Here is a 61,389-nt window from a genome sequence, read left to right on the forward strand (position 1 = left end):
CATACTGTATGGGATCCAAATACTGTAAAGGAGAAATAGTTCTTGACCATGTATGTGGTCTTTCATTAAAATCAACAACAACAAAAAACTTTGGCAGTATTTTCTGTACTAATTCCAAGTACTATAACTCTACAGAAACTTTTGTAAAGCTCAGGAAAACCTAGGCTGGTGATATAGGCACTCTCAACAGTGTGGCAGATAAGGAGAGGCCACCTTGACTCTTTTCTTATATTGCCTCTTACATTTGGAAGGCAAGAACCATCCTTGTGGAAAGAGACCTGATGCTTTGTAAAGTCTACACTATAAATATTGTGGTTCTCAACTCTTTTCCCCACTCCAATCTCAAACTTCTTAAGGATGTGACTCACTAGGATTGGTAGCAGTCACTCATGGTGGCAATAACTGCAGATGGGGGTGGCAGAAGGAAAGGATCAATCTGGTTGGTTGGGTAGAAATTCTGCCTTGGATTCCACCTTAATTATCATAAGCTCTTCAAATCTAATAGAAATTAACAACATTTTTGGCAACCTTCATTATTCACCTGGAAGAATTTGTCATCTTAGTGGAATTTCTCTTAAGTCCCTTAATGTCAGTGAATTGTTTTTTGGTACTGTCAAAATGATTCTGTGGTCTTGAAGACAGTTATCCCTTTCAACTTCATTTTTATATTTATTTGTTTTGTTCTGAAAGCCTTAGAAATGCAGGCCACGGTGCCTGAGACAGAGGTGGGGTCACTGACTACTGAATGGGACTTGGGAGGAAGAAGACTCATCTTTATGCTGACGAAGAGTAAAACCAGGAGTTATGGTTGATTTTAATGTGAATAGGACTGGAGAGGCCCAGGGCGGACCTAGTTTGGGGTGAGCATCCGGATCTGTGAGCTAGTGTTGGCTTCAGTATCTCACCATGCATATAAGTAGGGGGAGATTGGTATCCGCCTCTCTGTCTCATCAGCACTATCCTTCCCCTACATCTTTGCGTAACTATATTAATAGAAGTCAACACTTCACATACTGGCGCTGGGACCCCAAAGAAGCAGGCAGCGACTTGGCAGGTGGGCAAGTAGCAGGGAGATGGGTGGGGGAGTGGGCGGAGACATTGTCGAGTGGCGTCAGGAGTAGCCAATGGCAGTTCTGAGAAGGGGCGCCAGGGGCGGAGGCGCTGAGGCTGTTTAGCCAATGGAGAGCGAGCAACTACTGGAGCGACCTGGTGACGTGAGGAGCGTTCCATTCGGCCAGCGGTGGGCGGTTGCCACAGCTGGTTTAGGGCCCCGACTATTGGGGCCCCTTGTCAGGAGGAGGCAGCCTCCAGTCCGGGGAGAAAAACTCCCTGCCACCTTTGGCGGCCGACGCGGTCCCTTGGGACAGTGCACTTCCTGCCCTCAGTAGCTGGCCGAGTTCGGTCTCTCTCGTTCAGGTAACAAGGGGTGGGGGTGGGGGTCTCCTGGACTCGGCTTGCGTGGTGGGCTGCCTCCCCTTCAGATGCACCCGGGCGCGGGGACATTGGCACCGCCCTTCTCAACTCGACAGCCACCAAGCCCCTGGCCCGGGTGACTACACGTGGCGGGCGTGTGTGAGTGTGTACGAGTGTGTGGACGCGTGTGCGTGTGGATGTGGCGCGCGTCCCAACCTGCCTGGGGCGGTGGTCCGCTGCGTGGCAGAGGCAGGGCGGGCCTCCTGAGGCCGCGCCCGTGGCCCGGCCCAGGACTCGGGCCTCAGACGCTCGACTAGTGGGTTGGTCGCTGCTTCCCGACGGGTTTTGATCTTTGTTCTCACAGGCCGGGTTCCCCTTCCTGGTCTCTCTCCTCCTGCTGGGCCAGTTTATCAGGAGGAGATTGTTTTCCAGGTTAGTTTTACACAAAGGAAGTGTTCTGTGCACCTCTGGTGCCTCCTCCCCTTTCTCAAGCCTTCACCTTCTCATTTCCTGGCTCAGCTCCTGGTCCCTCTTGGACCTTTGCCCTCTCCTGTCCGGGAATGATCTCGAGTTGGTTGTTTCTTTCAGTCAGTCGGACTGCAGGCTTCCACCTCATTCTTGCGTGTTGTGTCAGTAAATAGAGGCCACAGCCCCACACCTGAGAGGGGGAGGATGGCAGTGGCTGAGAAAGGGTAGGCCTGGGAATTCAGGATGCTGAGCAGAGATTGTACTTAAGAAATGTCCCAGAAAGCGTCCTTATGACTTGTCTCAGTTGCCTGCCCCCACAACCACCCATCTCAGTTACCAACCATTCTAGAATCTCTTCTGCTTAAGTCAGGCTTTCACCTATAGGTCTGTAATGTGGTTTCATTAAGATTCCCACAAATGTTAGGCTAGACCAGCAAGATTATTTCATTTCCCGGACTCAGGAAGTTGTAGAGGGTTTGATGAGGGGAAATCCGTTTTGTGTAAATACAATATGTTGTATGTGTACAGAGTGTCCAGAACCTCCTACCCCTGCCAGAGGGCGAGTTATTCCCTGGTGTGATTCATATTTGAGTGGCTAACCGAAGAAGGTGAAGAAGTGGAGGAGGGAAGGGAACAGCTCCTTAAGGACAGTAACTCTACTATCATTTTTAGAGTCCTCTTAATGAATATTAAAGAACACTGTGGTATGGTAGAAAGTGTCCTGGACTGGAAGTCATCGCCTTTTTTCTTTTTTGAGCTTTGCTTCTGTGATCCTGGATAAGTTGTTCCCTCTTTATGGTCTTCAGTTTACTCATTTACAAATAATGAGGATTATCACCTGTAAAATCCTTTTTGTTCCAAAGTTCTGTGATTGTCAATTCATCAATATTAGTTTGGAAGCATACAGTTTAAGAAATGGTGGCCCACTTCTTTTTTGGAGTACTTTTAGTTGTTTCTCCTTTTAGATGACAGACTGGAAATTAACTTCCCCCATTTCCCCATTCCCATTCCTTTGGGCAGTGATCTTTTCTGCCTCTGGGAAAGGAAAGTTGATCTGCATTTTCTTATTATTACCTCATTTTTTTCCTTTTTGTGCTTTTCCTTAGGGCTAGAAATTGGACTTTTGATGATGTTTGACCCAGCAGCATCAATAGCAGGCAACGTGATTTTGAAGCTGGTCTCAGCCTCTGTTTCTTCTCTCGTGTAATCACAAAGCCCACTTTGGACCTGGAATTCCAATCATGTCTGTGATGGTGGTGAGAAAGAAGGTGACACGGAAATGGGAGAAACTCCCGGGCAGGAACACCTTTTGCTGTGATGGCCGTGTCATGATGGCCCGGCAAAAGGGGATCTTCTACTTGACTCTCTTCCTCATCCTGGGGACCTGCACACTCTTCTTTGCCTTCGAGTAAGTTTCCATTGAGTTGCCTAATTATGATTGCTCTGGATCCAGGGGGAAGAGCCTTCTTTCTGGGGAGTTTGCTGCTAGTCCTCGGATGACTTAAACAGTGTCTGTAGTTGACACTAACTGAATTCATTGCTTTGTGATTATAGTATGTGCTTCCTACAGAGACTAAGACCGTTGATACCAATTTTATAGCACTGATTTGGGGCTACCCCTGACAAATTTGGGAATAAGGGAGATACCTCCCCCTTTCAGTGGCAAGAGATTAGGGACAAATGGCCTCTTTCCATCCTTCCCAAGTCTAGGGGTACTCCTTGTTATTATAATACCACCCAACAATACTTAATCTGTTATTCTAGTCCCATTTCCTAGTCTCTAGCTCTCAGATAGCTGGTAAATTGAAAAGCCAATGGAATTGGGATCTCCAATTCACTGCATATTGGTTTCAGGCTCAGTAGTACCACAAACAAGCTGAGGGCATGGCACATAGGTGCTTCCTAAAAGTGAGTTACTCTTTCTTTCCCTCAAAATCACTCAATGTGCACTCTCTATTCTTTGTATGCCTGACACCAGCCTTGGAGTTATTTTTTTTTTTCTGTGTTGTAATAGCTAGTACTAGAGCTACTGTTTGAAGTCTGTGTAGGTCACTTCTCTAGGGAGGTGGCCAGTTGGATTCTAGGGCACTGTGGCATGACTAGTGGGTGTGCTGAGAATGCTCTACACTCTAGGGATGAGAGCAGTGTTAATTGTTTTGGGATTACTGTAAGGAAGGCCTTGAGGAACTGGAGGTGTATGTATAGGCTGAGAGCCATACCTGATGGAAGCCTGCTCTGGTTCATTGTACATGGGTGACCTGGAAATGGAGCTCCCATGTTGGGGTGTGGTCAGGGTATATAGGAAGGGGGCTCCTTGGCCAGGCTTTGTGAGTAATTAAAATGAGTTCTGGTCCCTTGGGGCTCATTTTGTCCCTCTCTATGGGCTATAGGCTTTCCCAGTGCATGCAGAGTATTTGGGGACTGTTTTGCCAGACTTTTTAATGATTACATCTGGCTTGAGTAATAGCAGGGGGGAGAGAGGCCCCAGTTTACACAGGGCTAGCAAAGTAAGGTCACAGGAACTCTTTGTTAAAGGTCCTTTTGGTGTTGCTGCTGCTGCTATTGCTGCCGACTTTGTAGAGTATTTGGTGAGATCAGGCAGGTTGCTGAGGGCTTTTAGCTGCTTTCCAGTCTGAGTTTCATGGCTGAGTGTGTGTGTGCCCGTGTGCATGCACCACGTGCTTGTGTATGGTGTAAGTGAGCATGTGCAGCTGGGCAGGCATATGCATGACACAAAACAATTTGTTTTCATTCTTCTCGTCATTCTCTCAAGTTTCTTTTGCTTATTCCTGCCTTGCTTCTTGTTGGAAGGGCAAAACTGAACTCTGTGGTCATTCTCTCTCTTTTTGTCCCCATTACCTCTGTAGCTAAATTCTTATGAGTGAAATCATTCATGAAATTGATGAGACCTGCTTCCAGGCTCTGAATGAATTGGTAGCCCTGGGTTTAGGAAACCTCTGGTTTGACTGGCCAGGGGAACTTGGAATTTGAAGCCATTGCTCTTTGGCCCGTTTTGTATCTGGGAACCAGTGAGAGACTCTGACTTGCATCTCTTCCACTTAGGCCCCTGCAGGCCTCTGAAGAAAACTGCTATGGGATGAAGCTTATAATTAGCCAAGTTACTGTTTGACAGAGGCTGGTTGAATTTTCTTCCCAAACAACTTTCATCTGCAAATTATTTCTTTCATTTTTTTGGGTACTGGTGATTGAACTCAAAAGTGCTTTACCACTGGGGCTGGGGCTGTTGCTCAGTGACAGAGTGCTTGCCTAGTATGTGAGAGTCACTGGGTTTGATCCTTAGCATCACAAAAAAATAAAAATAAACAAAAATAAAGGCATGCTGTCCACCTGCAACTATAATTTTTTTAAAAAAGTGCTTTACCACTGAATTAGATCCCCAGTCCTTTTTATTTTTTATTTTCAGTCAGGGTCTCACTAAGTTGCTGAGGATGGTTTTGAACTTATGATCCTCCTGTCAGCTACTTGAGTTGCTGGGATTATAGGCATGCGCCGCTGCGCCTGACTGCTTGCAAGTTATTTCTTGTGTTTTTCCTATACATGTGAAGGATGTGGTTTTTTGTAAGACTGTCCTGAGTTCCAGCTGTCTACATGAAAGAGTAAATATTTTGAAGGTAGGGCAGGGAGAGGGAGGAGAGAAGGAAGTTAATATGTTAGCTGAGAAGGGGAATGGGGAAGTATAAATCTGACCAAATTTGAGAGGATCCTGATGATAAATTCTTTTAACTGAGAATGTAGAATCTGTGTTTGAATGTGTGTGTGTGTGTGTGTGTGTGTGTGTGTGTGTCGTATCCTGACAAACAGATGTTTTAGATGGTGGCTGACTTTTGCTTAGCCAGTGACAGGCTGTACAGGCACACTAGCATGCTTCTGAGAAATGAAGTGTCTCTTTCTGGTTGACCTTTTCCTTTGAGTTTATAATTTACTATTAGCCACTTAGTAGAGGGTAGGGTTTTGGGGACAGAATATGGATTTCATTGTCAGTATTAGAACTCAGTGAGATCCCAGGAAATCAGCTGAATTAGTCTCCTGCTTTCAGGCAGGTGAGGGTATTTGAATAGATGAATGGCTGTCTGTTTTCATTCTTAAATTGTCCAGGAGCATAGACTCCATATCCTCTAGCTGCTGCATTCTTGGCTTGTGGGAAGATAGTCCAAGTCTTGAAACATATCTGAATGTGCATTTTAGTTACACGGTCCTGCTTATAAGCAGGTGCTTAGGAAAAAGTGTGAGTTGATTTATGGCTGCCTGAGGTACAACTCTGGATCAGCCAGGTGGCTTGAGAAGTCTGGTTATGCACCTGGGTGCCCTTCAATGAAAAAAGTACAGTATTGGTTAGTAGTTCCAGTAAATAGCCTCAAAGTTTTAGTTTAAAAAAATTTAGTTGTAAATGGACACATACTTTTATTTAATTTATTTATTTTTATGTGGTGCTGAGGATTGAACCCAGTGCCTCACATGTGGGAGCAAGTGCTCTACCATTGAACTACAACCCCAGTCCTATATTTTTAGGTTTTGCTTGTATGAATGTTGACTTTTCAAAGGAGAGAGCTGTAATTTTCAATGGAAAGACAGAAGGTTGAATACATAAAACAAAACAGAATAAAAGGCTGGTCACCTGGGAGCCAGTGAGCTCTGTATTGTTAGAAGTATTTCTGAAGAAACTAGATGGCCATTCCTCAGGGAAATTGGGCTGCATAATCACTAACCCTCTTGCAACTCCGAGAACCTGAAATTGTGTATAACTTGGAGACTAGAAGATTCAAATACACACAAAGTAGAGTGTAGATTACCAGTAGGTAGCTGTATTAAAATGTAGTTGTATTCCTGGTAAATGTATTTAAATTTAAAAGCAGAGTGAAAATTGTGCAATGCTTGAAGAAGATGGATTTGCTAATTAATTCTCAAGGGATGAGGTATTGAGGAATTGTGAGTGTGTGTGCCAGTTTCAGCTTTAAGCACAGGAACCATTTTTAGTCCTTTCTCTTCAAACTTTGTCTAGCTTGTGTGGTGAACACATAGCCATTAATTTGGCCTAGAGTATCAGGACACTGTAGTGGAATGATGATACCAACAACTTGTGAGCTGTTCAGCTACTGAAAAATTATTGTAGTATTTGGTCATACTTTACTTTCTGATAAAGTATGATCCTTGGGCCAGGCATGGTGGTGCATGCCTGTAATCCTAGACTCCAGAGGCTGAGGTAGGAGGATCACAAGTTCAAGGCCAGCCTCAGCAACTTAGTGAGGCCCTAAGCAACTTAGCAAGACTCTGTCTCAAAAAAATAAAATAAAAATAAACAAGGACTGGAGATATAGCTCAGAAGTTAAGTGCCCCTGGGTTCAATCCCTGGTATTTAAAAAAAAAGAAGAAGTGTAATCCTAGGGAAAGGACCAAGCATAGTCTTCCAGAATTAGCTGCCTGGCTTTCTCTTTGAACTTTGTAACCAGACATCTAATATAGCCAGGGTCCCCAGAATTTTTTTTGTGGCAAGAATGACTATATGATTCTTGACCCCAGAACTAGAAGCAGTTGGCTGCTATGATCAGTGTTGATGCTCTCATATATGGAGGAAATCATAATAAGGTGCCATCAGACCAGTTTCTGTTGGACTGGTCCCCATTAATGCTTATGATGTGTACTTATTGGCAGAGGAGTCAGTCACTGAGTTGGATGAACCGAAAAAAGCTTTGTAACACTGCTTAGTAATCATCCCACTTCTTCTAGCCCATTCAAATTCTACTCCTTTTTCAAGCTCTTTTAATTATAACAAATGATCACATGGCATTTCTTATATTTCTGAATTCTGTGGTGATTATACTTTTTCCTTGTCCCCCAAAGCTGGAGGGGATTTTTTTCAGGGTCAGGAACTATCTCCTATGTCTGTGTATCCCCCACAGTGTCCTCCACTAGGCTTTCCATAGAGTAGATGGTCAGTAAATGTTGCTGAATGTATACATTCTGGATGCACTTAGAATTTAACAAAATTAACAGAATTTAACAGAATTACAGGGTGGTAGAGTTGGAAAGGGCTTTGGAGAGACTCTGCATTCTTTTGTGAGGAAATCAGGCCCACAAAAGTGAGGTTGCTTCATTAGGATCAGTTGACCAACCATTGTCTCTGTAGAGTACCATCTTTCAACTCATGGCCCCCCTTTGGCTATGGGATGCTAAAGGTATTCACATTACTAAAGCTGTGCATGGTGCCAAATGTTAGATCAGCATATTCTGGGTTCTTGCTAGCTAGTGTGTGTGTTACCTAGGTTATTTGGGCCACCCAAGCTTATGCTCCTAGAAAATGGAAGCATCTTTGTGGAAAACTGACAGCATTCCAGCATGGCCTTCTGGTAGTCTTGCAGGAGCCAGTGGCCCATCTCTAAATGGGAACTTAGAATATAAGGAGCTTTGTGAGTTAATGAGGGATCATCACCTCTGTGGCTGTTTCTAGGTCCTGCTGCTCCCTGAGGAAGGGTTGGTTTAGATCTCCTGAGCAGTTTGCTTTCCTTTAAAATTCTTTATGGTTCCTTCATTCAAGAGTTCCTGTGTTAAAAAAAAAAAAAAAGAGTTCCTGTGTATATTTTCAGCCTCTTCTACCTTTGTGCTAATAAGTTTCATACTGTCAATCTCCATTGAATGCCTCTCTCATCTTTTGAGAATGAGTCTTAATTGAGTATAGTGAATCTCTATTTTGGGAAAAGGAAGCACAAAGAACAGGGATGTCCCTGAGCATGCTAACATCAGTTGAGTTGTTTATTGAAGGAAGGAAGAGACATCCTAAATCTTCCTCCTCAGATATGCCAGAGCCAGCATTCTATTTAAGAACAAATGAGGCACCTCATGTCTCTTGCAATAGCAAGAAGCTAGCTGATTCAGGGTAATTAGTGGGATGTTTTTGGAATGGAGCAATGAGAAGTAGAGGTCTTATGATAATGATTAGAGAAGGCCAGTTAATGGATGACCTTAGAATACTGGCCTGTGGAGTTTGGGGCTTAATATTGTTGGCAGCAAGGAAGAAATTGTTCGTAGTTCTTAAGCAGGGGTATAATATAATTAAAAATTGAAATTTGTTATTATAACTGAAATTTGGCAACTACTGAGTAGATTTGTTTGGATACAGATTTAAAACCTCCTCTGTGAAGAACATAGCTTGTCACCTCAAAAGTAAAAATGCCTGTTTGGTTAATTTTCTCCATTGCTACCAGAGCAAAAGAGGGTTATGCCTTTTCCTCTGGCCTTCACATAGCATTACATAATAAGGCTGATTTCAAGTTTTGTTTTTAGTGCTAAAGTAAACTTTTTTCTTCTCAGTAGACTCTGTCATAAGAAGAACTTTGAAACTGTCTTCTAGGGGTTCTACATGTTTATTATGCTCTCGAGGTAGAGTCTTAATCTGTGTCGGGCCATTGTCACAAACTACCATAGACTGAATGGTTTGTAAGCAACAGAAAATTATGTCTCATAGTTCTGGAGGTTGCAGAGTTCTAAATCAAAATGCTGGTAGATTTGGTGTCTGGTAAGGGTCCGATTCCTGGTTCATAGATGGCTGTCCTCTTATTGTGTCCTCACATTGCAGAAAGGGTAGAAGGGTCCTCCAGGGTCTCTTTATTTTTTATAAAGGACACTGATCCCAATTGTAAGGGTGGAGCCTTAGGTGACTGAATCATCTACCAAAGGCCCACCCCACCTCTAAATACCATTACATTGGGAGTTAAGGTTTCAACAGGAAATTTGTGGGGATATGAACATTCAGTCTAGAGCAGGTACATTGTAAGTAAGAAAACAGCCCTCTATTCATATCAGGGAGGACTTAGGCAAAGGCTTATCCCTATCATGTTGGACCAAAGGGCATCATGGGGCTCTGATCTTGGGTCTTTCCTGATGTTCCAAACATAGCTCTTTAAAGCTATCCTTAATAACAGCTATTGAAGCAGTTGTAGGCAGCCCTCAGCTCTCCAAGACAGCTCTTTTCTGACCACTTATAGTCCTTTGAGTTTGAATCACTATTCTATCATTTGATTATTGGTCTTATTTTTTAGCTGTTTCATGTGTTTATGATTTCCCCCCCCAAAATTAACTCCTATTTCACTTGTTCTTCATTTGTTGGACCAATAGATACTTGCTGGCTGATTGATTGCACTGATAAAAAAACAAACAAAACATAAAAATCATAGCAAGAAAGCTATTAGGGAGACTTAGAAGCAGAATATTTTATAGAACACCAATTTAGACTGCCAGTCTGTGAGGCATAGCCCTGCCATGGAATCTGGTCTCTTTACCAGCTCCACTCATGAATCTCTTTTGAGTTTTTTTCATGTGAATTGAAGTCTGTGTCATTATCATCATCACTTCAATGAATTAGCATGCTAGGAGTGGGGGATGGGACATGACGTACCAGCCCAGCCTGGCACTGCTGGTTACTGCTGATCATTACCACCATGTAGCCCATAGGGACATATGGGAATCCAGTTGTCTAGCCCAGCTATGGAAGCTTGAGGCTGGTCAAGAAGTTGGTAGACGATGACTTAAAATGATGTTTTCTCTTTAGATGGCAGAAATGAAGACTTAGTGGGGACGTGATTGCATTAATAAAATTCACAAGGGATAACTGGAACTTCTAATCCCCTGGAGGAAGAAAGGCCTCTTGGTACTTGGAAAACAAAGAAAATTTTGTTTCCAGAAGTGTATGGATATCATTATTCCAAGAAGTGATATAGAAAGAAAGTACTAGGGGGTTTCAAAACCAGTTAACTTAAATTCATTGGTGACAAATCTGGTCATTCTCTAAGACAAATTAGTGATGTTTGAAGATACACAAACATCACTTATTTTTGGGAATTACCACCAAATCTTCACATAGTTTATTCCTGCTGGAGGCTAACCTCCATTTTACTGCAATCATGGGATTAACCTAGGGGGGCATTGATTGACAAATACAAATTATATATGTTCTTGGTGGATAACACAATGTTTTGATGTGCATGACTAACTCAAGCTATTTAACATATGCATTATTTCACACACTTGTCTTTTTGTGATGAGAACATTTCAAATCTCTCTTAGCAATTTTAAAATATATAATAATTTTATTAACTGTAGTTACTATGATGTGCATTGGATCTCTTAAACTTATTCTCCCTTACTGAAATTCTGTGTTTTTTGACCAACATGTCCCCTCAATCCTTCCACCATAGGTTTTTTATTTTTTTTTGTACCAGGAATTGAACCCAAAGGAGCTTATCACTAAGCCACATCCCCAGCCCTTTTTATTTTTTATTTTGAGACAAGAGCTCTCCAAGTATAGGATCTCGCTAAGTTGTTGAGGTTGACTTTGAACTTGCGATTCTTCTGCCTCAGCCTCCTGAGTCATTGGGATTATAGGTATGCACCACTACCCCTGGCCAGGCTGGTCTTGAACCCGTGAGCTCAAGTGATCCTCCCACCTCAGCTTCCCAAATACCTGGGACTTCAGGTGCATGCTACCATGCCTGGCTTAGGGACTTAGGGAGGTTTTTTTTTATTTTTATTTTTTACCAGGGATTGAATTTGGGCACTCGACCACTGAGCCACATCCCTAGCCCTATTTTGAATTTTTTATTTAGAGTCATAGTTTTACTGAGTTGCTTAGTCCTTGCACTTGCTGAAGCTGGCTGTGAACTTGCAATCCTCCTGCCTCAGCCTCCTGAGCCACTGATTACAGTTGTGACCACTGCATCCGGCTAGGGAAGAGTTTTTAAAAAATAAATTTTTGAAAGCCAACACTATCAGTTGTAATTCACAATCACTGCCGATTTTCGAAGTTTCCTCTTACTTGGAGTAGAAAGGCCTACTGGTCCCACATCTGCCTTCCCAGTCACACCCACTCACTAGAGACAACTGTCTGCCAGTAGCCTCATCTCTGGAGGAGAACAGTACAATGAGCCTGTTGTATACTTGTTGACATACAGAGTGGATTGTTCTAGCAGGTGCAGAAGATAGTCTGTGTGGAGATTACAGAGACCTTTATCCTTGATAGCATAGCATAATTCAAAATCTAAGTTGTCCTTTGTCTGGTTTACAAGCAGGTGTTGGAACTGTACTTGGTTAAGCTTGGATCCTTCTGTGCAAGGGAGCAGCATTAATTTTGAAATTTTTTTGGTGGCTGTTCCACTTGTTCTATACCATTTTCCTTTAATAAAAAGAAATAAACTCCCTTTGGTAGCTGATCAGATAGCTCTGCTGTGTGTGTGTGTGTGTGTGTGTGTGTGTGTGTGTGTGAGTGAGAGATACTGGGGATTGAACCCAGGGGTGCTCTACCTCTGAGCTACATCCCTAGTACTTTTTATTTTTTATTTTGAGACAGGATCTCATTAAGTTGCTGAGTCTGGCCTCCATCGTAAAATCCTCCTGCCTTAGCCTCCTAAATTGCTGGAATTACAGCACCATGCCTGGCTTATAACAATACTTTTTGTTTTTTGTACTGGATGTTAAACCCAGGGGTGTTGTATCACTCAGCTAGATACCCAGCACTTTTTAGTTTTGATTTTGAGATAGGGTCTCACTAAGTTGTTGAGGCTGGTCTTGAACTTGCGATCCTCCTGCCTCAGTCTTTCAAGTTACTGGAATTACAGGTATGCACTAATGCTCCCAGCTTCTGCTTTTTTTTTTTTTTTTTTTAAGATTTTGATTGGAGACTATATACTCAGGGTAGTTTGAGTCCTGGAAATATTACTTCTTTGCTTTTTTGAAGTTTTCTTAGGGATGGGCAGTGACTAGGAAGATGGCTATTTTCTGTTAATGTAGTGATTTCACTTGTCTTGTTCATGAAACAAAGCCTTATGCTTCTCCTGTATCCTTTGGTCTTGAATAGGTGGCAGTGATCTTCATTTCTGAATTCACTTTTTGACTATGTGTTTCTGTGAAGGGGAGCAATGGAAAAGAGAGTAACCCACAAGCTAGTGATATGTATGAATTTAGTTACCCTGAATTCAGCTGCTAGATCCTTTAGTTCTCAATTTTCCCCCTACTCTTGGCTTTTAGGAGAAGGATGTAAATGATTAAAAAGCAAGCTAAGGCTGGGCATGGTGGCACATGCCTGTAATCCCGTGACTCAGGAGGCTGAGGCAGGAGGATCACAAGTTCAAGGCCAGCCTCAGCAACTAATCAAGGCCCTAAGCAACTTATCGAGACACTGTCTCAAAATAAAAAAGGTCTGAGGATGTAGCTCAATGGTAAAGTGCCCCTGGGTTCAATCCCTAGAACCAAGAAAAAAAAAAAAAAAGCAAGATAAGAGCAAGGATTGTGTTAAAAACAAACAAGCAAGCAAACAAACAAAAAAGCCACTAAAATAATCTTCCAGGTTCAATTTTCATTCACCTTCATCACAAACTGACTCGCCTAATATAATAGTTGGTTTGCTCCCCCCATGTAGTTGTATGTGACAGGGAGGCAGGAGAAGGATCTCACGGGAGTTGTTCAGCAACTGCAGCAAATGTACAACCTGGGGTTAAATGTTTGCCTTGAATGGACTGCAGCTTGCTTACTCCCCATGCTGATGAGCTAAGCTTTTTCCTTAGCTTACTTTCTCTGCTCTCCTTCTGCTCCTTGCTCATCCACTTATAGTCTGCCTCTAGTCAAGATCTCTTCTTTTCAAGGAGAAATGTGCCTCAGGAGGAGGATAAAAATAGGCCAGTGATAACTCTCATTGGATATTCCCATTCATTTGGTTTGAAATTCTGTTCAGATCAACAAGTATTTATTGATAGCTTCTTTTTCCCTTACATTTATTGGAGTGTGAGAAATATAGAATCATGATGATAATGTTAATGGCTGACATTTATTTAGCATTTACTATATGTCAAGTGCAGCTCTAAGCACTTTATGTGAGTACATTTTATCCACATGGTGACCCAGTAAAGTACTGTTATTATCCTCCTTTTATTGAAAAGGAGACTGAAGTTAATTAACTCACCCAAGTAGGAGCCGGTAGAGCCAGGATTCAAACCCAAGAGTTTCTGGTCCAGTAAGACCAGTTTCTTGCTCTTATGAAGTCTAGTTGGGAGATATGTAATCAACATGCTGAGAAACAGCTAGGAAATAATACAGTGCTCTGGCAGTGAGGGTACAGGGAGTAGAGAAAGGAGAGATGAGCTTAGCATAGGCCTTTTGGAGGAGGCAAGACTTCTCTAAGTTCCAAATTCTTCATCTATCACATAGGTTGTAAGGGAATCTACCTCATAGATTTAGGGTGAGAATTGGATGAGATATGTATTTAAAGAGCTTAATACAGTGCCTGGCATATGGTGAATACTCCATAAATTGTGATTGTGATGATGACAGGAATGTCTCTAGGACCTGAAAGGTTGAGATAGCCAGAGAGGAAGAGGTGTATTATGAGGAAAGAGAGGAGTGAATATGCCTTTGTGAAGTGTTTCTAAGGACATATAGTTTTCTTTTTCACTTGCTGATGGTCATTAACCACCTACTAGTTGAGCTAATTGAGGAATGAATATTTTCAGCTCATCAGCAGCCTTGAGTCTTTTTTTAAAAATGTGGTGCTGGGGATTGAACCCTTCACCCATGCTAGGCAAGCGCTCTACCACTGAGCCACAACCCCGGCTCCACCCTGAATCTTTTCACTGGTCTTGAAGCATGCTAAGATACCCTCTGACACTGTGAACTTACTTCCTGATTGATCCTTTTCTCTCCCTCCTCATCAGGCTTAACCCTAATGCCAGATGAGTGGGCATTAAAAGCCCTGGACATTCCCAGAGTGGGATCAACTTTGGTGCTTGCAAATCCAGGCTCAGTTGTTTGCCTGTCCTTAGTGGTTGTGATCCTTTGCTGAGGCAGAGGAATTGTGGCTCTCAGTAGGTTGATAGAAGGCAGAAGTTAGCTTGGGGATAAGGGAGGTCCTTTGAGACCATAGGTAGCATCAATCAATTGAGTATTTGTTGAACTCATACTATGTGTTAGGTGCTTAGAGTAATTCAAGAGAAGTAAATAGCATGGTCCCTGCCCATGAGGTACTGCTGATTTTGTTGTGGATACCAGATTGACATACTTGTTACAATTGGAAATAACCTTAAGATAGGTATAATTAAATGTTGAATTGCTTGCTTTCTTCAGGTGTCGCTACCTGGCTGTCCAGCTGTCTCCTGCCATCCCTGTGTTTGCTGCTATGCTCTTCCTTTTCTCCATGGCCACACTGTTGAGGACCAGTTTCAGTGACCCTGGAGTGATTCCTCGGGCCCTACCAGATGAAGCAGCTTTCATAGAAATGGAGATAGGTGAGTCTCCCAACCAGCTGGCAAACTGCTGTGCAGTGGATGGCCCTATTCAGTAAGGGGTGGAATCATAATAGTGGTTGCAGATTCAGTCTGCTATTCTAGCCTTTTCTTTCTGAGATCCTGACCACCCTGTGAATTTGGTAAGGCAGGTATAGCAAGATTCTAAAGTCACATGCTTTGTCTTCCCTATGTTGGATTGCATTGCAGGAAGGATTTATTAACAAAGTCTGGCTGCATTGTGCTGACGAGGATCATTTTTTACTTTTCTTTTTTTAATATTTATTTTTTAGTTGTACACAATACCTTTATTTTGTTTATTTATTTTTGTGGGATGCTGAGGATCAAACCCAGGGCCTCGCACGTGCTAGGTGAGCGCTCTACCACTGAGCCACAACCCCAGCCCTCATTTTTTACTTTTCTTGGGGAGGTCACCAGTATTATTATTTTGACAAATGCTGTAAACCTTCCTCCATTAACTATTCTTTTTTTATGTTACTGAGTATTGTACCCAGGGGTGCTTTACCACTGAGCCACATTCCCAGTCCTTTTTACTTTTTTATTTTGAGACAGGGTCTTGCTAAGTTGCTTAAGACCTCACTGAGTTGCTGAAGCTGGCTTTGAACTCTTGATTCTCCTGCCTCAGCCTCCTGAGTTGCTGGGATTACATGCATGTGCCACTGTGCCCGGCTAAACTATTTTTATATGCGTGCACATACATATAATTTTGGATGTAATTTCGGGGATTTGTAGATCTTCCAAAGCATCCCGGATCAAGAATTCCTGTTTTAGGAATTCTTACAGAGACTTTAGGAATTCTTGCAGAGGTGAAAAGGGGCAGCTGTACTGCCAGGAACCACTGAGAATTCCAGGAGGGGTAAGGGAAGCGATTGCAGGCTCAGTAGTGTGCAGTCTGCTGCTTAGATGAAGAATCTTTGGGAAAGAGATTAAAATGCTACACCATGAGGAGCCAGAATGGTTTTGTGAATTGAAGCAGAACATCCCAGGATTAGAGAGGGGATATCCTGGGAGCTCACAGTGGGAAAGGAGTCTGCAATACAAGTACTGGGAAGGTAATGGGAGTCCACGCAACCAGCAGCGATGACTATCTAAATGGTTCTCAAGTTTGGGACCTCAGTAGCTTGAGTCAGCATCTCAGCCAGATAGAGTAGAAGAAAGGAACCCATGATTTTAAGCCTAAGAAGCTATGCCATGCCAGTAGAGTGCCTACCTGTGGCTAGTCTTTAGTTCTTTGAGGCTGCTTTCCAGGCTTCCATTCTTTTGTGTAATACAAAAGAATTTTATTTGTTTTATCTGTGTTTCCCCCCCCAGCTTCTTAGTGGATTCCTTTTTGAAAAATCAAGCCTGCATTTGTTGAGCTAAGGAGATATTGATTTGTGTGCATGTGAGCTAGAACTACCTTGGGTTGGGATGAGGGTGGGAATAGTGGAAAGAAAGCAGAGATGAGGTGTGTTGGCATAGCTGCAGTTCTGGGGAGACCAGAGGGTAGAACTGGGATTAGTTAAGAGCAAGACAGTGAGGAGGAGTTGTTAGTGCTGTCCCCACCCCCGTCTTGTCATTCTTCTATATTTCCCCTTTCCATTTACATATGGAGAAACTGAGGGTCAAGGCAGTACCTTAACTTGTCTCTTAACATCTCACAGCAGGTCAGCAACAAAGATAGCTCTTTTCTGCCCCATCACTGGGCCTAGGGCCCAGATTCAAGCTGTCATGTTGTGACCTCTGCATTTAGCATGTTTCTCCAGATAGAAGAGTACATTCTTTAGTTAATGTGTATGTTTATATTAGCAAGTATTTGTCAGTTTACATTCATCCCTGTACTGGGTATGCTCTGTGTGTGTGTGTGTGTGTGTGTGTGTGTGTGTGTGTGTGTGGCGGGGGAGAATTCCTGTGACTCCTTTTCCTCATAGCGCCTCTTGGGGAGAGTGAACCATGAACTCTGTTTCCCAGGTGCCCTCATGTAAAGCATATGCAAGGGAATATTAAGGTGGCATGCTGGCACTTGTATCATCCCCTAATGAATAGCTGTCCCCATCCTTTTAAGACTTGTGACACACTGTTATTGTTTGATTTCACAGCACCTACCCCACTCTGCAGAAAAAGGAAAAATGTTCCATATGGTAGATATTTTTAAAATCAAAGTGAATTGAAAAATATTCTGTTTTTAGAATTATACTGCATGGCAAGGGCACAACGAGACAGGGACTCTCATATGCTGCGGAAGGGCAGCATGAAAATTCATAAATCTGTCTGGGAAGCAGTTTGGCAATAAGTAACACAGGCTTTAAGAGTTTATACCCTTTGACCTGGTAATTAAGGGTTTGCTAAAGGTTTAGCTAGAAGACATAATCAAATATTTTAAACAAATCACCTTAGAAGTACTTTTAGTGTATCGTTTTTCTTTTTAATATGAATATAGCTATTTTAATGCTAGAAACTTCATATGTTACTGCTCAGATATCTATATGCCTTTATGCTTTAGAAATTAATTTTAACACATGAATATATTCTTGGGGAAGGAAGAATGGGACTAGGATTGAGTGATCAAAGAAAATTGAAGCTTTTGTCTACAATGTTCTATGTTTTTGCCTGCAGTATCATTTAAATAGTAAAAACTCAGAGACAAATGCCTAACAATATGAAATTGTAAATAAATCATAGTATATGCATATCATGGAATATTGTTAATAATGCTGTTTTAGAAAAAATTAACAACCCTGGGTAAGTGCTCCCAGTTTAATGTTAAGTAAGTAATTCATAGTACAAGATTGCATTTGTATGATCTCAAATTGTTAAAAGTCATGAATATTTATTTATCTGTTAAGAGAAGAAGATATGCCAAAAGGTGTGACTATTTCTGAGTTGAGAGACTGTCAGTAATTTTTATTTTTCCTTATATATATTTTTTCAAAAACATATATTATTCTTATTTTACTAATTATTTTTTCTATTACCTTTTTATGCATGTATTTTATTTTTGTAAGACAGTGTCTTTTTTGTAAGATAGTGTCTTAATCCTATAGATTTTTAGAATTTTGCAATATACTATATTTTCTTGTGCTACCATTCATCTACATTGTTTTAAATGGCTGCATAACGTACCATTCTGTGCATTTATTTATTTAACCAACTTTCTATTGGGACACTGATGTTACTTAGTTTCTCACTATCAAAAAGGATTCAGAAAAATCTTTTTCTTTGGTATCAGGGATTGAACCCAGGGGCACTTTACCACTGAACCACATACCCAGTCCTTTTTATTTTAAATTTTGAGATAGGGTCTTGCTAAGCTGCTTAGAGCCTTGCTGAGTTGCTGAGGCAAGCCTCAAACTTGTGAGCCTCCTGTCTCAACCTCCTGAGTTGCCAGAATTACAGGTGTGTACCATCATGCCTGGAAAATCTTGTATGAACATCTTTTGCATTTGTCTTTGTAATTTTGACAAGCTCCTAGTAGTGGAATTGCTAGGTCAAAGATTATACATATTTAAAATTTGGTAGCTGCTTCTATGTTGCTCAATGGTAAGGTATGAAAATGACTTTTTCCCACTTTTGCCTATGTTAGGTATTTTTATTCTTTTTGATATGTTAATATTACAGGTGGAAATGTTGTCTTTGTGTTTTGATTTTATTTATCTGATTATTAGTGAAGTTGGATGTTTTTGTATATTTTGCATTTCCTTCCATGAATGTTTTTCTTTGTAATCAAACACACAAACAACAACAACAATAAAACTTGAGGAAACTCTTTTTTCACAAGTCCATAACAAAATTTCATGGTGCTTAGTGAAGTTTGGTGGAGGGGGACACTGTGTGATGTTGAAATTCTGTCTAGAAATGGTCACCTGGAGAAGGTAGTAGACCTAGGGAACTTTTGATGATCCTCACTGCTTTTAGAGAGATGGTGAGATTTTGGTGCTTACATAATGGCTAGTAGTGAGGTTAAACTGTCTTTACTGATTTACAGAAGCTACCAATGGTGCAGTGCCCCAGGGCCAGCGACCACCCCCTCGTATCAAGAATTTTCAGATAAACAACCAGATTGTAAAACTGAAATACTGTTATACATGTAAGATCTTCCGGCCTCCTCGGGCCTCCCATTGCAGCATTTGTGACAACTGTGTGGGTGAGTAAAACCAACAGGATATTGCCTGGGGGGAAAAATGAATTGAATCAGGGGGTCAGGGTGATCACCAGTTCTTGGGAAAAGACAGTGGAGGGCTGGGATAGTGGCTCAGTGTTAGAGCGCTTGCCTAGCATGTGTGAGGCCCTGAGATTGATTCTCAGAACCACATACCAATAAATAAATAAAATTAAAAAATTCATCAACAACTAATAAAAATATTTTTTTAAAAAAGTCAATGGAGGTGAGAAGATAGATTTAGCTGGGAAACAAGGTAGATTTAGATAGGAAAGAAGCTACTGCACAATGGTAAATCGATTATACCTGTGTAGACCAAATCATAATTTAAAATCCTCTAGTCTAAAATGGAAACAAACAAAGAAAACCCCAAAATCTTTGGTAAATAGGAAAATAAACTTTACCTGTTTCTGAAATCTAGATTTCCTCACTGGATCCAGGTCATGTGGGGCCCTCCTTACATAGAGGGAGGAGCATCCTTGTCCACTGGAGGGCAGTATTGAGGAAGGGAGGCCTATGTCACAGTAGTATTCCCAAGAAGAAAGGTGGTAGCATTTATTTAGTTCCTACTATGCACTAGGTACTGTACTTATAATACCCCCACCCCAAAGTTGGTATTATCCCCATTTAACAGATGAGGAAATAGTGAAGTACCTTTGTATAAGCTCATGTGATTAGCATGAGATGAAGCTGGAATAGATATAAAAAAAGCCCTCATTTTTCTCTCTGTTTCTGCTGTAGTGCGGCCAGTGTAGGTGTACATTCACCTATGCTTCCATCCATATGTATGTGGCTTCCTTGTAAACACTGCCTACTATGTGGTAAACCCTGGGAAGGATCAGAAACAAGCAATGTGCTAATTGATAGGCACATGTGTAACATTGCTTATATTATTATTATTGGGCATAATTCCAACATTTCTACATGCCATGCAGCATGTCCATGGTCCTTGCTTTCTTCTGACTAGCCAATTCATTAGCCAAAGTGTGGAGAAATGCATTTTGCTTTATATGGTGTAAATCTATATGTAGAATAGGATTCTATAAATCAAAACTCATTTTTTATTTTTTTAGTACCAGGTATTGAACTCAGAGACATTAAACCACTGAGCCACATACCCAGCCCATTTTATTTATTTATTTATTTTTAATTTTTGAGGCAGGGTCTCACGGAATTGCTTTAGGACCTCGCTAAGTTGCTGAGGCTGGCTTTGAGCTCATGATATTCTTGCTTTATTCTCCCGAGATGCTGGGATTACAGGCATGCACCACCATGTCTGGCTTTAATACATATTTTATTTTATTTATTTTTTAAAAATATTTATTTTTAAGTTTTAGGTGGATACAATATCTTTATTTTACATTTATGTGGTGCTGAGGATCGAACCCAGCGCCCCGCGCATGCTAGGTGAGCGTGTTACCGCTTGAGCCACCTCCCCAGCCCAGTAATGCAGTATTTATTACATAGTAAATCCTTTTAAAAATAATTTATTAATTTTAATTAGGTATATATGACAGAAGAATGCATTTTGATTCACTGTACACAATTGCAGCACAACTTTTCATTTCAGTATGATGTAGCATCCCATCATACGTGCAGTCATACATGTACCTAGGGTAATGATGTCCTTCTCATTACACAGTCTTTCCTGCCCCCATGCACCCTCCCCACCCTCCCTCCCCTTAGCCCAATCATAGTTTCTCCATTTTTCCCATGCCTCCCCCACATGGTAAATTCTTACAGGTTCTAGAATCTGTTTCTGGGCTTTCCCATTCTACTGAGCTATGCCACACTATTTAAGTATACTATAATTTTATATGTTTAAGATCAAGAAAAAACTACACTACTAATTTTTCAAAATTTCCTTTCCTATTTTCAACTATTTATTCTTCCTGAACTTAGGAGGCCCACCTGTTAAAGTTTTTTAATTGGAAAAGCAATGTCTCAGCTCTTAACTGGCAGAGTGAGAGAGATGACTTAACCACTTAGAGCCTTAGTTTCTTCATCTGTAAAATGGGGACAAGGGTGTTCTTTTAACTTCCCATGTGATTATGGGGATCAAATGAAATGACTGTGAAAATATTTTGAAAAAGTAAAGGCTGAAAATACATGTTTTTCACAATTGAAGGCAATGACTGGAGTCTTTGAATTAGGTGAACGGTGGGGTTGCTTTGTTCTGGAGGCTTTGGCATTGGACTCTGTCTTTCTCCCACAGAGCGATTTGACCATCACTGCCCCTGGGTGGGGAACTGTGTTGGAAAGAGGAACTACCGTTACTTCTACCTCTTCATCCTTTCTCTCTCCCTCCTCACAATTTATGTCTTCGCCTTCAACATCGTCTATGTGGCCCTCAGTGAGTATGCAGGGCAGTTACTGGAGTGGTGGTAGGGAGGGAGAAGAGGTGAAGACAGCTTTGGGGGGTGGTTGGGTTTCTGATGGGACTTTTGCCATTATGAAGCACCTCAGGTCTGATTAGAAATGAGCACTACTGTTTGCCCTGGAGCCAGGCTGCTGAATTCAGCGCACATCAATAATTATTTACCAAGTGTTTCAGCCTTCTCTCTGACCCTGTGTTGAAGACCAGGGCCATAATTACTGGTCTATATCCAGAGTACTGGGCATTTCGGGAGTGATCTCAAAGTTTGGGGATGTATTTTGGCTCACTGCATCCTTTTTTCCCCCTTGTGCTGGGCAGCAGAATGGATTCTACCCAAGAAATGTCTTTTAGTAACTTGGGTTTCACTTTGGAGATAGAAAATACACACCCACATCATATACACATACCAACAATCTAAGGGCAAGTGGGATGTGGAGTTAAGGGAGTAAACTTGATCAAAACAATTTTTTGGAAAGATAGGAGCTCTGAGATGGATTTTGCACAAGGGAGGGACCCTGATAGGTGAGGAGAGAGGATTTTTCTCTTTTTTTAAAATTTTTTTTTAGTTGCTAATAGACCTTTATTTTATTTATTGATACGTGGTGTTGAGGATCGAACCTGGTGCCTCACACATGCTGGGCAAGTGCTCTGTCACTGAGCCACCACCCCAGCCCGAGAGAGGATTTTTCTTGACTGTTTCTGGTTTCTTTCATCTGTTAATATCTCCATACATGTCCATATTTGGGGGCTGGGAAAAGAGATGGAAGCCTGATGGTTGGCTTCTGCTCAACTTTAGTCTTTGCCTGGCCCTGCATTGGAAATGTGAACTCCTCAGTCAAAAGAGTGCCAGCTTGTAAAGGAGACTCTTCACCCTTGCTTGAGTGTGAGCCACTCTTTTGCCAATGTGGAACATGGGATATGGAGGGAAGGAAATGAGTGGGCACTAGGATACTTTGTCAGACTACTAAAGTCTCTAATTTTTCTGTCTACTCCTCCTCCCAATTTCACAGAATCCCTGAAAATTGGCTTCTTGGAGACGTTGAAAGAAACTCCTGGAACATATCCTCCCCTGGCAGTATGTCCCTGCGAAACCTTCTTAAACTACTTTCCAGCATGTCATCTCCTGTCAATTCTCCCACCATCTAGTTTTCAGACATTAGAGAGTGCCAAAGCCTAATTTTTTTTTAAAATAGTGTAGTCTTAGTGGTAGCAACCAGAATGGAATATGGCCAGGGCTCAAAGGGAGGTCTTTCCCTCATCCCCTTGCCATCTGCCTCTTTCCCAACTCCTTTTCCCAGATGTGACCTCTTTCCTTTAGTGGGTTGTACTTGCCTCAATATCTTACTGGAAGTCCCATCTTCCTGTTATAATCAAAACTTCTTTTGTACAGTAACTATGTTTCTGAAAAGGAGATGTAGATTTCTATAAATCACATGTTGTTTCTTTCCCATTAATGTTTCACTTAAAAAGCTTATTTTTTGATGAGATTTATACTACCAGCGATGGCCAATATTGTTTAGCCTTGGCCCCCTCCAAAGAGTGAAAGACAAAAAAACAGGCAAACACTTAAATACACTAGTGATGGTAGAGATTTGTTCAGTAGGGAATGAAGGGAAATCTTTTACCTTAAGGAATTCATCTGGATATTTGGCTTTTTGTGACATTTGTTCTAAGAGGTAAAGATGGTGTGACTGGTATCATAAATATGATCTGAGGTTTCAGCTTCCCTGGTGTGACTTCTTCAACATTCCTTAACCTAACATCACTGTTCTAGAAGTCCTCATTTGCTTCTTCACACTCTGGTCCGTCGTGGGACTGACTGGATTTCACACTTTCCTCGTGGCTCTCAATCAGACAACCAATGAAGACGTGAGTCAACTTTCTTTTTCTCCTCATCAGATATTCTCATTCTCCCAAAAGCCTATTCTCATTTTACTTGCTAGAGAACCAGTCTCCAGGGCCTGGAAGATTGAGGTGAGCAGAAATCTGGTGTAGAAGATCCTTAAATCAGATGTGTGGAAGGCAGACTGCTTTGGCGCTAAATGCCTGTAGGGCATTAGGAAGAAGAGGTCAAAGAGTTGGGTGGGTGTAAGGTCTTTAACTATTCATAGGTCCTTAAAAGTTAGCCAGATGCCTCTGGATTTGGAGTGGAAAGGGGCAATACCACTGAATAAATTCTTGCTTTAAAAAAGGTGCCAGTTAATCCACATTCATTGTAGAAAAATCAGAAAATACAGATGAGCAGAAAGGAGAAAATGAATCCCTGTAATTTTACCTTCTGTCACTTTCTTAATGTCATGATATATAGTCTTCCAAACTTGTCTGGACTTATTCTCATGTTTGTTTATGCATACATTATGTATTTTTCAATAAAATAATTTATCTGCTTTTTTCCTCTTTTATGAACATTTTCATGTCTCTATACAGTGTATTTCTTTTTTATTGTGATAAAATATACTCAAGATATGCCATCTTCACCATTTAAAAAAATTTTTAGTTGTAGATGGACATAATACCTTTATTTATTTTTATGTGGCACTGAGGATCAAACCCAGTGCCTTCCAAATTTGAGGTGAGTGCTCAACCACTGAACTACAACCCCAGCCCCATCTTCACCATTTTTAAATGTACAGTTCAGGGGCATTGAGTATATTCACATCCTTGTACAACCGCTGCCGCCATCCACCTCCTGAACTTTCTCATCATACCATGCCACATGTATTTCTTCAGCATAGTTTTTAATGAAAGCCTTGGCTTTTATTTTGTAGATCAAAGGATCATGGACAGGGAAGAATCGTGTCCAGAATCCCTACAGCCATGGCAACATTGTGAAGAACTGCTGTGAAGTCCTGTGTGGCCCCTTGCCTCCCAGGTACTCAAGAGACTAAAATGTCCTGAGATCCTTGGGATGAGCAATGTAACCTTATTCTGTTACCTGGTCCAGTGCATTCTTCTGCATGTGAACTCTCAGTGTCAAATAGGTCTGGTGCCATATCTACATGGAACATAGACCATGGGCTGGCTATTTTGAAGAGATCATATTTTACTGTCATTTCATTTGTTTGTTCCTTATTTATTATGGCATTCACTGGTTTGTGGAAAAAAAAATGAATGGGAAATATCAGGTGTGTTCTTGGATCAGGCTAAATTGCCAAAGGACAGATTTATATTTCCTATATACACAACGGGGTTCAGTGGCCTGGGTGGGTGGAGGAGAGAATGCCAAGTCCTTGATTAACTCTCGTCTCCTTCAGTGTGCTGGATCGAAGGGGTATTTTGCCACTGGAGGAAAGTGGAAGTCGACCTCCTAGTACTCAAGAGACCAATAGCAGCCTCTTGCCACAGAGCCCAGTAAGTGTTCCTGATTTATGGTTGAGTCTGTGATAGAAAGCATGTAGATTAACTTTATAGCTTAGAGTTACAATTAGGCAATTTCATATCCTTATCTCTCTAGCAACCCTGTCTCTGCTTCTGCTTGACATTGCCTCTAGCTCTTTGTGCCCTTGAGGTAGATTAAGGTTTATTCATTTCTTTGACATATATTGAGCAACTAATGTGTGCCAGCTACTGTACTAGGTACTGGGGACACACCAGTAAACAAGGCAAATTATGTTCCTGCTTTCAAGGAGCTCATTGTCTGGTGGGGTCAAGGGATAACAAAAAAGGTCATTGCTCAAAGTTGTGAAACATACCTTAATGAAGGAAGCATAAAGTGTTACAGAAGCAAAGGTGGGGTCAGGGGGCCATGTTAGAGTTGGTGATGTGCTTACCTTGGTCGGAGGGCACTTCATTGCTGGAACATGTAGATGTGGAAAGTGTCCCAGCAGTCCTGCTCAGTATATATTTCATAAAATATCCAAAAAGTTATTATTTGAACTTTGTTTTTAATGTTTTATTAGTGTGTTATAGTTATACACAGTGGTGGGGCTCATTGTAACATATTCATATATGCACATAACATAATTTGCTCCAATACATTCCCAGGTACTTCACTTTTCCCTCCCCTCTTCCTTCCTCCTGTTCCCTTTTTTCCACTCTTCTGGTCTTCCTTCCATTTATTTATGTATTGTTTATATATATTTAAGAGCTTTATTGAGATATGATTGACCTACCATATAATCTCTATTTAAAATGTACAGTTCCCTGGTATTGTATATTCAGAGTTGTATGATCCTTGAAAAAATTAATTTAAAAGCATTTTATTAAACTACCTGTCAAAAAACTTTGTACTATTAGCTGCCACTCTCTCTTTCCTCCCGACTCCTTTAGCCCCCTCCCAAGACAGCCACTGAAATTTACTTTCTTTTGCTTTAGATTTACCTAATATGTACATTTTGCATAATTGGAATTCCACAATATATGGTACTTTGTGACTGGATTCTTTTACTTAATACAGTATTTTTAAGATTCATCCATATTGCAGCAGGAAGCAGTACTTCATTCCTTTATATAGCTTAATAATATTCCATTATTTAGCTGTATCATATTTTATTTGTCCATTCATTAGTTGATGTACTTTTGGGCTGTTTCTACCATTTGTTTATTGTAAGTAATGCTGTTATGAACATTTGTACAATTTTATACAATATTTTTGCATGAATACAAGCTTTCATTTCTTTTGATGGGGAGTGAAATTACTGGTGAATATAGTAATTCTGTGTTTAACCTTTTGAGAAATTGCTGCATTGTTTTCCAAAGTGGGTATGCCATTTTACATCCCCACTAGCAGTGTATAAGTATTTCAGTTTTTCTACATCCTTAGTAACCTTTATTATCTGACGTTTGGATTTAGTCATCTTAGTGGGTGTAGAGAGGTATCTCATTGTGGTTTTCATTTGTGTTTCCATAATGACTAATGATGTTGTGTGTCTTTCCATTGTAGGTATTGGCTATTTGTATATCTTTGGAGAAGAGTCTATTTATAAGCTTTGTCCATTTTTAAAATTGAATTATTTGTGTTTTTTATTATTGAGTTATAAGAGTTCTTTATATGATCTGTATACAAGTCCCTTCGAGATATATGATTTGCAAATATCTCCCATTCTGTGGGTTGTCTTTTCACTTGCTTGATGATGTGTAACCTTTAAAGCACAAAAGTTTTAACTTTTGATATAGTCCAGTTTATCTTTTCTGTTGTTGTTGCTTGTGTTTTTGGTGACATATCTAAGAAACCTTCGCCTAATCCAAGGTCATGAAGATTTATGCCTGATTTCCTGAAAGAGTTTTATAGTTTTTGGCTCTTAACATTTTAGCTCTTTGATCCATTTTGAGTTAATTTTTATATATGGTGTGAGGTAGGGGGTCTGCATTCTTTCTTTTGCCTATGGATATCCAGTTATCTTTGTATCAGTTGTTGGAAAGACTATTCTTTTTTCTATAGAATTATCGTTACCCTTGTTGAAAAGCATTTATCTGTAAATGTTAGAGTTTGTTTCTGAACTTTCAATTCTATTCTTCAATATGTCTTTTCTTATGCCTAAACCACACTGTCTTGGTTACTCTAGCATTGTAGTATGTTTTGAGATTAGGAAATATGAGTCCTTCAACTATATTCTTCTTTTTCATGATGGCTTTGACTATTCTAGGTCCTTTGAATTTCCATATGAGTCATAGGATCAGCTTATCCATTTCTGCAAAGAAGTCAGTTGACATTTTAATAGGGATTGCAGTGAATCTATAGGTCAATTTGGGGAATATTGCCATCTTAACAAGATTAAGTTTTCTGAGTTACTAACATGAGTTATCTTTTTGTTTGTTTAGGTCTTTGATTTCTTTCAATAATATTTCATAGTTTTCAGAGTTGAAAACTTATTCTTTTTTTATATATATTTTTAGTTGTCAATAGACCTTTATTTTATGTACTTATATGTGATGCTGAGAATCAAACCCAGGGCCTCACACGTGCTAGGCAAGCACTGTACCACTGAGTCACAACTGCAGCCCTGAACACTTATTTTTAAAGATTTTTATTTTATTCTATATTTTAACAATACTGGGGATTAAATACAGGGGAACTATACTACTGAGCTACATCCCCAGTCCTTTTAATTATTTCTTTAAAATTTTCAGATAGGGCCTCCCTAAGTTGTTGAGGCTAGCCTTGAAGTTATGATCCTCTTGCCTCAGCCTCCCTAGTTGCTGAGATTACAGACTTGTGCCACCATATTTGGCTAAATTTTACACTTCTTTTGCTACATTTGTTTATAAGTATTTTATTCCTTTTGATGTTACTATAAATTAAATTGTTTTCCTAATTTTCTTCTTGGAATTTTTCATTGGGAGTACACAAATTGATCTTTGTATATTATTATTGTATCCTGAAATCTTGCTGAAATTATTTATTCTAATAGATTTCTAGTCAATTTAGACTTTATTTTAAAATAGAGTCCTATTTTAATTTGAATAGTTTTTGTAAAGTAAGTCATTGTTCTCTACTTTGTCTTTCATTTTAATGTACAGCATACTGATATTTATGTATTAGTGTCATCATTTTGAATATCATTTTTCTGATGAGTGTGGTCCCAAACCATAGCAATTTAAGTTAGTGACTTTCAGTTGAATGTGGGTGAAATGTGGTATTTTAGAATAATTAGGGGACATTTTTAAACTATATATGATCATCTGAAACCCCACCTTCTTTGATTTGGAGTCAGTATTCTAGTGAGTTCTGTGTAAGGGCAGAAACAGGGTTGAGAACCATTGGGTCAGCACTTTTTGGTCAAGTACATTATAACATTCTGTTGTGAAAGGGGCCATCTAATTATTTGTGGTCCTTATCATTATTATTATCACAAATATTAATGGAAGCATCTGTCCACAACAGCCAGTTGAGGAGAGAACTCAAGTAAGCTTCAGTTGAATCTGCTGAGAATGTGTAGCCTGGTCTTGGGCTGAGTTTAGTGATAGTGGCTGCATATCTATAGCATCAGTGTGGTGGAGAGCTTTTGAGGAAGAGATCAGGGTCTGGATTATCTGCTTTTGGATTTTGAGAGAGAGCCTTGTGTTGAATCTGATATCTTTTCCCTTTCAGGCCCCAACAGAACACCTGAACTCCAATGAGATGCCGGAGGACAACAGCACTCCGGAAGAGATGCCACCTCCAGAGCCCCCAGAGCCACCACAGGATGCAGCTGAAGCTGAGAAGTAGCCTATCTATGGAAGAGACTTTTGTTTGTGTTTAATTAGGGCTATGAGAGATTTCAGGGGAGAAGATATACCCGAGACAGAGAGCAAGTAAGCTGTCCCTTTTACTGTTTTCCTTTGGTCTTTACATACCCAATTGCACACTGGCATTTTCTTGCTGCAAGCTTTTTTTTTTTTTAAATTTCTGGACTCAAGGCAGTGGCAGAAGATGTCAGTCACCTCTGGCAACTGGACAAATGGGTCTTTTGGACCCTGGCACTTATTTCCCATGGCCTTAGCCATGGGGTCTCCTTGGACTCCTCTCCCCACCAGATCCCAGCTCTCCTGCTTGGGGTCATTGGTCTCATTATGGGGCTAACGATTCTTGAGACTGGCTCAAGTCCTCAAGATGCTGCATGTCCTGAGTCCAGAAGCAGACACAGAAACCTCTGGCCAGGGAATCCTAACTGGGTTCTTCTCCTTCAGAATTGATAAGGATGGAGAGTGAGGTTGGAGGATTCTCCTGGCTACAAAGTGCCAGCATTGCCAGCCAATCCTTTTAGGAATGGGGCAGGTACCTTCCTCTTGTATTTATTCATGTAGCTTTTCTCCTTTGTCCCCCATCCACTCTCTAACACCCATGTCCCACTCTTTCCCCATTAGATATATGTAAGTAGTTTTAGTAGAGCTAAAAATTTACATTTCTCGTAGATTCTCCAGGAACTTTTAATACCTGTGCTATTCTCAATAAGAATTGACAAGATGCCAATGGCATAGCCCCTCACACTCTCTGCCTCATCTCTCCTCCTTTCTCATTAGCCCATTTAAATTTTTTTTTTCTTTTTACTCTTGCTCCCAATAGGAGCGGGAACAGCAGTAATAAAAGTCTACACTTTGGTGATTCCTTTTCCTCAGAGGAAACCCAAGTGCTCACTTAAACACTACCCCCTCAGATTCCCTGTGTGAGGCCTACAGAGGCCCTGAATGCACAAATGGGGAAATCAAGGCACAGAGAGGCTCTTCTCTCCTCTCCTCTCCCTCTATGTCCCCTCAAAAAAAAAAAAAAGGAAAAAGAAAAAAAAAAGAGAAAAAAAAAAGGCTAACCAGTACTTCCATTAAGCCTTGGCTGAGTGAGGGAAAGCCCAGCACTGCTGCCCTCCCGGGTAACCCACTCCAAGGCCTCAGCCCACCTTGGGCAATGGTAACCACACCAGGGGCTTCCTCCAAGTCCCACTCTTCCAGCACTTCCACCGGCAGAGTCCCAGAGCCACTTCACCCTGGGGGTGGGCTGTGGCCCCCAGTAAGCTCTGCTCAGGACCTGCACTATTTCAGGGAAGAAGATTTATGTATTATATGTGGCTATATTTCCTAAAGCACCTGTGTTTTTCTCTTTCTAAGCCAGGGTCCTGTCTGGATGATTTATGGGGATGGGGGGAGTGTAAACCAGAACTTTTAATCTATTTGAAGGCAATTAAACTGTGTCTAATGCAAACTGCCTGCCTCTTCCTTCCCCTTCCATTTCAAGAACCACCATGGGGATGTGAATGTGTTTGTGTGTTGGGTGGGGGGTGGGGGTTGGAAGGGTTGCTTGTTACTACCCATACTTCCATTTTCCAGGGTACCCTTGGGTTGGAGAGATAGCTCCCAAGCTCAAACTCTCCATTGATCTCTACTACCTTCTGGGCCGAAGTTTATCTCACTCTGGACTATGACAAAAGGACTTCTAAGCAATATACAGTGTGAACAAGATTAGGATGGTTGAGAAATTATCCTTAAGAGAACAAGTTCTTCATTAGGATATTGTTTGCAAGCAGATGGGCACTGTTTATTGCAAATGAGTCTTGGTTATTAAAGCAGGCTCACCAGGGCCTTCCCTTGGAAATATTTCATTTTAGTGGTCTTTTACAAGTGATGGTATATATTTTTTTTTTCAAATAATCTGTAATCAAGACTCCTTACTGATTCCTAGCTCACTCTTCCCAGTTAATCGGAATTAGTGAAATTTGGCTGCTCCCAGATTTTTCTCTGTGTCTCCCTATTTTCCTTGTAGCAAGATTTGAATTTAACATGAGAGAGAGAGATGGGAGAGAGATTGATTCATATCCCTCTCCTATTTGCTTCTATTTTCCCATTCCTTTTCTGGCTCTCTCAATTTTATTTTTTTCAGTTAGGTTTTAGTTATTTCAAAATAAGGCCAAGCCTGGAGAGTTTGGAAATTATTATTTTTTTCCAGTCAAACTGTCATTCGTGTGAACTCTTTCTAGTCAGTACTCAGCCCATCCTGTCTCAGCCTATCTCTTCTCTTGGGCCAGGATGGATCTCTCTCCTCCCTCAACTTACCTCAGCCACTTTCCTGCTGACCCTAGGTCACTCAGAGAAGTTTTTCTTTCTGATGTGAAGGGTCAAGTGGAAATATCTTATCTGTAGTGTGAAATGATTTTTAAAAATGTTTGTTTTTTCATATCCCCAGCCCACTTTCTTTTCCTTTATAAATCTGTATTTAAGACCTTGGCCTCAAGATCTTTCCCATTTATACCATGCACCAGCCAAGACTGTCCCTAGTCTGAGCTCTGATCAGAGGAGAGATTGAAGGATTGATCTTACCCTGGGGAAAGGGGCCTTATATTGTTTGATCTTTTCGATGGTTGACACTCTCTCCAACTCCCCCTTTCCTTCCCATTCCTCATGCTTCCTATGCACCCTATTTCCCCAGGCCAGGAGGGTTGGCACTGATCCAAAAACCTCTGGGGGTGGGGTGGAACTTATGTCCATTTGACTCTGGAGCCCTCCTGGCCCTGGCTGAGATCATCATCTCCCCGTCCACATTTTCCCCCAGGAGTGGGGTTGGGTTAGAGGTGGGTTCTAATTCTATAGCAGCTAGATTCCATTCTTCCCATCCTGACCATCCTGCCTTTACTCCTAATACCCCTTTTCCTACTGACCAAATCTCTTTACTTTGTTGGGGAAAAGAAGTATTTTGTTTTTAAATCTATTTTCTAACTTAAATGCAATGTAAATCTCTGCACTTTTGTGTGAGTCTACAAATGTGTATGTGTTGGGGGTTTTTCACTCTCTGGTATTTCTTAATAAAGAAATCTTTCTTTTGGGGGGAAGCCAATTAATGAAGGAGACTTGAATGGTCTTAGAAATACAGGGCTGTTTCTTTGTGCTTTTGCCTCATTTCTTTACTTGTGTCTAGTGTGAGTGATCGGGACCCCCTCCCCCACTTTTTGACCCCCTTCCTTTGAGAGGGCCCTCAACTTAGTGGGCCAGAGAGAAGGACCTGTCCTGTATCTGATACCCCTCTGGGACCACTTGGATTGATTCAAGTGGTAACCTAGCAACTGAGATCCCCCACTCCCCATGGTCTGGCCCTGTTAGTCCTTTTCTTCCAGCTCAGTTCATTTTATACTCCTGAGGCTGAGGCCAGCCTAGGGAAAATCACTCAGGGATCACAGTAAGTGGTTTTTTAAAAATGATAATTTGTTCTCATGACTTGGTACTACTAAAGGAAAGTCATGTTCTCAATAATTCAAAAGGCATTTGTGTCACTTTTGAGAATACATTCTAGGAACTTCTTGCTGTTGTTAGGTGACAGGTTTTGGAAATAGTCTCAAAGGCTCAAACTTTGAATATCATTAGTTTTAAAGGATGCAAGCCCAACTGAGAGAGAGAGAGAGAGAGAGAACGCAAGTGACTCTTTGTGGGTTTCTTGTTTTGGATAAATATGAAAGGGGAATAGGAGATATAAATCTGCATCTGTAAAACTTTCAAATGTCCTACAAAGCATGTAGGTGGAAAAAACTGGAATGACTACCTGAGCTTAATTATTTCACAAATAAACACAAAATTCATATATATATATATATATATGAATTTCCAGGAATGAAAACTTATAAATTGGGGGAAGATGGTATTTTATTTTGTTCAAAACTTTACTATGAGTTATTCATGACTTTCAAAAACCATGCCACTATAAGTAGTGCCATTCATGGGTATTTAAGTTGCCAGCACAGCCTATCTGAATGATCCTACATTTCTAGCACCTGCGTTCAACAGGGATTCTACAGATAGGTGGGAGAATTTCATACTTTATTATATGTTTTAGTGTAGTCTTGCCTAGGTATTTGTATATTAAAATACATATAATCTTACTATAAATTACTTTCTTAGTACAGTCAACCCTGTATATCTGTGGGTTCTACATTCATAGATTAAATTAACTAACCTTGGGTGGAAAATATTCAAACATTTTTTTTCATGTCATTAGTCCCTAAACAATATAACAATGATTTGTGTAGCATTTACATTGTATTAGGTAACAGAAGTAATCTAGCTATGATTTAAAGAATACAGGAGTATGTGGATAATTAATTCCTATACAAATACTATTCCATATGCCAGCATCTATAGATTTTGGTATTCTTGGGATGTGGAAGGGACAATGGGGCCAATTGTCCTAACTATACATTACATTGGTATTTTTGAAATTATAAGTATAATCAGGTTATATTAACAATGAAGTTCATTTTGGGCTGGGGTAAAAGGTGCTTTAAAATACTATTAACTAGCAAGGAAGCATTGGACTGCTAGGATTGAGAACCATTGAACCAGATTATCTTTTTTTTTTTTTTTTAAAGTGGTGCTGGGGATCAAACCCAGGGCATGGTGCATACTAGGCAAGCACTCTACCAGTGACTTATGCTGCCAGCCCTCAGAGATTCCTTTGTCACTCAAAATATTTATAAAGACTAGGCAGAAAATAAATGAACATGTCTCTCACCTCACACCTTTAATATGCTTTAAAAAATTTTTAAAGTAATGTATGCTCATTGTTGAACATTGGAAAAGTACAGGAAAAGTAAGAATATATTTTTTAAAAATCATCTATAAACTCATCTCCAGGATATAGTAATCACTGCTTTGGTTGTTTCTTTCTAGTCTTTTTGGCATGTAAACATTTAAACATAACTGGAATTCAACTACAAAATATAGTTTTATAAATCTGCTTTTTTGCTTAGTATTTTCCATATCATTAGAAATTATTTGAAAATATTTCTTAATGACTCCACAAAACAGTCATAACCTTCCCCCTGGAATCTGATATTAAGGAGTTTCTAGTTTTTCATTATTATAAGTAATGTTGTGAGAACTTCCTTAGATGTGGACATATCTGTGATTATTTCCTTAGGATAGATTACTAGAAGTGGAATTATTGTGTCAAAGAGAATGCTATTTTAAATAAATAAAAAATGCTATTTTAATGCTCTTGGTAAATATGGTCAAATTGCTTTACAGAAAGGCTGTCACAGTTTGTTCTGCCTGCAGTGTATCAGAGAACCTGCTTCAGTCCATCTCATGCAAACATTTGGTACAGTAATTTGATAGCTGTAAACATATCTTAGTGCCATGTAGTTTATATATCTTTGATTAATCATGAAATTACACATTTTCTGCCCCTCTTCTCTGCCCTGTATTGCAATTTTTATTTCTTCTATAAATTGTCTGTCCAAGATCTTTGAATATTTTTCTTCTGATATTAGGTGGTTTTTAATCCATTAGTAAATTAGAACTTAGAGCTCACATTCCACCATGGGCCAGGGAATGAGGGGACCCTTAATTTAGAAGTGGTTTTACAACTCTATAACATGGAGTGGAATCATCTTCTTCACATTCCATGCCCCTTTGCTTTCTTTAAACCCTCATTTTCCACTGTCTTTTTATCCAGTTACTGCCTATCTCTTTGGTTATATATCAACAGCTATTTGGCTGTTGTAACTTGGCTGAAAGAATTAGAGTTTGTGTCCAAATAAGAGACATGATGGTTATTTGTCATAAAATATAGGTTATGTTGAACAACAAAGCTGAAAGGAATGTATCAATCATATAATCCATATAGCTCATTTGTGCTCACATGTGTGTGCTCTTTCCAAATTAAGTACAATGACTTATCCAAGGTCACATAAAGAATTACTGGCACAGCCAAGACCAAAATGAAGATGTACTTACTTCCAGTTTAGAGAGCTCTCCAGTATTACCCATTGCCCCTCTGCCAAGCAGGTATAGACAAAGGAAGGAGTTTGAATAACTGCAAATGTCATTTTTCATCTTAATGGAAGGATCTTTTTCTTTATTTAATATTCAATAAATACTTGTTGAATGTTGACCATGTGCTAGTATTAACTTTAGGAGAAATTGCATTGCTGACCATGTTATCTTGTAAGTAAGTTGAGGAACGACAATGATTTTAGGATTGTTTGCCATTTTAGATTAATATATCTGTTGATGTCCATTTTAGGCATGCAGAAGGCTGACTATATATAGTAGGGCTGACATAGGGGTGGTTGTTGGGGTTTTGTTTTAAATGTAAATCTCTTTCCAGAACCCTGCACTTGTATTGAACTGATGGTGGGATTTCTTTAGCACAGAAAGTCAGGAAGTTGCTTTGCTAGGTTCCCACAGTCAAGTTGGCTGTCCCTTTGTGAGGGCCATTGCCCTGGGCTCTTTTTGACTTTCTGACGCTATCCCAGGCAGGTCCCAGAGGCAATGGTATACAAATGCTATATTGGTCACTGTGAAGTTATAGGAAAAGGTGAAGCCTACATATCAAGTACTATAGAATTCCATTTATTTAGGTCCTTCCTGGAGGAGGAGTCTTGGCTGGGACTAGAGGGGAGGCAGTTCCTTCCCACTTGATTGTGTTGTTGGCTGAATAATATGTAACGTGGCCACTGTTGTGTGAGAAGCAAAGGGAGCTTCTATTGTGAAGGAAAGAGGGCTGGGAGAGCCCTTCTTTTCCCAGCTGGGAAACCTCATACTTCATCCTGAATTTCCTGACTTGGAAGGGGGAAGGTGTTGGGCCCTTTTGGGACTATGGTGGTCAGTGTGGTTTTTTTCCCCCCTGACAAACAACAGTCGTTAGCTTTTGTTTTAATGCCTTTGGTCACCGATAGCCCAACTGTAGCCTCCACTTCTGTGAGAAGCCTGAGTAGGAAGCTCCATGAGTGAGAAGTTGGATGGCCACAGGCAGGGGCTGGAGCCTCAGTGCCATGTATCAGATCACATAGCCATGGCAGTGGGGGTATAAGGAGAGGGAAGGGGTGGAAGGAGAGGGAATGCGTGGAGGGAACCTGCCTGGGATGGTCTATGGTAGTGTTATGGGAGGGGAGCGAGTTTGGCTGGGGTATGCCATTACCCCAAGCTGCTTTCCCTGATGGGAAGGAGGGGGTGAAAGTGGCTCTCATTCTGAACTGGGGATGAGCTGGTTGAATCCTAATTCTTCTTGAATCCGGCCTGTTTCCTCTTCCTTCTAGCAGAAAGAAGTCCAAGGGGAGATGCCTAATGGGAGTCTAATGTCCAGGGTTGACCATCCTACTAGGAACTGGGTAGAGCTAGGGCTGTCCCAGGTCTTTAGGTCAGCTTTCTCTCCATCACTAGCCTCTCTGAGCACCAGAGGTGGCACTCTCTATCAGCTCTTCAACAATTCCCACACCATCTAGGGGCTTGGATATTGGTTTGTCTTTGGGCTATGGCAGGTCCTAATGTCAGTGAGTCTGCAGACAAGCACATATTGAGATCACCTGTGTGCCCAGCATTGAGCACAGTAGCCTGGAGGTTACAGAAAGGTCAAATAGCAGCTGCTTATTGCACTGTATGCCAGAAACTTAATATACACTATCTCATTTATTTCTCTAACAACCCCAAGATGTAGGTATTGTTAGATCACAATATTTTACAGAAAAGAAATGTGTATGCATGTAACCTAGCCTGAAGTCATGTGATTAGTAAGTGGTGGAGCCAAAATTTGAAAACATTTCAACTCCAAAGCCTTTGTTGCTGGTCACTGTACTAACTAGAGATCAGAAGTGAGATGCCTTGAAGGGAGTGAAATGGAGGGTGGTGCAAATTGAAGTATAAGACATCGCCATTCATTGGGAATTTGTGCTGGACACTGTGCTAAGTATAGGCATTAGTAATTCTTCATAATAGATCCGGGGACCAGTACTATTATCCCCTTTTTATTGATGTGGAAATTGAGATTTAAGGAGTTCAGTGACTTGTCTAAGGTGACTCAGCTAGAGGTGTGACAGTGAGGACTTGAACTCAGATTGGCCTGAGCTCCTGAATGCTATGCCTTACTTGCCCTAGAGGAGATTCTACTCACTAGAAGAAGAGTTTCAGGCTGATCTGTAGCCCTGCTCAGCAGTGCCTTTCTTGCCCCTGAGGTTCTGGCCTGGTGTCTGCATTTCCTTGAAGCCCCTCCTCACCTGTCCCTCTCAAACTCCTGTGAGCACTGGAGCGCTTGTATTGCTACCTCCCTGAAGGGCAAGTACTTTACTACCGAGTATACCCCTAGCCCTACTCAGGAGTTTTAAAAGGTCAAAGAATCTTTTCTAATAGGTGTCCTTTGAGGTGTATGGATTTTAAAGCACTTGGGCATTATTAAACCCTACTTCCCCATCTTTCCAGAGTCCTTTGCTACAACCCTAGATTAGAGACCAGAGGTTTTGGCTCTATTTGTTCGTTAGCTTTAGTTTTTCAAAGATTGTTCCTTTTTTTTCTGAACTGGGGATAGATAACAAAAGTAAAAGATATTTTTGAATCAGATATTGTTTCATCCTAATGAAACATGAATGTAGAAAGTGAACACTTTCTAGCTCTCACTGCCCCAGTCCTACCTACTCCCCTCAAAACACCACCACCTGGGGCTGGGGATGTGGCTCAAGTGGTAGCGCGCTCGCCTGGCATGCATGCGGCCCGGGTTTGATCCTCAGCACCACATACAAACAAAGATGTTGTGTCCGCCGAAAACTAAAAAATAAATATTAAGAAAAAATTCTCTCTCTCTTAAAAAGAAAACAAACCCACCACCTATAACCATTTGGTGTGCATCTTTCTACTGTATTCTCCATGTACATTTTCCTTTTCTTGGATAGAAACAGAATCACCCTATAAAAATGCCTAAGTACTTGCTTTTCCTCTTGATATTATATGAACTTCTTTTATAATAAAATGTTTGTACATTATTTATATAATTTTAAAATTTAAGAGTAAAAAAATCATGAAGACTTGTCCCCATCATTAGTTTTCCACAATATTGTGTTTAATGGTTGCCTCGTATCCCCATGCACCATAAAAAATAAATGAACAAAATAAAGGTATTTGTCCATCTACAACTAAAAAATAAATAAATAAAATAATATGGGCTGGGAAGTCAGGCAGACTCCTTGCTCTTATCACTTCCTAGTCTACCTCTTCAACTTCGCAGAGCCTCAGTTTCCTCCTATGTAAATTGGAATGAGGATGATATCTACCTCAGAGGGACACTGAGGATTATATGAGATAATATATGTAAAGTGCTCAGTGCCAGCACTCACAAAAGTCAGCAATTATTCAGTCCCCTTGGGACTTTTAAGCAATTATCCAGTCCCCTTAGGGCTCTTGTTTCTTGAGTGAAAATAATGCTTGCAGTTTCCTGATGCTCACAGTCACTATCCACAGGAGGATGAGTGCTGCTGAGAACAGTCTGGAAGCAGCGTGATCTTGTTCTAACTCTGATGATGGTTTTCATTCTAGTGTATTCTTCCTAATGCAGTTAATGCTGCAGAAGCAGAGAGGAAGCCAGAGGTCTCTGATTCCATCCCACCTCCCAGGAGATGGTGTAACGTAGTGGGCCCAAGTTAGGGCCCAGGAAGAGTGCTTCAAGAGGAAAGGTCCTGCTGATGTTACTCTCCCTAACTTGTACCCTGGACAGCCCCCCAATGTAGGCCCTTCTTCGCAGGGGTGAAGATCTTTAAGGGCTTTGTTTAAATGAGCTGTTATAGGAAGAAGGAAATAACTTCCTTTCTATCTGCTCTCAGACCCCAGTAAGGCCTGTGGCCATGGGATCCTGAGCCCTGTTCTGAGAAGGGAAGTACAGAGCCAGCTAGGCTTTGGATGGAGCTTTAGGTTAGCAGAGTCAAGGGCACTGGGCATCCTCATGGAGGGGAAAGATGACCCTGAAAGGACCACAGAGGTACACTTTGTTGAGACTAGCTTTGAAAGAGACTGGTCTACCCTCCCAACAATCCTCTCTCCATAAGAAAGACAAGAGGAGACAGTAATTTAGTTTGACCGACATTTATTGCTACCAAATTGCTTCTGTCTATCCCCTCAAATCTATACATAACCCCTTCCCCAAAGCTAACTTTTGCCAAAGTTCCTGGAAGTAGGTCAAGAAATGCGTCCACTAAGCAGGCAGTCCTAGATGTAGTGGGCACCGTTTGACTTGCACCAGGAATGGGCTATTCTGTGAGACTCAAGGCATAGATTTGCTACTGGGGACAAGGGAGGCCCCCAACAACATACTTTTATCACTTTCTGGGGCTCAGAGCACACCAAAATCATTAGTGAAGCAATGTAGGGACAGTGGACTTCCCAGTGTCAAGCTTAGTGCTTTCTTTGCTTGGAAGGACCCATACAAGTGGCCAAGTCTGGACCCAGACCTGCACTGGCTGCTGCTGCTTTTTCTTTTTCTTTCTTTTTTTCTTGGTGCTGGAAAGTGAGCCCATGGGCTCTCTACCACTGAGCTACATTCTCAGCCCTTTTTATTTTTTATTTTGAGACAGGGTCTAGCTAAGTTTCCTAGGCTGACCTCAAATTTGTGATCCTCCTGCCTCAGCCTCTTGAGTTGCTGGGACTACAGGTGTGTACACCGAGTTTTGCATCTGGCTTCTGAGGGGGCAGTTTTGCCCTTGGAAGTCAGATATGACCACCTGCCATCAGCCTTGTGGGAAATCTCTTTGAGGAGGTCAAGAACAGAAGGGGGACACATACTGTATGAGGTATGGACTAAGCTGGATGAAGTTGAAGCTCAGCCTGAGTCCCATGGGAAGGTATAAAGTGGATGAGTAGGAGATTTCATTTGAAAGCCCCAGGACCCCTCCAACCCCCTTGGTAAGCTCCACTGTGTCCTGGGCCACAGGTAGCAGGAGATCAGATATTTAAAGTCACTGAATGTCAGAGTTTTTAAGGTCCTCAGTGACTACTCATTCTAACCCTGATCAATCATAAGCTTGGAGAGAGGAGGCACTTGGTTCAAGACTCATAGTGATTTGGGTCTGCTTTTTCTTCTATTAGGCTCAGGGTCTCTGTTCTAATGTCTAAGTCCTTGATCCACTTTTAGTTGAGTTTTGTGCAGGGTGAGAGATAGGGATTTAATTTCATTTTGCTACATGTGGATTTCTAGTTTTCCCAGAACCTTTGTTGAAGAGGCTATCTTTCCTCCAGTGTATGTTTGTGGTGCCTTTGTCTAGTAAGTGAAATAAGCCAATCCCCCCAAAAAAACAAAGGCCAAGTGTTTTCTCTGATATGTGATGCTAATTCACAATGAGGGGGTGGGGTGGGGAGGGGACGAATAGAAGTTCATTGGATTAGACAAAGGGGAAAGAAGGGAAGGGAGGGGATGAGAATAGGAAAGACAGTGGAATGAACTGGACATTACTATCCTATGTGAATATATGATTACACAATCAATGTAATTCTACATCATGTACAACCAGAAGAATGAGAAGTTATACTCCATATATGTATAATATGTCCAAATACATTCTACTATCATGTAGATAGTAGAACAAATAAAAAAGACTCATACTGATTTAGCCACCAAACCGCTATGAAGGTTAGGGAGAAGGGAAGTAGAAATGATACTTGCAGCTTTCTTCAAAACTTATTTAGGAACCTCTGGATTCATCTGTGATCAACTAGGGTCCTTTGAAACAGTCGACTTCTCTAGGAGTTTGAGACTTCTGAAACTCTGACTTGGTGCCCTTTTTAGGAGCAGCGTAACAAAGATGGATGGTGTGCGGATGAGGTGGGTTTAGGGGCCTTGGTGGTTAGGGATATTGGCAGGTCCCTTAGTGCCCTGTTTGCTGTTGATGGGGGGGGTGGTACCAGGAGGGGCTGTGCTGTCAGTCGCTGGTGGAGGGAGGGAGGCTGGCAGAAGGGATTTGCCTCTAGGCAGCTCCATATCCACTCCAGTTGATCCTGTAGCGTCCTGGCCAGGCCTTTGACTGGGGAAGCAGGGCCAGGCTGGGCACCAGTCCTCTGGGCCCAGGTCATATAGGAGGCTGGGTCCATCTCTGTGGCCTTTGCAGCTCAGGCCCAGCCTTGGCCTGTGCCACCTCCACCTCAAGGTGCCCCGGTGAGGGAGAGGCTGTGCAGCTGTTCCTCAGTGCCTGCCAGCTCTGCCTCATCGCGCCCACTCTCTGAGCCCTCAAAGCAGCCAGAGTCCCGTGGGATATCCACCTTGGGTTCTGACACTGTATGCACCACTGGTTCCTGGCTGCTCTCGGCGCCCTCTTCTGCCTCCTCACTGCCAGCTGCCAAGGATAAGGGAGGAAAATAGAATATGGGGGGGGGGGTTAGTCCTAAGATAGGGGATCAGAGGCTGCAAGGAGGCCCCTCATGGGGTTAGGGACCATGGGAAGTCTGCTGTAGGCACTTAGTTCCTCTGCTCCCTCAACTACTCCTGCCCCTCTTCTCACCATTTCCAGTTTTTTTTCCAGGTCTGCTCTGCCCAGGAGATCAAGATCAAATGAGTCTTTGGCACTGAACTAGAGCCAGGCAACTTGGGCTTCAATCCTGGCTGTATTATTCAGCTTTAAGTCTTTGTATAAGTGCCCTACCTTCTCTGGCCTTAAGTCTTTCCTTTGATCCAAAAGGGAGCTGGGTCCAATCACTCCTAAAACCCCTTTCCCCACAAACTTTCCCTGAAACTCAAGTTCAAGTGGGGAAAGTTTCTAGTGCAGGGGGCACCAGGGCAGAGTATAGTCAAGGGCAGAACTAAGGCAAACCTTTGCTCTCCGGAATGCCAACTGGCAACTGTGCCTATCACCCCATTCCTAAAGCCACTCACTGTCATAGTCCAACAGCAGCTCTGCAGCTGTGAGCAGCTTGGCCCGGTGCTGTGGGTCCATGATGTTCAGCTCATTGAGGTGTGTCTCCCGCAGCTCCTTGAAGTCCTCCAGTGTCTGGTAGCCATTGAGCAGCAGGGTGGATGTGTGCTCCTGGGGGCAGAGGTAGGCCAGTGACATTGCTGCTTATAAGCTACCCCAGCCTAGAACCTCCCCTTTACACATGGCTGTTGATCTCCATCCCAGGGGCAACTGTGCCTCTCTTGCTCCTAGATACTAATGCAGGTCCAAGCTCAAACCTCCAGGCCAATGCGCTCCAGCAGCTCATGCAGAGTCTTAGGTTTGGGCCTCTTGCCCTTGCTCTGTCGGCGGCTGGGGCGGGCAGGCCCCACAGCCTCCTCTGGCAGTACATCCACGTAGATGAATTTGAAAGAGCCCAGCTTGCCATTGAGCAGGCCCAGCCATGTGCCCACAGGTGGTTTTTCAATGATCTGGATCACATCTCCTTTCTGTGGGGGGAGAGGAGAAAGGAGGACAGGAGAGAGGAGTGCAGGAAAGAGGAGAGGGGGTCTTTTGGCCTCTGCTGATACTGTCCTGCCATGACTCAGTCCAGCCTCCTTTATGGCTGCAGGCTCTGAAGGGGCCCGGATGACAACCTTACCTGCAGTTTCAGTGAGTCGTGGTCATAGGGGCTGGGAGTGAAGTCGGTGTGGACTCGTGCCCGACCACAGAAGGGCCCTGTGTACTGGGAGGCAGATGGTTCCTCCCCGAAGCTGCCAGAGCCAGGGCTGGGGCTGCAGAGCTCGCTGCCTGCAGGAGATGGGGCAGGGAGGAGGCTCATCTTTGTCCCAGGAGAGCTGGGGCAGTGCCCAGCAGGTACCTCCCAGAGATCCTGCCTAGAAATCTCAAGGGTACATGCTGAGCAATCCTCACACTATAGGAGTAATTTGGAACTCATCACCTTGGCCACCCTGGAAAAGCACAGGCACCTCTGGGGCCTCAGATAATGAAGAGTTGACAATAGGAAGAGAAATGACTCACAGACCAAAGAATGGGTAAATTGGGAGGGCCTCTGGAGCCCAATTGGGCCAACACCTCAAGGAATAGATGAAGAAACCAGAGGCCAGATGGGCTAAGCAACCTGCCCAATGCCTCTCACCTTATACTTGACAGCACTGGGTCTGTTATACACCAGATCTCACTCCATTCCATCGCTTCTTACACCCAGGAAGCCACACCTTATGTTAATAATTTACTTCTTTACTTAATAAGATTAAATATTTAGTTACAACGTCCCATGGAAACTCAGATGGGCACTTTCTTCCTGGAAGAGCAAAATGATGGGCATTTTAGATGGCTTTCAATTGGAGGGGGTGACAGGGAGGTGTCTGTGGAGGCACAGAAAGAATAGAAAACTTGGAATGGGACTAAGGGGCAAGAAAAGCAGTCTCTTGAGAGCTGCAGTCCAGAACCCACAGCCCTCCTCCAGGCAGGGCATCTTCTCTGGGTCAGATCCAAATTCTGTACTGGGTTACCTTGAGTGAGTCACTTAACCTCCCTGAGCCTCAGTTTCCACATCAATAAAGTGGCAAATAATAGTAGTGGTCCCATGAGGTTGTGAAGATTTAATGTGATGAGAGCTGAGGAAGTTCCCAACAGGCAGACAGTAAACATTTCTCTCTCTTACCTCCCCTTCCCAGAGACCCATCTGCCTGGCCCTAACCCAGCTCTTTCTTGCAAGTTGGGCAGGTGTCCTCCCACCTCCCCTACTCACTCGTTGATGTCTGGCGGCTGAGCACTGGGAGTTCACGTTCTTCCTGCTCAGAAAAGGCCAAAGCCATCTTCTCAGGGCCAGGACTGTCCAGGATGCAGTCTGGAGATGTAGGGGAGGCTGAGCCCTCTTCCAGCGTGTCTCCCTGCAAGGACGTTAGGCAGAAAGCCCTCAGTGACCTGGCTGTGGTGCACACAGGCCCGACCTAAGTGCAGAAGAACTGGACCTGGGCTTGGCTCAAACTCCATCTATGTTACCTATAGGGTCAGTGACACTCTCCAGCCCTAGTTTCCTCTTTGGTAAAAATGGGAATGGCAATCTTTATCCTGCCTACCTCACAGAACGAGGCTCACCAGTGTGCCCAGTGAACATGCTTTATCAGCTTCAAGTGCTCATGTAATGCTGAAAAGGCCAAGGGTGAACAAGCTTGGACTCAGGACTATTATAGCCCAGTCAAGCAAACAGTGGTGCTGGAGAGCAAACCTTTTGCCTGTGCTTCTATGAGCCAGGCCTGCCTGCCATTTCATTTTATCCTCACAGTGCCTCTAGAAGATAAGTGATATAGTTGGCTTGAGTTCACAGATGAAGAGTGACCTTGCCAAGATCCATGGGAACCCACAAGTATGTTGGCCTGACTCCAGAGCTCCTCCCATCTCACCACATCTCTGTGGTGCTGTTTAACAGCTGGCTCTCTGGGAATAAAAGCCCCAAGATTTGTCTATTCCCATACTGTAAATTCTCCCTACCATGGCCAACATCAAGCCACCATTGTGATGCCACTGGATGTGTTGCTTGAAGAAATAGTTACGTTACTTCTACTACACAGATACCATAGACACAAATATGAACAACACTGAGAGAGTAACAGGTAGTGCTATGATTAGGAAGCGCTGAATTTTGAAGATTTATGGTATTGTTCTTGCTTTTTAAAAATTTTTTTTAGTTGTTGATGGACCTTTATTTTATTTATTTCTATGTGGTGCTGAGAATCGAACCCAGTGCCTCACACATGTGAGGCAAGCACTCTACCACTGAGCCACGACCCCAGCCCTTGTTCTTGCCTTTAATAGAATTTATTTAATTGTAAATTTATATAATATTATTTTTCATAATGATCTAATTTAACAACTGGCTCACAAAATTCCTCACAATTTGAACAACTGCTCTCACAAGCCAATCTGAGCCAACTCTAGCACACCACTGCTTGGTACCTTTGGTAATAGCCACAAGCTTTTACAAGTTCCTTGGACTATGCTGCCCCACCATTATGTCACCTTCCTCCCTGGGCTGAATCCAACCTTCTCAATTTTCTCTATGAATGGTCTCAAACTTCATGATTGTTCGATTTACAATCTTTTGACTTTACAATGGCACCAATGCACTATGCATTCAGTGGAAACTGCACTTTGAATCTTGAATTTGGATCTTTTCTCAGGCTGGCACTATGCAGTCTGAGCCTCTCTGGTGATGCTAAGCAGTGGCAGTGAGCCACAGTTCCCAGTCAGCCATGAGATCATGAAGGGAAACAACTGACACTCGACTGTGTACTGTGTCGCTAAGCTCTGATTTTTTTTTTTTAATTCCAGGGATTGAACTCAGGGGTATTCGACCACTGATCCACATCCCCAGCCCTTTTTAATATATTCTATTTAGAGACACGGCCTCATTGAGTTGCTTAGCACCTTGCCATTGTGAGGCTGGCTTTGAACTCGTGATCCTCCTGCCTCATTCTCCCGAGCCACTGAGATTACAGATGTGCACCACCCGGTTTTCAATGCATTTTTGACTTAATGATATTTTCAACTCACAGTTTATTAGGATGTAACCCCATCAAAAATTAAGTAGATCTATATTTTTCTCTATATCCTCCTATAATCAGGTCTTTCCAATCCCAGGGACTAATTCCAAGCAAAGCTTTGAGGTAGATGGATTTGCCTCAGGTCATCTCATGCCCCTTTCAGCTGCCCCTCCCCACAGGCCTACCTTTGCAGGAAGCTTCTATGTCTAGCCTAGCCTTTCATCCCTCCACAAACATCAGCCCTTTCCTAGCCAGCCTCTTAGCCCCGAGGACTGCACTGCTACACTGTTCATGGCTGATTGTGAGATCTCCCTCCCATGTGCCCTTCCTCCAGGCCTGAATAGTTGCTGTCACCCTCTGCCAGAGCCAGCCTCTTTGGCTCCCCTCTCTTGGATCCCCAGGGCTCACCATCTCCTCTGATAAGGCCTTCACCATCATCTTGCCCATCTTCCTGTTCATGGTTCGGGAAATCACTGCCCTCCACTTCTTCCCCAGCTTTTTGCCACTCTTCCCAGCATCCTCTGGGATGGGGACACCGGAGTCATCTTCTGGAATCTGTAACAATAAAAGAGGAGGTAACCCTCTTTGGGTCCTGGTCTTGGAGTACAAAGAGATACTTTGGGTCACTGTAAAGGTGGGAAGGAGATAGGGTTTCTCCCATCTTTTTCCCCATTAGCCCCAGCTCTGTCCTCAGTCCTATTAATTTGCAATTAATTTGCTACTTCATTTCTTGTACAAAAGAATGCTGGCAGGTACTTGGGGCTTATAAGTTTGATGTTGGGCAGGTAGGTCTTCTGTGTCGAAGGATGCTTTGCAGGGCTGGGGTTGTAGCTCAGTGGTAGAGCACTTGCCTAGCATGTGTGAGGCACTGGGTTTGATCCTCAGCACCACATAAAAAGATAAATAAAATAAAGGCATTGTGTCCATCTTCAACTAAACTTTTTTTTTTTTTAAAGGAGGCTTTGCCTGGACAATCCTATTATCTCCTTTTCCCTCTCCTCCCTCTCACCCCTATTTCTCCACCCAGGGGTTTTAGACAGATCCCTCAAGGAAGTTCTGAAACTCACATTATCTTCCAGATTAAATTCCTTCTCGCTCACCACAGGGGAGCTGGGTTTGGATTTGGCAAAATCCTTGAAGCTGCTGGAGCGCTGAAGGGAAAGCTGGAAGAAACAGACATTTTGCAATCATTGGCACTAAAATGGCTGCCCCAGGACTGATATCTTCTCTCTCTCTCTCTCTCTCTCTCTCTCTCTCTCTCTCTCTCGACTGGTCAGAGCCACCTGTGCCCTAAAAGCCCAGGGCTAATGAGGTGAAGGGCCATGCTTCCTTTGAGCTATGTGACTTCATCCTATTCTTCACCTTGTCCCTGGCCATTGATCAAGTTCCTGACTCAGGAGCCTCAGATCTCAGTACTGCCCCAGACTAAGCTCAACTTTCCACCAATAACTGAGTGAAAGAATGAATGGGTTTGAGTAAATGTGTACCTCAGCACATATGAGAACCTTACCACAAGTTAACTGAGAGCAAATTCCTCCCACACTCATTGGCTCTGGCCTTCATGCCCTGGGCCCACTCTGAGCCAGCTCTGCAACCCTAGTGATTGGGGTAAACATATTGGCCTCCTGCTCGATGAACTTGTCTCAGGAAGAGCAAGACCATCCCACCAGAAGCCAGAAAGACCTATTATTAGACTTTCTGGAAAAACCACAGTAGAAGCTCACTAATAGAAGGTGCCTATAAATTTAGAACATAAATGATTGGGGCTAATTTAGTTAAAGCAAGCTGCCATTTTTCTCTTTATTCATTTCAGTTCTTAAACTTAGCCACTCATGTGATGAGCTAGCAACTCTTGACTTTTGCCAAACACTTTTGTATTTGGACTTTAAGGCATGCCCTGTTGTGTTGATGAGACTATTTTCAGGAAATGAGCTTTCTTAACTGTATGTACATGAATATGCTAAGATAGCAGCCAGAAACCAGGGCAAGACAGGTAAGGGGGGCAGGCCATAGACACAAGAAGTTGAGGCTGAGCCTGTATCAAGATAAACAGTCAAGACCAGAAGATATACACAGGAACCGGGGTTCACAGATGGCCAGACAGATAGCGCGGGATAGACTGCAGACACCCAAGATAAGGACTTGAGGAACCAAAGCCCCAAACCCACACAAAACTAAAGGTTTCACATCCTCTTTCCTACTAAATGAGGGTATATGTGTCCAGTGGTAAGCCCCTAGGGCAGAGCAATATCACCTGCCCCCCAACACATGCACAATTTGTCCCAACTCCTGGGGACAAGAATATAGCTGTCTAGTATTTTGCTAGTCTTGACCAAAGCTGCCAACAATCCAGCATCAGGAACCACACATTCCTAGAGGTAACTGACCAGAAACTAGGTCAGTGGTCAGGTCAAGCAGACTCTAGAAGGATCAGGACCTCATGGGTGGGGCGTCTGCAGCCTCAGTCAGAAAGCCTCCTCTGTACTACCTTGGGGACCCAGAAAAGGGGACTGTGAGTGGATATAGAGAGGGGGAAACATGACCATGGGGTGACTGCTGTGGTTCTCATACATTAGCTCCATTCTCCTTCCCAGGTTTTCCCCTGCCATTATTCATTCCTCCTTTTCTCCCTTTCTTTCCCCTCTCTCCTCCACCTTCCATTTATTTCCTCCTCTTGTATGGTAGGATGCAGCTGCCTGGATAACTTCCTCCTCTTAGTGCATGGAAAAGAGGGAACAGAGAGAGGGGTGGGCCCAAGGAGGGCAGGCTGGCCTGCTATTTATAGGCAGATGGGACCTATTGTGACCTTCCCTTCACCACCCTTTAGCCTGATCTGCAGATCAGGAGGCTAAGAGTCGCCCCTTAAGCCCCAGGGACTGGTGAGGCTGGAAAGCAAGCAGGAGGGCAGGCCTGGGGCCGGAAGTAGGCTTTGTTAGGGAAGAGTAAACTCATGGCTCGGCTGCCCTCTAATCGCAGCTCTTTCCCCAGGCCTTTTCCTGTCATTAATCTGCGGTCTGGGGGCTGGGAGAAGGTAACTTTGGCTCATGGGCCCCTCTGTCCCAGATTTAGCCCAAAGCAGGAGGAGATAATCCAAAAGGGCCATGAAGTTGTTGCTGGTGCTTGGGCCCAGCTGGCCACTTTTCAGTCTGGTGAGATGGAAAGGACTAGCACATGTTCTTTGGGTGATCAAAAGTGAGGACCAATCAGGATAGCCTTTTTCTAGGACTACTTCTAACCTCAAGGGTAGCTCCAATATCCCGACTACCTTTCAGTGACCCCAGGGTGTATCCCATCCCCACCCTGGGATGACTTGAAATCCCTGAGCCCATTTGAGTTTTCTGCCGGGCCTTCCTTTGGGGCAAGACTTGCTGGGAGTCATGGATATAGGAGAGGTGGTACCCCCTTTTCAAGTCCAAGGGGAGCATGTTGGAACTCTTGGAAAAAGCTACATTTCTGGCATCAGATATTGATGAGTTCAATTTTGGGATGTGTGACCTTAGGCAACTTCTTTAACCTTTCAGAACCGCAGTTTCTTCATTTGGTGTCAGATGGCAAGGCTTCACATCTGACCAGCTGTGTAAAGCTGGATAAGTTACTTAACTTCTCTAGGCTGCTGTTTCCTCATCAGTTATATGAAGCCCAAAGCATCTACCTTAGCTTAGCCTTTTGTGTGAGCCACCTCTAGACTCTTATCCTGGGCATTTCTTCACCTAGAATACTCAGCCTTTCTTTCTGCCAACCATAGTTTCTCTCCTCCTTCAAATTCCAGTTTAACTGGAAACAATCCAGATGCCCATCAAATGCTGATAAGATAGATTGATTGCAGCAGACTCACTGAAGAGAATAGTACCCAGCAATGAGACAGTACAACTATCCCCAACACATGGATGAGTCTCACCAATACACTCTTGAACAAAAGAGGCCACCCCCCAAAGAGTATATATGCAAATATTTCAGTGGCTACACAAAGTTCAAAACCCAGGAGAACATACTTATGCTGTTGGAAGTCAGGGAAATAGTTACCCTTGGGGAAAGGGGTCATTTAGCAACAGGCAGGGCAGCAGGCATGGGAGAAGTTTCTGGACTTTTGGAAATGTTTTGTTTCTTGATCTGGGTGCTGACTACATAGGGATGGTCACTTTATGGATACTCATTGAGTGATGCATTTATGATTTATGCACTTCTCTGTATGGCAGAGAAGTATTTAAAAAAAGGATTTTCCACTCCATTTTATTTTTATTTATTTGTTTTGCAGCGATGGGGATGAAATCCAGGGCCTTGAATATGCTAGGCAAGAGTTCTACCACTGAGTTACATCCCCATCACACAATCACTGTCTTGGGATCACTCCAACCCAAAGACAGAAGCGACTGATGCAATGCTGACAGTAGGTGGTATTTGAACGGAGTCACCAGGGAAGCCAATGGGAGCATGGCAGTGGAAGGGCTCAGGATGGCTTCATGGAGGAGTTGTATTTGAGCTGGGCCAGTGGGGGTAGGATGTCTCTAGATGAAGCTAGGAAGGGTTTGAACAAGAGTCAGAGACAGAGGGACATTCCAAGCATGGTGATGGAAAGGTGGGTATGCCAGTGTCTGGGGTGGGAGGTGGAGCAGAAAAGTTTACAGAAGGCCTTTGCAGCCATGCCCAGGAACTTGGGTGTTATCCTGTGGGCAATGAGAAGCTATTGCTTGAATGTCCTTTATTGAAAATGTTTGGGATCAGAAGTATTTCAATTTTTTTTTCAGATCTTGTAATATTCGCATGTACATAATATATCTTGGGGATGGGACATAATACAAATACAAAGTTCATTTATGTTTCACATACAACTTATACATTTAGCCTGAAGGTAATTTTAGACAATCCTTTTAGTGTGCTTGCGTTTTGACTGTAACCTATCACATGAGGTCGGGTGTGGAATTTTCCATTTGTGGTATCGTGTAAGCATTCAAAAAAAAAAGTTTCAGATTTTGGAGCATTTCAGATTTCCAGATTAGGGATGCTCAACTTGTACTGAAAATATGAAGCACATGCTGGTGCGGATGTCATGTTAAGGGTGTGCTGTGGCAAGGGAGCCACTGTGGAATAGTATGCTGAGATTGGAGGATATGGGGGCAGAAAGAGACTGGAAGGAAGAACCAACTAAATACTCAAACAGGAGTCTAAATCCCTCTCCATTTTCCTGGTGGTAGTTCTGGGAGTTGGTGAAAATTGAAGGTATGTTGGGGAAGGGCCATTCTTAGGGGAAGCTAGTCCAGGATAAATCCCTTTCTGCTTCCTATACCCTAATACTGGCCTTTGAATGAAGTTAGATCAAAGAACTAGAAAGAGGTGAAAGTCTCCTAAGGGCAGCTAAATGATATGTCCTTTGACCCTGGGGCCTCCCCAGTCCTTCATAATTTATAGTGGGTGCCATGTCCTTGCCCTCCCATCCAGGAGGGCCTATTCCCGCCTCTGCTCTGTAGGTTGGAAAGCCACTCCTATTGGTGTGCTGAAACTTTTATGTCCCTCAGACTCCCTTAGTGCTTTTGAGATCAGTACGGGGGAAAAAGCATGGAGAGAGAAAAGGGCTCAGACTCTGAAGTCAGACAAATTTTGGCTTAAATCCCTGATCTGCCATTTACTGGGAGTGTGGCCTTCAGCAAGTTCTTCCATCTCTTTGAGTTTTGGGTATGAAATAAGGATAATGACAATATCTGCCCCTCCTCACAAAGTTGTAGTGAGGAGTCAGCACAGTTCTTGACATTTATGGAACCTTCCCTCAGTGGTGGCTCTTTGTGTTATTAAGTCTTGTTTCTACCACTTCAGGGCTGGGACCATGGCCTGTTCTTTGCAGTGTGCTTCCTACCTCTGCCCATGCCAAAACACGCACCCTCTCCTGGGCATTGAACACATGTGACAGAGTACTCTCACAGCTATTTTTCTAGCTGACTTATTCCACCTCGTGAGGTAGGCAGACCAGAAGTTATCCTCCTTTTCAAAGATGAGAAACTGAAGCCCCAAAGAAGTCAATGAACTGTCCAAGGTCCTCCAGCTAAAGAGTGGCAAGATTCTAACTCTACTTTCTTGTCCACTGCTGGGCACATTCTCCATTTTGTAGGCCCAAGACAGGAGAGGGGTAGGGAGAAAGGGGGGATGGAGGTGGGGAGGGAGGAAGGGAGGGAGGTGGGGAGGGAGGGAGAGAGACCTTCCTTGCCTTTAAGTCTTCCCTCTACCATATCACCTCAGTCTCCAGAGGGAAGAGGCTTGACTATAGTCATCATGCATGCATGATGGAGCCAATTCACTGCCTCCAGGCCTGTGGAAGATGCTGTATCTTCATTCTGGAAGTTTGGCTTTTCTAAGGCTATTTTCACAGTATGGGCCTGGAGCATGTGCAGGCAAGCTCATCTTGTCTCTGGAAGCTGGCACAGGATATGGTAGGGTTAGGGTAGGGTTTGCCTACACTCCCCTAAAGGACATCAACCACAGAGTGCCACATGGGCCTTGCTTCCCCTGGAAGTGGTCTGTGAGCAATTTCAGAGGCCCACCTGTCAAACACAGAAAATTGATAATTAAAGCTGAAAAAAAAAAGGGGGGATTTCTGGTTTCCATGTGTCACTAGGTACCTTTGCCTGATGTGGCACAGGGTCCCAGTGTCAAAGTGTCAGCTCTTTCTCAGACTCTTTCCTCCAGTTCACTGTGGTTTGGGGCCTAGCAGTGTCTATAGTGCAGTCTTTGCTTCCCATCCCCATCAGCCAGAGAACAAGGGGAAGTGGCCCCGCTTGCTAAGGAGTGGCAGCCAATGGCAGGCCTGCTGGGACTAGCACTGTGTGAGGTTGGGGGGGGGGGTGACAGGTCCCGTGTGAAAATTCAAGAATCTCCCCTCCCCCCCTACCACCACTGCAACCTTAGAGAAGCAGCTGGGGTGGGGAGAATACAGCCGGAAGTGGCAGCCACCCAGGACCTGAGAGATGGAACAGGATGCACACCCCAGTGCCCTGAGGCTCAGTCTCAGCTGTCTCAGCCTCTGACTGGGAACTGTTTCCCTGAAAAAGGGGGCTCCCCCATAGTGCACCTGGGCTGAGCTCCAGGGAAAACTGGCAGGGTACAATGAGGACATGCAGGACGCAGACGTAGGCCTGGAAGCCTCTTGGACCTGATTCAGGCCTACTTTGGAAGGGTCCGACAGTCCCATTGGAATGTACAGTATGTACTTTCTGATTGCCTGGGAGAATCCTACAATCAAATCCATTCTCAGATCCAACCAGAGAAACCTAGATCTGGCAGAGCCTTCAAGGAATCTTCCAGTTGGGCATCTGCCCCAGAAGACCATGAACACTTCAGTCATCCATGAAACTGCTTTCCTTCCTAGCCTTTGAAACCCTCCCCCCACCTAATTTTTCTTCTTCAACTATCACCATCTCACCAGCTCCATTTCTCATTCCTCACATTTTTCCCCATGTGGGAAGAACCTGTACAGTGCCCCATATCCCATTTGCAGTTTGGGAGGCCCTTTTCCTGAGTCCGGGTCATCTCAGGCCCCTCTCCAGTGGCCTGGGGAGCTGCAACAAAGCTGAGTCCAGTGGTCAGGTTCTGGGCCTTGGTCAAATGGAGGGATCCTGGGGGCATTTTGGCTGTGTGGCCCAGTGGGGTCCATCTTGGCTTTGAGATGGCTCCTGAAAGGCCACACTTGGGCGGAAGAGGTAGCAGGACCAGTACAGGGGATCGACAATTAAGTACAATCTTAGGAATCAACTTGAGCATTGTACTTTGTAATTCTTGAATTCTAGTCTAGGATTCTGGTCTCCAATATTAATTCTTTATCCATCTTGCTAGCGTTGAATTCTATCTCTATTCTAAGAGTCTATCCTGTGGCTTTGTCTCTCTAGGATTTTGAAAATCTCTCTTGTACTTCTGTTACTCCAGTAACTTTTGGGCCCCTAGGAGAATGGGCCTCACCTATGAGCTCAACATATGGCCTTTTTGGCTCTTCTCACTTCTACAAGTCTTGAAACGGACAGGAGAGAGCAAAGGAGGGAAGGAAAAAGTGAGTTTCCAAAGATGCTCCTTACCTTTTTCTTCTGAGTGGGTTCCTTCTCGCTGGCATTAGAGGGCTTGCGGCGCAACATGGTCCTCCCCCAGGTGAGACTCCTTCCCTGATCTCCTAGGTGTCAAGATGCAGAGGTCTCTTGCTCTGCCTCACCAACACTGTCCAGAAGGCACTGCATGGACCGAGCCTCCGGCTGCCACTCCGACTGCAGCAGTGGCAGCTTGGGGGTGCGGGCCATGGACACCCAGCAGCACAGCATACAGGAAGCCCTGCCACGTGACCTGCTCTTACAGCAATCGCAGCCCCTGCTGGCCCCTAGGGAGGAAGGAAGTCCCAACTTCAGTCTCCAGAGATTCTGATGCAGACAGCTCTTGGGTTGAACAATTGGAAAAAAGCCCCTACTCTGTTGTCTCATGTCAATCATTACCAGTCCTTCTGCTCTATCTCCCAAGAAGTGACAATCAACATTGAGATATGCGGCCTACTCAAGCCCTATACTCACTGATTAGAATCCAGCAAGTGGAAGGTGGACTCACTCTCTGCTTGTTGGGTCAATGATCCTGGTCAATTGCATCTCCTAAGCCATCACCATTCCTACCACCACAGTCACCCCAATGTCTATGATCACTGCCATCTACTCCTATCAACATTCATCACCAGAGTCATCAACCTGACAACCATCACCCTCACAACCATGATCCCTGCAGTTATCCCCACTGCCATCAGCACACCTACGGCCATCATCACTACAGCAATCATCTCCACAAGTCAACATCCCTCAGCTTTCATCTCTACAGTCATCGCTGTTGCCTCTATCACATTTACAGCTGTCACCCTTACAGATATTATAGTCAGTCAACCCCATGATGCTCTCACCCCTACAACCATCATCACCTCCCTCAGCCATCACCCCCACAGTCATCATCTCAGCAGTTATCTGCAATGTCCTCGGCATACTTCTGGTCATCATCACTAGAGCAGTTGTGCCTACAGTCAACACCCCTCACATTACATGCATGTTTATCACTACCACAGCTAAAAGGCATTTGTAAATACCACCACACCACCAGCAAATGTCCCATTTAACAGATATTTATTGGATGCCTATGCATGATGCTTATGTTTTGGATTATCTGTGGCATATATTTTAATAATCTCAATGACATTATTAATATTATTGGTACTGGGGATTAAACTCAGGAGTTTCTACCACTATAGAAACTATAGATGTAACTATACATCCCTAGTTCTTTTATTTTTTATTTTGAGACAGGGTTATATTTGAGATAACAACACTAAATTGCTGAGGATGTCTTTGAACTTGCAATCCTCTTGCCTTAGCCTCCCAAGTTGCTGGAATTACACACATACACCACTGTGCCCTGTGACTTATTCTTACTACAAAAGCAATCGGTATTCATCACATACAATGTAGCAAACAGAAAAAAAAAGTAATTTCAAAAAATTCTTCATAATTGTTTTCTACACTATTTGGGTGAATATCCTTTTCTGTTTTAAGCATCTACTTCTTTGCTGATTAATCTTTTTTTTTCTTCTTACAAAAATCATACTGCACAGAAAAAAAGATCATTGCTTTCATTACATGGGGAGGGGAGGGAAAGGAGAGAGTACAAGGGACACTGGGAATCTTTTGGGGGTGATGGATATGTTCACCATCTTGATCATGATAATGGTTTTATGGATGTGTATATATGTCAAAACTTATCAAATTATACACTTTAAGAATATACAGCTTAGCCTGGCATGGTGTGATTACAGCACATGCCTGTAATCCCAGCGACTCAGGAGGCTGAGGCAGGAGGATTATAAGTTCAAGGCTATTTTCAGCTACTTAGTGAGACCCAAAGCAACTAAGCAAGACCCTGCTTCAAATTTAAAAATAAAAAGAGCTGGGGATGTGGCTCAATTGTAAAGCACCTCTGGGTTCAACCATACCAAAAAAAAAGTGCAGTTTATTGAAAGTCAATTATACCTCTATAAAGCTGTTTTTAAATAAAAAAGACTACATAAACTGTGTTGATAATTGCTTTTCATGTGGAACATAATATTTTCTCATGCTATGAAATGTTCTTCAACTATGTGATTTATAATAGCTGCTGAGCATCATATTGTGTGGATATACCATGATTATTTTACCAGGCTCCTACTGATGAACTTGGGTTGGTTTAACTTTTTTAAAACTTTTCGTTGATCATCCTTAAGGTAAATATTCATTCACATCCACAATTTTATTTATAGGATAAATGTCCAGAAGGAGAATTGCTGGAGCACAGGTATCACTTTTTAAGATTAAAAAAAATTGTAGTTGTAGATGGACAGAATGCCTTTATTTTTATGTGGTGCTAAGAATTGAATCCAGCTCTTCACATGTGCTAAGGCAAGTACTCTACCACTGAGCTACAACCCCAGCTCTTTTAATTTTTTTTTTAACATTCAAAGAAAACAATTCAACTTAGAAGATAACAAAAGGCAAATAAACTCATGGAGTAACATGAAGTTGAATATTCATCTTCAATGAGGAGTATAGTAATACAGGGACATCTTCCTCCCTGGTTCAAGACCTGTTTCCAAGTGACATGCATCATCTTTGATCCCTAACCTCTTGGAACATCATAAAGAATTCAAAGGATGAACCTTTTTAAGGCTTTCGATTCTGTGGCACATGTGAATTCCTGGCTGGCCTGCCTCTGTTCTTTCCCAAGATGTTCTTCTAACTTCCTCCCCCAACCCTGCCCCGCGCCCCTGGATCTTCCCTCCTTTGGGGGTGAGCTCAGGGAAACCGAGGTCCTTCTTCACCAGGCTGGAACTCTGTTTCCTTTAGCTCTGGCCTATTCGGCTTGCTAAACAGATTCATAAAAAAGGTTTTGCGCCCCAGGTCGCTTCTGAAAGACCCACCCAGGTCGCCCAGGAAGCGCCTGGAAGCCACATAGGAACCGACTCATAGGGACCGGCTCACGGGGCCTTTGGGGGCTCTGCATGATCAGGAACGGGAGAGTAGCCCCATCACGGTCTAGGATACGGGACAGGGCTACATGGGTTCAGGGCACCTGGTGCTCCGGAGGCCGGGAAACGCAAGGGAGGAAGCAGCTCACAGAACCTTCCCGGCCTGCGCAGCGGTGGCGCGTCCTTGGCTGGCGCGCAGGATGTGCCCGCTTCCTGTTTGCTCAGCCCCGGTAGCGAGCCTAGCTCGCACACTAACCGCAGAGCCTTCAAAGGCAGCCAGCAAACCAGGGAGCTGGGCTGCCCACCGAGGCCTAGGGGGAAGAGAGGGTACCTGGGAGAGATACAGAAAGGTGACAGGCTCTAGGACAGAGGGAGCAAACCTTTTCAGTCCCACCCTTCTTTCCCCTCAGATCTGCACCCTCTGGTCAACTCTAGGGTTCTAGAGTCTGCCCCATGTAGACTTGCCTTCCTCTGGGCATTCTCTTCCAACAGAAGACCCTGGCTGGAATCCCAGGGGGTCAAGTCCCAGCAGGCTAATGGGCCCTAAGAACTTATTTAATAGACATTCCCTCTTCTGGGAAATATATTTGCATTTAATAGGCTCCATTTCAACTATACGGAGCCTTCAGTTAAAGAAGTGATCTGGGTCAGTAGTTCAGCGAACAAGGCCACATTCAACTTGATCATGGGTTGGTAAGCAAGATCTAGGAGTCTGTGCTAGGCACAGCCTTGTGCTAGGCACCTTGAGGGACAAAATAAATAGCTGCCAAGGTTGCATGCATCAGCAGCTGACATCCTAGGTAGGAGGCAAACTTACTTTTGCCTAACACTTGTTCTTTGCCATTAGATTTCAGAAACATTCTTTAATCTTGCTACAACCCTCTGTGGTAGGTAGTTTAAGCTGGGATAAAGATGGTAAAGATGTGCCCAGAAGTATATGTGTTGGGCAGGAGAACCTTGATTTAGCAGTAGCATTGCAGGATGTGTGTGTGTGTGTGTGTGTGTGTGTGTGTGTGTGTGTGTTTGGAGGGGGGTTTCCCACTGATAGCCAGATCACTGTGAACCCTCAGAGGGCAGAGATGGGCTGCCATAGTCATGAGTGAGATATCTGGGGCAGGTGGGATCCAGACTTGTACAAGCATCCCTCACACCTGGAATGAGTACATCCCTGCTTTGAAATAGTGAGTTTCAATACTGAGGTCTACCTATATTTGGAAAGACTTCCTAAAAAATTCTTACTCTCACTTCCTCTCCACAAACTCTCCATATATTCCAGCTGAAAATTCTAATAGTGCATGGCAGGCCATGGGCTTTACGACAACTTGCTAAGGCAGGTACTATTGTTATCCCCATTTCCCAGGGAAGAAACAGAGACACAAAAGAGTTAATTGAATCGCTCAAGACTGCACAGCTAGTAAGTTCTGGGAGCTGAGTTTTAAATACAGGTCAGGTCTTGGTCCAGGGCCCATGCTATTAACCACTAGGCTAAAGTGGGTCTGATGCAGAGTTCCTGAATAAGGAGATAAGAGAATTGTAACAAGACCCCCTGTCACAGCCCTAAGAATCGTGCCCTGTTTTGGATTGGGTGTTGCACTAGGTGCCACAGGACCACTTTAAAGCAGGCCCAGAGGGGAGAGAACAGGATGGCAGGCTTCTGGAAGTCACATCATGTGCACAACAGTTGCAGTAGGTAGGGCTGATTAAGTGGAGATGAGGTATAGGGAGGTCCTTGTCAACATGTGAAGTACTAAACACTTGTCATATTTAGCCTAGAGAGTTGGGTGGGGAATTTGAAGCAAGCTGATTTCCAACAGCTGTCATGTAAAGAAAGGAGACTTATCTATGGAGCTAGGAATGAAGAGGAACAGATAACTGGAAGGCCTGGGTTCATTCCAAGGAAGAAATTTTGGCTATTCAGATGGTCTTATTCAGCCCTGGTAAGTGATAGTCTTTCTGTCTCTAGAAATATCCAAGCAGAGACCACATAGTTCCTTGAAACTACTTCCAAGGCAAAGCCCACCTTGACAGCCTAGTTCATTAGCAAATTTCATGGTGGTCATCTTAGGCAAAGAGGGTGGAAAGGGAAAATTACAGGGGGAGGAGGGCAGAGGCCGGCAATAAGACAAGGGATAGGAGACTCATTCATTCTTCAGGCGCTGGCACAATGCACACAGAGCTTTCAGCTTGGAAACGCTGGAGAGCCCCTGGGAAGGAAAGAGTCATCTCCGGAGCTCTGAACTCTGGTTTTGTTTAAAAACAAAAAACACCTGCAGGCAGCTGTGGTAATTACCCTCAGAAGAGGGGGCTGGACTTTGTTGCTCAGAGCAAAACACGCTCATGACTCACTGGAGGGCCTTTCTATGGGGAAGCAGGCAGGGCTGGGTTGGGTGGCTTGCCTAGGACTCTGTCTTAAGGTTATGAGGAGAAAAGTCTCTGAGCAGTGGGCCCATGACCCCATGTGGACAGTTGGGGACAGTGGAGCTTTAGAGAAGAGCAGAAACAGAAGAATACCTCCCAGAAATGGAGGCTGGTAGACATAGATTCAACTGTCCTATGATCTCCTATTGGCTACATGACCTGGAGTAAGTGACATCACCTATGATGAGCCTTAATGAAAACAGTAACAGTGATAATGTGTCCCTCACTTATGGGTGTGTGTGTGTGTGTGTGTGTGTGACCAAGGTTACTACTCAGATGATATATGCATAGTCCAGAGCCCAGCTCATGTAAACTGCTGGATGCTGATGGGTGACTCTACATCAGTTTGCTCCAGGCTCCCACCATGAGTTTCCTGTCTTTCCAGAGCCAGGAAGCCCTTGGTGACCATTTGTAGCTGCCTTCTCTCTGCAGCATCCCCTTGATGACTTCCATGTCTTCTGGGTCCCATCTGAATCTCTGCCACATGACCCTATGGCCCATATCCTGTGTGTCTCTACCTTGTCAAGGGCAAGGTCCCTTAGCCCAAACTAGAACACAGGAGGCGTGGCAAGCAGGAGGGTCTAAAGCTGCCTGAGACCTGCTAGGAGGGAAAGTAGATTTTCAGCTTCAAGGCCTTGCCATGGCCCACTGGGGCTTTCTCAACCCCCCGCCCCCCATCCTACCTCACTTGAGCTGCTTGCCAAGTTCCTGTTTCACAAAGAAACAAGGAAGTAAAGAGATGGGCCGGCCTCAGTCAAGGGCTTGCGGGGTGGGAGTTTGGGGAGCACCTCCCACTCCCAGCTGTGATGAGCCTTGAGAGGGGGCAGGAATGGACAGGGAAGAAACAGTTGCTACTGAATCTTTCACATTTCTATTTTTCTGGCACCAAGAGTGCCCAATTATTGATTTGAGGAAGTCGGTGAGTTGGTAAAATTCACTGCTGACGTGGGTTCTGGGTTCTCTGGGTGAAGAGGAGCCAGCCCAGCCCCTTCTGAGGCTCCATCTTATGAACAGTTGGAGCCAGCTGGGTGGCAAAGAAGTGAAATCCAATTTAGTTATCATTTAAAAAATGAACTATTTGTGGGCTGGGGCTGTGGCTCAGTGGTAGAGCACTTGTCTAGCACGTGTGAGGCACTGGGTTTGATTCTCAGCACTGCATATAAACAAATAAAGGTCCATCGGTAACTAATAAAAATATTTTAAAAAATGAACTATTTAAACTATTTTTTTGTGTGTGTATGCATGAATCATCTTACCCATGCCCTTTTCTTTCCAAAAAGGACTCGAAGCATCAAGAAATGTTGCTCTATACCACCATCACCATTGTCACAGATACATAACTTCAAACGGATCTTCTTGAGCCTCAGTTTGTTCATTAGAGGCTATATGGGGCTGACAGAGTTGCACACTGAAATCGAGAGAGGAGCCATCACAGAGCTGAATCAGTATGTTTGGGATTTAACCCTTGCCTTAGCCCAACAGGCTGTGTGACCCTAGGCAAGTCCCTTCCTCTTTCTGGGTTGCTGTAGAAGATTTCTCATCTGTACACTGAAGGGGTTGAACCAGATGTTTGTTTGGTCATGTAGCTCCTATTCAGGACTGGATATGGACTTTGAGGGCCCTGGTGCAAAATGAAATCATCGAGTTCTTTAAGAAAAAAGTATTAAGAATTACAAGACAGGTGACAGGAGAGAGAGCATTAAATCCAGTTTAGAAGCTCTGTAACTACAAGTCCCTGAGTGACTGCATAGGTTACATGCCCATGAAATTGGCCCTGCAACCACCTCCAGCACAATTTTGTTGGAAGCTAATTCTTTTTAAAAATATTTTTATTTGTCAATGGACCTTTATTTTATTTTATTTATATTCAGTGCTGAGGATTGAACCCAGTGCCTCACACATGCTAGGCAAGTGCTCTCCCACTGAGCCACAACCCTAGCCCCACCTAATTCTTTTTTTCTGGAGCTCTGCTTTCTTTGACAACCCTTGTGAAGTTTCTCAGGAACCGGTAGACTCCAGGGAACATAGTTGAAAAAACAGAAATTAGATGCTTGCTTCCAGGCTTTTTCAGTTCAGTTTTGGCTATGTATTTTTAATTTGGAGTTCCAAACCTTTTCTTATCTACTTTCAAAGGTGAAGCAAAAGTTGACCTCATGCTTGGAAAATAACAGCATTATCATCTCTTGTCTGTGTAGTTTCCTGGTTTACAGAATGCTGCCACATCCGGGTTTTATGGGTCTCTATAACCTCATCAGGAAGGCAGTATGGGTAGTTTATGGAAGGAATAACTGAAGACCAGAGAGGTGAAGGATCTTGCCCAAGGTCACACAGTTGATAGAACTGGTACTAGAATCTCAGAGTTCTATCTCCTAGGAAAGGGGGCTTTTTACATGGCCTGCTTCATAGCTGCAGGCAGCAGGTGAGGAGAGGTTTTTGGTAAGCTCCATCCCCCAACATAAATACAAAAGACCAGAGCCCAAGAGGCAGTTACTTATCTTCAATTCCTTATGATGTCACAAGAGGCCCCATGTATGTCAGACCTGCTGTGTGTGCCCTGAATCTCTCCCTGCCTAACCCAGAAGGAAGCTTTTAAAGCATGAACGCTCAGTGCTGGTCATCTGGGTCCCAGGAAAGGGAGGAGGTAAACTGGCTGTGGGCCCTTCCACTGCTATGCTTCTGGGGCCAGGGTTCTCA

General features: G+C 43.1%; 2 protein-coding genes across 3 annotated transcripts; one reads left to right on the top strand and one right to left on the bottom strand.

The window, feature by feature from the left end:
• Nucleotides 1-1,215: 1,215 nt before the first annotated feature.
• On the top strand, nucleotides 1,216-30,311 carry Zdhhc9 (zinc finger DHHC-type palmitoyltransferase 9). Of its 2 annotated transcripts, none has more exons than XM_058571454.1 (10): nucleotides 1,216-1,416; nucleotides 2,988-3,289; nucleotides 15,004-15,164; nucleotides 19,147-19,305; nucleotides 21,536-21,673; nucleotides 22,708-22,754; nucleotides 23,462-23,566; nucleotides 24,466-24,569; nucleotides 24,952-25,048; nucleotides 28,728-30,311. In XM_058571454.1, the coding sequence occupies exons 2-10, from the start codon at nucleotides 3,123-3,125 to the stop codon at nucleotides 28,842-28,844; spliced, it is 1,095 nt and encodes a 364-aa protein (XP_058427437.1). In that variant the 5' UTR covers nucleotides 1,216-1,416; nucleotides 2,988-3,122; the 3' UTR covers nucleotides 28,845-30,311. The 2 variants fall into 2 exon arrangements, with proteins under 2 accessions (XP_058427437.1, XP_058427442.1); XM_058571459.1 differs by lacking the exon at nucleotides 1,216-1,416 and adding an exon at nucleotides 1,714-1,845.
• An 8,611-nt stretch (nucleotides 30,312-38,922) lies between these two features.
• Nucleotides 38,923-53,568, bottom strand: Sash3 (SAM and SH3 domain containing 3). The gene is made up of 8 exons (XM_046468457.2): nucleotides 53,336-53,568; nucleotides 46,349-46,444; nucleotides 45,690-45,836; nucleotides 43,487-43,628; nucleotides 42,374-42,522; nucleotides 42,012-42,221; nucleotides 41,715-41,865; nucleotides 38,923-41,178 (listed from the first exon to the last, which is right to left on the bottom strand). Exons 1-8 carry the CDS (start codon nucleotides 53,390-53,392, stop codon nucleotides 40,988-40,990), a joined length of 1,143 nt encoding a protein of 380 aa, XP_046324413.1. The 5' UTR covers nucleotides 53,393-53,568; the 3' UTR covers nucleotides 38,923-40,987.
• Between the last annotated feature and the right edge of the window lie 7,821 nt (nucleotides 53,569-61,389).

This window comes from Marmota monax, unplaced genomic scaffold (assembly GCF_021218885.2).
Source record: "Marmota monax isolate L192 unplaced genomic scaffold, Marmota_monax_Labrador192_F-V1.1 WCK01_AAM20220418_F8-fsc00054, whole genome shotgun sequence".
Taxonomy (NCBI): Eukaryota; Metazoa; Chordata; class Mammalia; order Rodentia; family Sciuridae; genus Marmota; species Marmota monax.

Bases quoted from the DNA above. Each gene is read 5' to 3' on its own strand.
- Zdhhc9 (XM_058571454.1), top strand. From the start codon at position 3,123: ATGTCTGTGATGGTGGTGAGAAAGAAGGTGACACGGAAATGGGAGAAA. The intron at 23,567-24,465 runs GTGAGTCAACTT...TTTATTTTGTAG, and splicing joins ATCAGACAACCAATGAAGAC to ATCAAAGGATCATGGACAGG. The intron at 24,570-24,951 runs GTACTCAAGAGA...CGTCTCCTTCAG, and splicing joins TGTGGCCCCTTGCCTCCCAG to TGTGCTGGATCGAAGGGGTA.
- Sash3 (XM_046468457.2), bottom strand. From the start codon at position 53,392: ATGTTGCGCCGCAAGCCCTCTAATGCCAGCGAGAAGGAACCCACTCAG. The intron at 45,837-46,348 runs GTGAGTTTCAGA...TTATTGTTACAG, and splicing joins AATTTAATCTGGAAGATAAT to ATTCCAGAAGATGACTCCGG. The intron at 41,179-41,714 runs GTGAGTGGCTTT...TATCCTTGGCAG, and splicing joins GCTGCTGTTGGACTATGACA to CTGGCAGTGAGGAGGCAGAA.